Source organism: Corvus kubaryi, unplaced genomic scaffold, assembly GCF_017639235.1.
Source record: "Corvus kubaryi isolate FWS band 111438036 unplaced genomic scaffold, C.kubaryi_AGA036_p1.0 37312, whole genome shotgun sequence".
In the NCBI taxonomy this organism is placed as follows: domain Eukaryota; kingdom Metazoa; phylum Chordata; class Aves; order Passeriformes; family Corvidae; genus Corvus; species Corvus kubaryi.
In genome coordinates this window covers 2470845-2542933 of record NW_024581098.1, presented here as the reverse complement: position 1 = coordinate 2542933, position 72089 = coordinate 2470845, and the positions used below count along the sequence as shown (strand labels likewise).

The 72089-nt window shown below is 36.6% G+C and overlaps 1 long non-coding RNA gene across 2 annotated transcripts; it reads left to right on the top strand.

Annotated features, from left to right (window-relative positions):
- Window positions 1-23554: 23554 nt before the first annotated feature.
- LOC121665126 lies at window positions 23555-64555 on the top strand. 2 transcript variants are annotated; one of them, XR_006016237.1, is made up of 8 exons: window positions 23555-23686; window positions 23783-23830; window positions 29411-29475; window positions 29898-30047; window positions 31191-31234; window positions 35165-35258; window positions 36208-36367; window positions 62414-64555. It is a non-coding gene; the product is annotated as an uncharacterized LOC121665126 (long non-coding RNA). The 2 variants fall into 2 exon arrangements; XR_006016236.1 differs by lacking the exon at window positions 29411-29475 and having other exon boundaries at window positions 62414-64553.
- Window positions 64556-72089: the final 7534 nt, after the last annotated feature.

The following is a 72089-nucleotide window of genomic DNA, read 5'->3' as shown; positions in this document are numbered from 1 at the left end:
TTTCTTTATTTTTGTTGGTGCATCCCAGAGCACTGTTAGCTGTTGAGAGTTAAATACAAAGCTTGCAGGTATGTTCTTGGTTGAGGAAGGAGCATGAGGAATACCATGGCACACACTTCTGAGTTTATTTTGCTCGCATCCATTCATAAGCTTGAATGCTGAGAGAAGAATTTATTAATTTTGTATTGGCTGCTATTTTGGCTAACATACAAGTGTGTAAACTAGGCATTGTAGGTCTCTCGCTGAATGGATAAAAATAGGCTTTCATGTTGTTTCTAAGCACTGATACAAGAGCAGTAAAGGGGTCTTTAGCCTGTCCTTTGCCATTAGCACTAGCTGATGAAATACTGATATGAAGTCTCCTGCAGAATGGGTTCTGGGGATCACTATGCTGCCCTTATGAACTGCCACAGTTTCGGACAATTTGTTGAGGAGGCATATGCAGAAGCACATAGGATATACACAAACTGACAAGTTTCTTGTATGCATCTTTTGAAAACAGAAAGCCTGTAATGCACAAAGAGACAAAATACTTAAATCCTGGGCAAGCTCTTAATAACACAAGTCATCACTGAAGAATAACCTGAACAATAGGTCAACTTGACTGAAATTAAGAATCTATGATTCAACTACAGGGGTCATGACAGTTGCTTTCTCTGTGGGCCATGCAGAGATTTGGCTACAGAAGAACCAATGTTGTATAGATTGTACAGGCAATAACTTCTAACATAGTTGATGTTGTATTTTCCACATATTTCTTTATATTTGCCATGTATTTTCCTGAATCACAAGGGTGAGTCAGTTACAGAAAGTAAAGCAAGTGAGCAAGTTTTTCCAGAAAACTAGAAGATTGTTTAATGTAGCACAAAATAAGTGTGAGGGATTTTGGACTGTTACCTGCAGAGATAAATGCATGGAAAAGAGGAAAATTAGTTCAGTAAAAGAAGGAGCTTGAGATATGACATTTTGTGAAATGAACCTCAATATGCTTAAATCAGAAATTGGAAGAAAATAGATTAAGTTGATAAGGTTAAAGGATGACCTTCCGATGGGAAGAGCACACAGAAAATAACCTAAATAATTTAAAGATAATTAATAATGTTGTGAACAATTTGCATATGACAAGGTTGCAAGAAAATTACCATAAAATTCTTTTTTTGGTTGTGTGTAACAAAGAGAATAACCTTTTTGTTATTAGCACCAGAAGCTTTTGACTGTTTAAGGCTCTTTCCATTAGTGTCATGTGTAATTGTTAATAAGTTCTGTTGTAAAAACAATTGGCTTCATGTAACGGGGGGTTTTTGTGGTTTGTTTGCTTGTTTGTTTTCATTTATTTGTTTTTGTTTTGGTTTGATTTGGTCCTTTTCTGCTACAAAAAATATAATTAGAGTTGAATCAAGCTAAAGGGAAAACAAAAGGTTTTAAAAAAGGGAAACAGGGAGGCCTGATCAGAACATCTAATAAGCAGCTGGAAAATTGAAAATCTAATATAATGAAAGTAGTAGAAAAATTAATATATGTAATCTTTGCATACACTCACAAAATTTCAATAAATTTAAGCAGAAACATTTTGATTTCTGTTAAGAGCTGCATATGTCTGTATGTACCTGCAAGCTATTTTGAATTGCAGACAGGTATATTGAGATTCCTTCCCCTTCAGTTTATAAGTGAGGAACTAAATGGATATACTACATTAACCTCAGAGGGAGTGCATTGATTTTTCAGATTTAGGACAATTACAAGGTGTTTAGAGCATTAGAAAGATGGAAGCTTTTGTTAGTAGAGCAGAGTTGTGAAGAGATATACTAGCTCAATGCTAGCAAATTACTTTTTAATACAGAGTAGTGTAAAATAGATTCTATTTTGAAAAAAACAGCCTGAGGAAAGAAAACAATTTACTAATAGAATGCTGTGCCTTCTTTCTTATTTCTCAATATATTCTAAGAATTTAGAAAATTCTAAAGACCTAGAGCTGATAAACTAACTTTATATCTGTTGAGAACATATTCAGGAATAAAATCTAATTGAAAATCATGTTGCATGATTTTATAGAATAGTTACATGACTTACTTTCTCTTTATAATTTGTTTGCAATCTGGTTTTTGTTTTATGGCCAGGCTGTGTGGCATTTTTCATCAAACTATGAGAGTTACGCCGTTATTTTTCAGTGAGATAAAAAGAGGACTGCAGGTAGCTCACTGGCAGAGTGAAGTAATGGATTGCTAAGTGATTCTTTTCTGCATGAAATATTCAGACTCAGTTATGTCTCTTTCAGTAGGTAGTGTGCAGAAGATCTGACGACGGAATTGTTTTCTATTGGTTTCTTTATCTCTGAGTTATGCATAAGGTCATACACTCGGAGTAAAAGCATTAAACAAAGAGATATCTTGTCCCTCACTTGTAACACTCTAGGCTAAATAATGGACTCAGTACTGGCTTCACACTAGATCCTCGTGCTTCCTCTGTGCTGGACCAAACTATTTTCTGTGTTTCCCACAAAATGTCCAGCAGGTCCTGTGAAATTTGTTGTTCCCTGGTAACTTCACCCAGAAGGAATAAAAAAAGTTGCAGAGACAAAACAAAAAGGCAGGGAGAAAGCCAGGATTTCTGCCCCAAATTAAAGGGCATTTACAGATACGTGAAAATTTTAGTTACAGACAGCTTTTTTTGAATGATCCTGTAACTTAAAAGAGATAATGGCCATATGGATGACTGAGAATCATACGATATCCATCAACTAAAAGTTGTCATTTTTGTTTTTTTTTTAATCTTACACTTAGAATAGAGAATTCTAACTGTAGTGAATATATTCTATACAGATAATCACGAGAAAAGTTTGATAGCGAAAGAAGATATCAGAAATACATCTGAGACAAATAATAGCTACTTATTTTAAGCCCAACCTGGTGAGCTGATTACAAATGCCATGTGTCCTGAAGTAACAGTAACAAGCACCATTGTCAAATGACTCAGTGAGTGATCTGAAGTATAATAAATTTTTTTCCATGTTTCAACAGCACAGCTCAAAATGATTGAATTTCAAACACTTAAATTTATAACCTGGATCACAAAAAAAACCCCCATTTTTTGGGGGGAAGGTTAGATTGATTGGTGGAATGCCATGAAACATCACTTGGAATAATATTTTATTAATTCTGATGCCTAAATTCTGTTTTTCATGAATCTTCAAAGAGATAATTATATTGAAATGCAACAATTGACAAATATTTGTTGGATATATATATTGATCATGTCTGAAATACATTTTATTAATGCCAAATTTTGGTCTATGAAAGTAATCTGCTGGTGAAAAGAATGCCCCCAATTTTCTTTAATAGTTTTACTGTGACAGTTCTGTCCCTCAGGAAAAATAATAGATTGGAATATCCAGATAGGAAAACACTAACTGTCTGTGTCCTCAGTCGTGTTGTGTGTGATTGTTTCTGGCTCATATCAATATCGACATCACCTCCATTTGCTCATGTTTAATTACCATATATGTATTACAGTTGTCATCCACACTGCTGCTTCTGTATTGTAAGAACACAAGATCTGCATTTTAAGGGCTGTCTCTGATTTCTTATTTTTGTAACACATTATGTCTTTTTAGAAACTATATTATGCTTATTTCTACATAAGGTTTCCATCTTTCAAGGCTCTAAGTAATGATGATACTTCAGAAGCTATGATGGTGGGTGTTCTGGAACTGCAAGTACTTGACCACTGTCTCTTGGTTCTAACTAACTGGGTCACAATTTTGTTAGATAAAACTCTCCTGATTGAGGGCCATTTGTGCTGGGGGTGGTTGAAACTTGTTTGGGTTTTCTTGCCTTCTGAAACATGGAAAACTAGTGATCTCAGAAACTGAGAAATATAAACTAGACTGTGTAGACAGGATAAAGGCTATAACTGCTGCTGAAACATAATCACTACTGCAACATACACTTAAATTTTCATGATAAAACTGTATTATTCATAGAAATTTTGGGGTAAAGAATTATATGAGGAAATCTCAAGTCCCTCTTTTTGTCGTACATCATGCAGATTTATTTTGATCAGTTGGACCTTGGGAAAGAAAATACAATTACCATTGCCTCTTGTGTGCATTCTGAAAAATGAAGATAATGTAAAAATATCTTCACACTCACTGAGAGTCAAATAGGTGCATTCATATGAACCTGGCTTACTTGTAAGCACATTTGAAATTTGAAGCAAGTTTTTCCTAGGAAAAACCTGTTGTCAGGTTTTCTAAGGAATCTATACCAGCTCAAGGAAGAGAGAGTGTGATTAAATATGGCATATGTGCATGCAACTTAGCTATGCAAGAGGATGTGAGGTAGTAACTGACTGCAAATGTTTGTGTTCCTTTCTTGATGATGCTTAATATAGAATCATGTGTATTCATTTTTTATACTTTTTGTAGATTTAGTTGTGAAATAAGTAGAGTGCTTAGGAGGACAGAACCATTGCAGGTTTTATGATTATTGTTCCTGGTTTATACTCTGGTCTGTCCAAGCTATAAATTTTCTTGATTTATATATTGTTTTGACAGTCATCATTTTTAAGGGAATATTTCTGTCCTTGTGAGTCCCGATCCTTTGGAAACTCATAATGTAAGCATTAAATTGATTTGATCTTTCTATACTTTCATAAAACCTTCTTGCACAAACATGTCTATGTAATTCCAAGCAAGATATATGACAGCAACTGGGACTGCCTGCAAAAACAGCAGCTGTTTAAACATCAAGTATCACGAGAATACAAAAATTGTGTATTCAGAAGAGCTGATTGTAATGATTTGTGCAAATTTTCATGCTTTTGTGTTTTTGTGCTCTTTGAATGTAAATGGAGACACCAGCTGAAAAAGTTAAATAGGGAGAGGGGTAAACAGCTTTCACTCCTTAAAATAAACCTTGCTGTAACAATATTTGTTGCCTGTGGTGCTCCACTTTTTTTCCTTCCCCTTTCACTGGATGCATCCCATGTTCTACGTGATTACTTTACAGATGGAAAAATGCATAGAGACCATGGCACTAACGAAATTAAAAACATTTGAAATGGGCGCTGTATTTTTGTGCAAAATAAATTATGGAACTCTAGTTTAGCTTGTAGTGGGTAGTCTGTAATAATTGGTTGTTACAGAAGGTGGACAAGAGAGCCCCTACAAATAGCAGTTCTGTCTTACCATGGTGCTTCAAACTAAAAATGAACATGTGATTTTATTGTCAAGAGCTACAGAATATGTACATGTCAAATTGGTGCTACATCTGCTTCAGAGAAGCAAAGCTGTGGTTGAATGAGGTTTGATGAGATTTTGAGTGATGACATAGGAGTGTCTGATTTCTCATGGTGTTTCTTTTGCTATTCTGGAATTCTTAAATTTTGTCAAATCAGGTCTTCCTTTTGATTTTATTTTTCACTGCTTTCTGTTTCCATAATCCACTTTTCTGTGGTTTATGCATGTTCTGCAGAGCTCATTGAGTCAGAGGTTTTATCACCTCATGTTACCACATCTCCCACAGACAGCCAACAGTCACTTGGTGTTTCCTCCTACTTGTTGCAGACTTCAGACCATTTCAATGTGTTTTTTCATCATCACTGAATTGGATCAAAGGCAAGTATCTAATTCTTTATAGCAAGGGCAAATTTTTAAAAAATTATTTGTCTATTTTGGCAATTTTCGTGACTGGGTTTTGGAAGGATTTAAAATGATTTCTGAATAAAAATTCATCCCTCTGATTATGTAAAACAGATTGCAACTGGTGATGGCTACAAAAGATGATAGGAAAAAATAATTTTAGCCTTGTGATACTGCTACAGAGGCTGTTTGATCCATTTTAAGCACTGGAGGCTAGTTTGTTGACCAATTCAATATAGAGCTGATATAGTTCTTCTTTCTCTAGATAAAATTATGGTGTAGGAACATGTCCTTCAGATGTTCCTCCTTCTGGCTGCCGAGTGTGAATGTTCTTGTTGCTTGACAGAGCAGAGCTTAGTTGTATTTTCAGAGCCTAGGGCAGTGCAGAGTGAAATGAACAGATAAAATAATATAAAGTGCCATGCATTTTGCAAACAGAATGCATGGATGCCCATGGGAGCCTTGTTACTTCCAGCAGTATCTCAGAACAATCCACAGAATCCACATAAAGTTGTGAAAACTCTAGTGTAACCTGCAGAAATTTAATAAGCAAATGCAAGGAAACGCTAAACAAGTTCAGAAAAACAATCTATGATATTGATACTGGAAAGAATCCAGAAAAGGGCCATGAAGATAAATAAGGGCCTGGAGCATATTTCCTATGAGGAGAGGCTGGAACTGCTCATCTTGGAGAAGAGAAGGCTCAAGAGGGGTCTCATCAATGTGTACAAATGTCTGAAGAGAGGTGGTAAAGAAGGCACAACCAAACTCTTTTCAGTGGTGTCCAGTGATAGGATAAGAGGCACAAACTGAGAAACAGGAGGTTCTCTCTGAACATTTTCTCTGTTGCCCAGAGAAGTTTTGCATGCCCCCTTTTTGGAAGTGTTCAAGGCCTTGTTGCATGGGGCTTTGAGGAACCCGGTCTAGTGGAAGGTGTTCTTGCCCGTGCCAGGGGGGTTGCAACTGATGTCCTTTAAGGTCCATTCCAACTCAGGTCATCCAATGATTCTATGATCATCAAGCACTCTTTTACTGTGAGGGTGACTGAGTACTGGCACAGGTTTCACAGAGAACCTGGGGAGCCTCCCTCTTTGAAGGTATTCAAAAGTTGTCTGGAATTTGTCCTGAAGAAGTGGTGCTAGGTGGCCCTGCCTAAGCAGGGTGTTTGAACCCTATGACCTCCAGATGCCTCTTCCAGCCTCAACCATTCTGTAATTCTTTGATTCTACTTCTACATTATTTTTCCATATATCATTCATTCAGTGTCAATATGCATACATTGTTAATATCTGTGAAATTCTGTTATGCCTTTTATTTGTGAATCTCAGCAGAGGGATGATGGGCATTGATTTATCTGGCTCACAATCACTTTTAGAGTTTTTTTAATTATACAGATAAAAAGCTGAAAAACCATACAGTAGAAACTGAGGGATTTATACATCAGTACTCACTATATTTGTTAGAGCTTTGTTCACATGCCCTGACCCTCTATCTCTGTTGTAACCAAATATGGGTGATCTATTACCATGACTGCTTTTACTTGCAAAGTAGCAGAATAAGGGGCCAACATTCTTCTCTTTAGTTCCCTTTGCTTCCTGAATCTGGTGAATTTTGTAAGGTACAGATCAGTACAAATGTTGCTATTTTATGAGCAGAGGCATTTTTAAACTATTAATTTGTTAGGTAATTTTTTTTACTGTCAGGGTGCTAGAGGGAAGCTACAACATTCTTCATTTCCCTTTTTCCAGTCTGGGAGATCAGGAGATATAAATAGAATTTCTGACTTTGTTTCACAGCAGGTTTAAATTGTATCCCCAAATGATCTTTTCTGTTATTCATTCGTTCATTTTTCCCCCACCACTTCTTAAAAGGGAACCCCTCCACGTCCCTCATGTACATCTGATGGGAGATGGAGCATTTTTAGTTCAGGTACATGTTATTTATCTGTCATTACATAAACACACTTAAAAACATTTACCTTCCCAAATTTGATGATGAGAGCAGTTTTCTTAGCTAATTGTCTATTTCCCTTATGAGTACTGGTAACTATATGGCCTACATATCTTTGAAGTCATGGGCTTTGCAGAAGACAGGAGAGTGTCATGGGATGCATCTATAAAAAGGCTACAGAAAGAACAGTTTTTGACATTTCCTTTTTGCCTCTAATTGACTGATAGCCTCTAAAAATGAGGCAGAGTGATTGATGTTTATATAGCTTCTGCTGCGGCTTCAGAGTTTCTCCTCAATGAATACTTTACTTTCTGATCTTTCTGTATTTTTAGAGAAGATATTTCCTTCAGATGGAATGCAAACATCTGACATATAAAGGTTCGTCTCTCATGTAACTGCACTTATTTTTCTTCATTATTCCCAATGAGCAAAACTGTAGACAGCTGAAGAGTCTTTCAGAATTTACTGGTGACTCTTGCTCTTTTTTCAAGGTCCTTTATATGTCTCACCATCAAAAAAGAAAAAAGGTGTTTCCAGTAACTGCTGCCTTTTATCTGAGAGTCTTCATACAACTTCCACAAAATACTGGTTCTCTTTCTCTCCAGGGGTAGCTTTGACTTCTTCTGGCAAAGTGACTATAGCACAATGTAGTAGCATTTGAAATTCACTGTAGGGGATGTGTGAGGAAAATTAATGTGTAGTTTCTAAAAGTAAGCCTGTTCTTTACATTCCCTTTCCCGGGCAAGTATAAGTTACTGGCCTTATTCCTTGTCTATAAGATGAAAATATAAATCTAAGTATGGTTTCATTGCAAGGAGAAATTTGAGGTGTTGTCACAGTTTAAGTTTTTTACATTTTGCCAGCATAAAAAGCATGCCATATAGAGACATGTCAGTGTGAAAAAGGTGACGTGATACAGCTACAAAGACCTAGTTTTTCATAAACAAACATTGAAAAATGCAAGCCAGACTAAAACTTTTGCAGAAACAAAAGATTAAATTACTTTTTCTCATATGAAAATACAAGAATTACAAACAAGCAGTAATGCCTACTTCCTGTCATAGAAAAGGCAATGTTATTATATTGAATTTTTTGATGTATAAAAGTACATTTTGAGGAAAATTATATTAGTTTTTGACCTCTACTAGTTGTGCCATGCTATTCAGGTGTTAGAAAATAAATACATGGTAGAGTCATTTGTAGTCCAAATAAGGAAGTTTCATAGCACAATGTCCACAACAGAAGCAGTGGATTTCATATTTTTTCAGAATCAGAAGTACTTATTACACTGGCCAAAATAGATGGAATTGTTCTGTTGGCTTTATGTTTTTCTCATTTAGGATTAAATATTTATCCTCAGAGTTACAGATATTGCCATATCCCAGCAGGTTAAACTGGTAGTGCTGCACTTCTGGCCAGTTAACAGAAGAATTAATCTTCAGTGTTGCCAGAGCTACACAGTGTTTCAGAGGAAAAGTTTTCTAAAAGCATTATATTTGTTTTTTAATAAAGAATAAAATTAAGTCAAATCTTTCAGACAACTTAAAGGAAATGAAAGAAGAAAGAGTAGAAATTACAAATGAAATAAACCACTTGCTGGAAAAGTTGAAATATTAAACTTTGGGAAAAGGAGACATTGTAGATGGAAATTCAGACTTCAGCATTTACATTTTAAATAACATTCTGTCAGACCGACTGCTTAAAGAAAGTTCTCTTGAGTCAATGGATCCTGGAAAGGGTCGGACCCACTGGCAGCCTGACATTAGGACTTGGAGACTATAAAGTCTCGTCTTACTCTGTTATATATGTCCATAAATTTTAGGTCATATAAATGCCTAGGGAGGGCATATAATCCTTACTTTAATTACTAGAGCAGGTGAGTAATTCCACAAGATTGAAGACCTCAGAATGCATGTAAAGAATTATAAAAAGCATATAAAAGGCTAAGGTAAAGGAAGTACACTTACATCTTAAGGCATCTTCTCCAAGTCATATACTGGATTCAGAGATAATTAATGCATTACGAAAACTCCTGCTGTAAAATGGTGAGAAAAACCATCCATTCAAATCATATTTTAACACATTAAATTTTCACTCCGTTACTATTATAATCTTTATGAAGTTCAGGGTAAAATTTCAATGTCAGGTCTTGTCCTGTTTTATAACTCTTTTTTGCATATGTGTCTGGCAAAGGCATTGTCCCATTCTCTAACTTGTTGATTTTTTTAAGAAGTGTTCTGTGTTCACTGCTCTGAAAGGCTCATACTCTTTTCTTTCCAGGAGAGAGAAACCCTGCTCAATCCCCAATTAGCAACTGAGAACCACTCTGCAAATGAAACAATTTCATCTTGTCTTTCTCCATAATCTTTCTTTTAAAACTCCTGATTTCATTCTTCCTTTTTTTAAAAGTCACAGATTTTGCCTCTGCTGCCACCCAAACTGAGGGTGGGATTTATCTGTTAAATTACATCTGTTACTGTGATATAACGTAATGTACAGTGTGAACGCCTAATCTATTGATGCCTTTCATAAGTCACTTGCAAAATGTCCTTTATTTGAAAATATTCTGACCAGAAAGTATGTCATTTTATTGGAGGAATTCTTGTCTTCAAGGAATTCATGCTACGAATTTCCACTTCTACAACTCTGCAATTTTTTAGATATTAAGTTATATGAAAAAAAAAAAAAGTCCAAAATTCTTCTATAAATTTTGTAAAATAAAAAAGTTAATCTCTGCTATCCCATCAGAAGTATGTCAGGTCTAAATCTTTCATTGTCTCTGAAATTTTAGCTTCCAGCTCTTCTGTGCACAATCCAGTGTGTCTGTTTAAAAGCTTGGACAGTTAAAATCCTCTTCACAAAGAGCCTGAAGATTGATTCAACAACCTCATCATTAAATGCATATATGCACATAAAATACATTTTTAAACTATATATATAAATATATGCAAATATATTTATTATTTTTCTCAATTATTGGTAATGATACAAATATAAGGTTTTATTAAGGTATATCCACTTTAATATTTAAAGGATCCTTAACATCTGTCATTTTTTGATACTAGAAAGATGTGATTGTAAACATGCTTCTTCAGCCCTTCAATTCTTGGAGTCTCCTATATAATTTTCGCAAGCATTGTTGCAACAACTGATGAAAAGCCTGAGAGGCTTGAGGTTATAGCACCATTTCTTATGCTGGATTTTTGTTAGCTGTGCTCATTGTTGACTCTGGGGCCATAAGAATGTGACTCCAGTGAGCCTTTGTTTCTCCAGTCATTGCATGGCAAACTGCTTTCTCTCTGAAGAAAGTGAAGCAGCCTGGCTGTCTCAGCTGTGTGTGTGCTGTGTTCCTCAAGATGATTTGTAGGACCGACTATCTATTGCTTGGTTTCCTTTATCCTAGTCTGAAAGGATTTCCTGGTGTTTTATTTCTGACAGCATTTCTTAATCTTTGTGCTTCCTAGCCATTTCTTGTCAAAAGGATTGAGTCTCTATGTCTCTCATAATCGTTGTGAGATTGAAAAAGTAGTATCATACATGATCTGGTGGGGGGGAAACAAAAGGGGTACTCTCACTGACTGCCAAGCTCCATTTTCCTCTCAGCTGGGTGATTTCCTTCTTTATGAAGAAATTCTTAAAATTGCTCCAGGTAGTGGAAAGTTTAGAAAAGACTAATTTTAATTTGGCAATGCATGACATTGGCATGGAGTAGCAATAGCTGCATTTCTTTCAATTGCCATCTCACTACACTGTGCAGCATGCCATGCTGCACTGTATCTATTATAATATTACACTTTCTCAAAGGGCTTAAATTACATCATTTCCTAAAAGTAAAAATGATTTTGAAAATATGCATAACAAATTTCATCATGACTTAGAAAATTGAAGTATAGTCACTGAGGAGCAGAGTTCATTACTGCAACTGCACCAATACAATACTTACTCATAAGAAATGTAGCTTATTGCTAAACTTTTAAGTTTTAGGTAATACCTCACCTATAGCTGAAATTTTTTGGATCAGAGACTATTTGTATATTTAATTGCTCTGGAAAAATATTCTTGCTTTTAGAAAAAACATCAGGCAGCTATTTGAGAAAAAAGAAAAAATAGAAATTCTCTTTTCTTGCCTCTTTCTGGAGACTTTTACAGAGAATTCTTGGCTCCCAACACTCATCAGTTTGGAAAGATCTGACAACTTTATGTGTAGGGCTTGCTTTCAGTAGGGAATATAATCCAAGTTAATTAGCATGAAATAAAGAAGAAAAAGTAACTGTAGGTACCTGCAACAACAAAGAATTCTCTTGCAGTCCTAAATCTTAGTGAAGACAAAATCATTTGCTCTTCCAATGGTGTGATAATGGCTGAAGGAAACCAGAGGATCTACAGTGCATTCCTGAATCACAATGAAATTGCAAATTGTTCTTTATTCACTCTGCTATTCAGTATATATGTAGAATTTTTGTCTTGTCATAAAATAAGCCTTGGTTTCTAAAGAGCCCACAGTCCCTGAGAGGAACCCCTCCTTGCACCTGTGTCTGGGGACTGCTTGTTATCCTCGGTGGTGCTGAGGAAAATTCACACTACAATTAGAGAATAAGAAATGCATACAATGGAAGTATAACTGTTCATATAGCTATTAGGCTGTAATGGCTTCCCGTGTAATCTGCCACAACTTTGTATCTCTACCCACAGAAATTTGGGAGTGTTTATCTCCCAGACTGCATTTTTGTTCAGCAAGACGCAAGATTGAAGGCACCATCTGTAAGAGATGGTCTGAAGATCCCTCATCTGCCTCACGATCATCGCCAAGGACAGAGACTGAACACAGGAGTCCTGGCCTGGCTGAGGTGGGGTGTCTGCCAAGTGTTGCCTGCAGGTGTGCCCCTGGGAACTGGTACACATTCCTGAGGAAAGTTAGTGCAGGTCACAAAGGACTGCGCCGTTCTTGCTGCCAAGGTGGGAAGGACTGCGCTGAAGCGAAAAGGTGTACCTGTCCTGTACACCTGTCCTGTACCTGTTTCCCAAAGCAATGGGCCCCATAACAACGGCTGTAGATTTCCCCACCTCTTGGCCAGCTGCCCCTTGCTTTTGAAAAGGACTAAAAAGGGACTTTCTAAATTAACTGAGATGAGATCTCCCCACAGAAAGAAGGTGAATGCATTGGCAGAAGACCATGAGGACTTCATCCCATCCATTGGTAGCTATTCCCTCCCCTTTCTTCCTCTCTATCCTTTTACTTTGTTTTCTTTATCTCTCTCTCTCTCTCTCTCCCCTCTATCACATTACTGCATTGTGGGCACTTAATAAAGGTGCACTGTTTTGATTAAAACTGAAATCTCTTGTGTCCTTTTGCACTCTGAGATCAATAAACGAACCATCACGACCCTCGCTTGTATTAGCGGATCGTGACACCATCAGAGCACCCTGAGGGCCAGTGGCTGCCTAAGCGTAGGAGCCAAGAGCCCAGCACCACAACAGCTCAGTGAGGAGCAGGGCAGCTGGGGGATCCCAGCCTCAGGTGCCGGGTGGCATCCTCCTTGAGGATGGACTGAGGTTGGGCCAAGACATGGACCCATTGCAAGGCAGGGCAGGGCTGTGGGCAGCTGGAGAGCAGCACTTCTGCAACATTGCTCGGGGAGAGGCTGACAGCGCTGGTGCTGCCATGGGTTCTTGGGATCTGGGCAGGACAGGGGGAGCATAAGAAGGGCATTCTTTCATAAATTTGATGTAGTATTTCTGTAAACTTGATTGGTTTGATTTATGTCTGTCATGAGTCTAATTAGACTGTGTCTCTCCAAAGTGGGGGGAACCAAGAGCTTAGTAAAGCTTTCTGGGGAAGGGTATGTGAATTCTTCCATGTCTTGACAAAACCTTAACTTCTTTCTTTGATTATTTGGAATTGCTAAAGGCTTTCACAGGTTCGAGATTACAAAGATTCTAGATTCAACAGGATGTGATGTGACTCCAATAATATTTGGAAATTTTAGTCTCAGTTGTCTTCTCATTTCTTTCTACCAGCAGTAATCAGTGAAGAAGTGGTATTATGCATGCTATTATTCATGTCAGTGTAAGGTCTCACTGCATTTTAGTGGTAAATGCAGCTACCATAAATAATGTATGTGTCTCTGTTACAGTAAACTGGTGACAGGACCAGTTAAGGTTGAACTTTCATGAAATAATATACTTACAGTCAGTAAGGTACTTGTTCTACTTAATTCGTTATACAATTAGTAAGATATATTCTTCTCTAATTTTCTTACAGTGAATCAGGTGATGGTTAATGGCAACAGCTAGACAGTAATTTAGGTTATTGCCCAAGCCACAACTTAATATGTGTTATAGAGGAAATTGAAGGAAAACCACCACTGCAAATCAGTGGAACCTCAAATGTTCTGGTTTTTTATATTGTTGAATGCAGTAATTTATTGTTTCCTGAAGAAAACCACTTGGAAGTGCATTTAAAAATATCTTTAAAATTTTTATGTTCACACCATTTCTGAAATTTCTACCTGCTTATTAATGGTGCCAGTTTCTGCAGAATTTTGTTAGTTTTTTCATAATTTTAAGACTGTTAAATCCTTTTGCACTACATTAGGTACAAAGACATTGTGGACTTAATGGCTAATTCAAAAAAAGAAATTCCATGAATTGTTATAAACATGCATTAATGGCCTGCATTGCAATATAGGGAAACCCCATAAAGCAGAAAAAGCCATAGGAACATGAAATAAATGTAAAATTAAGAGGCGAGTTTACCAAACTCATAACGCATACAAAAGAATTGTATCTCTGTCATTGTATCTCTCTCAATTGTAGCTATACATACCCTATTACATGTATGTATATATGTATAAATATGTATGCATGTGTTTTAAATATTAAAAAAATCTCTAAAGTAGCTTCATAACTTTTCTATTACTTAATGAAATTTTTGTGCATTGCTTATTAGATTTATTAATAAGGGCTTGGCTTTGTCATGATAATGTCTCTGACTCCTGTTGACACGATGTTTTCGTTTTGCAAGTTAAAGATTGCATGCTTAATTAATTTTTATAATAGCTATGATAAGATTTTTTAAATCAATGTGTTAATCATTATACCTTCGGCAAAATGTCATTGGGAACATTTTCACTTAGAAACCAGAAATGTGAAGTGTTTCTCCGACATGTGAAGTAAATGAAGTTTTTTCTCCTTACTCTGTACTGACTTCAAAGAAAATTTTAAAGCCTCTATACTGCCTTACCTCCAATCTTGGGAGCAAGTATGACTTCACAGAAAAAAATCTTTTGGATTGGTAGCACAGAGATTGGTCTCAATGTCTTTTAAAAAGTGCTCTATTACTATCTGGTGGGAGTTAGCCTTGTTCTAAATAAAGTTTTTCAAGGTTTTTTTATTTCTCTGCAATTGCTGTTGAGTTCTTATGGTTACTCAGACTCGTGCAAATCAAACATGCTTTTGGATATGCTCAACAATGAGCTGAGGATATAAGCAACAGTTTCTCAAATACAAATACATCTTTATCCGGTAATACTTCATTTCTTAATATCTGCTCAAATTCCTGATTTAATATTTTCCACTCTTATAAAGAGTGAGAAATAGAAAGCAGCAGGCATGCAAAAGGACTGTCATGTTACTCTTGGTATTTAAAAACTTTAATATTATTGATGTTTATTTTGTGAACTGTCATCTTAGCTAGAAAGCTATTGTTTAATAACTTAAGATTAAATATTGATTAAAAATATTTAAGTCCAGTAAAAGTCTTTTAAATAAAACCTTTAAAACGGCTAACAGGTTAAATGTTGTGTGACAATTTATGTTGGCTTTTGCTTCTCAAAGACATCATAGGAAGAGAAAAGTTTTAAGCTGCTTTTGAAACATAACAACATTCTAGTTTAGTTCAGGCTTTCAGAGAAAGCTTCCCAAGCAAAGGGCAGTCAGGGGGAAAGCAAGAGAATTCTTGGTTGGAGCCTAAGAACTGGACAATTAAGTTTGGCAAATGCAATAAGCAAGGCAGGAGTTAGCAGCGTGTCTATGAACAAGAGAGATGGGATAAAACAGGGCATACCACGGAGGACAGCAAGCAAACAAGAGTAATGTAGCAGGTAAAGAGGAGTCAGTGGGGTGAGGCAAAAGAACTGACATAGTCAGCAATGTTTTGGACTGGGAAATTGATTTTTTAATCAGCATTCTGAACTAAAATCATTTGGGCAAAAGGTATGAATACAAGGGCAACAGTCCAAAAGTTCACAAAAGAGAAGATATAGGTGTTCCAATTCTATGTAAATCACTATATACAGCAGTATTAAACAGAAAACTCAGCAGTATAAAACTCTTAACATGGATCTTTAATCACTGTCCTGTATCCCATGAGGGTATAAATTTCATCAGAGTACGTGAGGAAAACCCTTTAAGTAATTGCTTGTCCTTTTAGTATTTTTTTTTTTTTTTGTGGTTTTAGGACAAATCTGTACTTAATTAAGCACTTTGGATTTAAACACATAGTACCAGAATAATAATGTAAAAATGCAGCATTTTACATGTTATAAAATACTTCTGCATTTTTTTGTGACAGCAGTGCTGTAACTGACAAGGAGGCTGTACCATAGAAGAAATTATTTATAGTGCCTGTGTACATCAGAAAACATTGGTCCAGTATGGATGTGCATCATCACTTAACAGCTGAATGAAAATTTTATTATACCTAGCAACTTAAAGTAGATGGTAAAAGACCCAAATAACACACATTTATATTATTGGTGCATGAAACTGATAAAGGTCTAATCTTGACTGGACAGCATTTGACAATACTGTAAGAGAAAGACACATCAGTGAAAGAACTACCCTGATAAAAGCTATAAGCATAGCTCTCTGAACATTCAGTGGAAGTGTGAAATATTTAGTGGCAGATGATGCTTTCACACCAGAAGCTGTCAGATGAACCCTTATATCACATCTTGAAGCATCTATCGATAGATTTGGAGCAGTCCTAAAAGCCTCTTACAGTAAGATTTAATTAAACCTGGTAATACCCACTTTCCATCATGAGATATTCCATTTAGAGATTCAAATGTGTGTTTTATAACTCAGAGGTTGAAAATCACTGCTGCTAGGAGAAAAGCTGTGTGTTTATGGCATTGTAATTGCTAAAAATGTACATTAACAGTTTCATGCCAGTTTTCCCAGGGCTGCTAAAGGAAAACTTATATTAAATAAAAGATTATTCTTTCTGAAACCCTGTTTTAGTTTCCAATAATGTCTGTAAAAGACATTCCCTCCTTGAAGCCCACAAGAGGACTAGAATGCAGCTGACAATTCTGCCCTCAGCCCCCAGATGCATGTTTGCAGCATATCAGGTATGGGCATGTATTCAGCTTACTCTTAAACAACACAGTCTCATTTGGCATCAACAGACAAACCATCTGTTCAGATGGGGAAAATAGGCAAAAAATCAGGGTGTTTCCTTGGCTTCTTGCTGAATGAGAGCTTCCAAATTCTGTTTCCTTTTTTAATTTGGGAAAACATGTACAGTATTTTCTAACAGAAATAGAAAAACTTTATTGTCATAAAGCCTTACCATATTGGCATAAATAGATGAGCAAAACAAACAAACAAAAAAAGCACCCTTTGGTGTTGTACTTAATAGAGTTGTCATGGAAAGATTGGATCTATTTGATTTATTGGTTGAGATTGTCAGTTACAGAATCTGGAGGACAGTGACTAAACTCTGTAAAGGTGTGTGCAAACATGACTGAAAACGAGGACAACTGTAAAGATTTCAAGTAAAAGATATTGTGGCTACAAAGACGGTATCAAAGCTGGTGTCAGTGCTCTGCTTTCCTTATAATTTCATTTTCTGGTTTTTTTTTTTTTGTTTCTGGTCCATCTGTTTAATTTATTCATACTTTTTTTTCTCTTCTCCTGCCAGGACCACTACAAAGGCATTACCCAAAACTTCAAAATATTTGCACCTGCAAACTAAGTCTAGAATTTGCATTTGCAATGAAGAATACTTTTCTCAGCTGGAATTTTGTTGTTCAGCATCAGTCAGTTTCTAATTAGGTAATGAGATTAACCAATCTTGCCTTAAAAGAGAGCACATTTAGAGCTAGGCCCACTTCCAGGTGGCATTTGGTTGGTGGTTGGGCTTTTTTTTCTTCTATTTTTTTTCCTTATATAAATTTACAGAATTAAGGCCAATTTGTATTATTTTGAAGTTTGTTTGTTGAGGATTTGGGGAAGAGTGATAATTTATTGAAATACCAAAGGATAGAGAAACCTAGAAATTATGCAGATCAAAAGTCTCCAGAATTCTTTTAGGTAGGTCTAGGCATTCATGGACATGAAAAGCAACAGTAATTTACAGATTCTGTCTGATACATATATTTATGACTATTTATCAGTCACCTCATATGGTGAAAGTTTACCTGTCACCATTTTTAAAAGGTTATTCTTCTCCTTGAAACCAGAGGTTAACCACATACACTTAAAATAAAGAAAGATTTAATAAGCATGTCTCATGGTCTAACAGTATGTAAAAGACAGATCCTCCTTTTGGACACATTCACGGGGGAATTTTAAAAACTATAATCCCACAAATTGTATTCAAGTCACTAGAATGGGCTTTCAAATATCAGAACATATAATTCATTTTAAAAGTAAAAGTAATACTCCTAATAAAATGGAAGGATACAGAAGAGGAGAGTATTTATTCAATGGACAAAAGAGGAAACTGATTACACACCTGCAGTCCTTTCTTGCCTCTTTCCCCACCACATGGATCCCACTGAGAGGTGGAAATTGTGCCATTCCAATATTTCATGTGTTTCCATTAATGATCTTCTGTGTTCACTTGGCAAATGAGGACACTATAGGTACTGTGTTCCTGTTGCTTAACTAACTCCTTTCTTATCTTTTTGAAACTTTTGAAATGAAACTTTATGAATATCTCATTTTTGCTTCATATGAGAGAACTACAGCAAGAACCATCAGCTTTCTCCTCAGCCTTAAATGTCTAAGTCTACCTATGCAAGGCTGAGTCCTTTAGCTGTCAACATGGAGTGGCAGTGTATTGTGAGAGATACTTAGCAGGAGGGTGCTTTCCCCCTCCATTTGTTCACTCCATTGTTTGATTGCTGAGTTGTTCTAGACACTTGAACAGAGAATCGGTGTCTTCTGAAGAGCAGAAGGGCTCCTGGAAAGATCTATTTTTTTAATAAAATGGGAAGTTGTCTATAACACATGCTCACTGCTCCTGTCTTAAAAAGCCTATAAAAGCAGGTATCCTGAACCGTTTTGCAAAGTGGTTGTGCAGAAGCTCTGAAGTGTTACCGAAGCTTTGAAGTGTTACAGGGTTCAGCCAAAACAACAGCATATTCTGCTAAAAAGGCATAGAATATCTTCTTTTTTCAATCTGTTCAAAGCTGTGAAGTAGAAAATAGACATTCTTTAAAATACTTGCGTTGGCTTTGTGCAAGCGGTACAGCAGAGATGTTTCAGGGAGCTAAGAGCAGTACTGACATAATGAATTAAAGACAGGAGATCATCCTTTGTGTGGCCAGTAATGAACACTCATATATTTAGAAATCTAAAGCTTCCTTAACATCCTCAGGTTATGTAACAAATAGAAAATCAGTAAAACATACATCATTATCAGATGGTGAAAAATATTAACTTGGCTTTGGGGGACCAAATTGAATTTTACAATAAAATCACAGACACCATCATTCAAAAAGCTTCAACAGAGTGGTAATTAATGAATTTGATATGCAAAATAAAAAGTCAACTGAGTCCAGCTAAGCTGAAGAACATTCAGTGTGTCTGTGAGGAAAAAAAAAAATCAAACCGAAAATATTGCAGTCATAAAGATTCAACCGGGAAGAAAAAAACATTGTAAAGAGGAGTCTATTGGAATTTAGTACATTCATAATCTACCTTGCAACCATGAAACCAAAATTGTTTTGACTATGTATTCTACACAAACATTTGTTTATTCAAACTACCTAAAATTGTCACAATAGCAGATTAAAATCACCAGAGCAAGCAAAATTATGAAGGACTGATGCAATTTCATTACCATACAGATATTATTTGGAAGAAAAAAAAGGCAGGTTTTCCACATTTAAGCTAACGGTTCTCTCTAATAGCAGGGATAATGGGATTGCAAAGCTACTCATATAGCCATTGCCAACAGGTACTTGCTGTATAGCTCAGACTTTCTCTGATACAATAGGTACCAGTGTATATTGATAAAAGATGAATAATATTTATAGATAATGAATTGTTTGTGGAAAATACATCATACCAGATCTGACAGAATGAGAAAGGTGAGTCTGTCGCAGCTCCATGTCCCCAGGTTCAACCAGTAGCAATGCTGAAGATGTATTCCTGGCAGACACATGCACACAGATACAACACGCATAAATAAATGTGTACGCCTATATACATAACTGGCCACAGAGATCACAGGCAGACACACAAGACACTCATGCAAACTCAGAAAGTACCAGTTTACTCATCCTCCTCCCCAGTTTGGCTGAGCAGGGGGAGCTCCATTAGTGAGAATATATTGTTTACATATGTATACTGCTCTCTACTTGCGCATCCACACATGACCTGGACAGGATTCCTCAGGTCCCATAGCCAGCTCCTTGGTGTTTCTATACATTAAGTTTATAGCCCAAAACCTCATGGTGCTACTACAGTCTGCTAAGTATCATGGATAAACAGTGACTTGATAGACTGCAAATAGTTTTTAAATTATTAAAATTATTGTTGGAGACAAATGAGCAACAAAAAAATTAGTTCAAAATGATTGTTCAGATTTCTTGGCTATGTTCCTTATCCTCTTCTGAGAATGCTGAATAATGACACACATCAGACTGTAAATTTAAAAGAAATTTCCCTGAACAGTCATTCTGTCTGCATTCATATTCCCATTATCCTGATCTGTGTTCATTACAGTTTCATACAAACTTTACTTGTAGTGCTGTTGCAGCAGGTCAATGCCTTGTGACAGCTTCTGTTCCACAGCTGCAGTTTCTTATTGATGAAAATGTAAACTGTTCTCAGTACATAGACATCCATTTTGTTTAGATGAAGAACAGTAAAATTCCAATTTGCCCAAAGACCTTGAATGCAGATTGTGTGTTTCATACACAGGCACAATGGTTGCTTTGCTGCAAGGGGAAAGGCCTGCAGCTGGAGACTGATTACTTTTATGGTGTTTTTGTGCTCTCGACAGGGAGATAGGACATGGGGTGTACATCTTTCAGATATTGCAGCTCTGTAGGCTGGCATGTTAGGTAAGATGGAAACCTGAACCAACAGTTCCACTCTCAGTCCTTCTTCATCATTTCTTGACCAGAGGAAGAAACACTGCAGAGCTGTGTGGCTCTCTAATCGTCTTCTTATAACATCCATGCAGCATCAGGATAATGGACGGGGAACTCAACAAGTTTAGACCGAAGTGAGAACTAAAGTGACTGGTGCTCTCTTCCTTCTCCCCAGATGTTTCCTGACAGGATATGAGGGTTCTTAAACCCTGTGACACACTTTCAGCCAATCAACCCCCCAAATCTTTCCTCTTTAACCTCTATTGAGGGCCTACCTCTTTACTTCTTTTCTTTGCACAGTTTTCTCGGCATACCATCTAGCCCTTGAAGTCATAACTTGAACTCCTTCTTCCTGAAATAATCACAAAACTAACAGTATCCTGGTTCATTCCTCTATAATAGCTGTGAGGTCAAAACCAGCTTGGATTGTACTAATGTACTATGAAAATCAAAATGAGCAGGACCAATCATATGGACAAGTCCCCCTGTGCAGGAAATGTGCATGGAACAGATCTTCCAGCCTCTTGGTTTTCATCAGGGATTGAATACGGCAAGCTCTTCAACATTGCATTTCTGTCTATTTGATACAAGCCAGATCAATTATTCTACAATTCTGCATATAGCCTACAACTAAGAACAGACATGAAAAAACATCATGCAAATGGTCTGCAGTGTATATTATATTTACATTGTCATAAAACTGCATGTGCAAGCTTGCTTTCATATAAAGATCTATGAGTGTATTTGGTTTCATAATGTTACTGGGAAGCTGTTACAGATGATCTGGAATGTTATGTTGCTATGGAGGAGATTTAACAATAAAAAATTAACATCCTGGAACAAACAGAAAACATGCTTTGCCTACATTCAAGTCCCAAACACTAGCGAATATTGGAGATGACCAATCTTTCATGCAAACCTAAATTTTTCTTTACCAGTACGAAGATGATAACTTCCTTTATGAATGTGCTGTACTGATCAAGAATAATGAATACAGACTATAAAACAGACCATCTGCTTAAGAAAGGAAAGGGGAATAGTACTACCTAATAATTCATCATTTACAGATGACTAACAAAAGATAGTTGACTTTATTGTTGCATAAACACAAGAAGATTCCTATGTGTTATAAAAGAAATAATAGGATAAGGAAAACAGAAACTCCTATTTTCCTTCATTTCCTGTTGCTTGTGGTTGTCATGGATTTCATAGACTCTTTACAACACAAAATTCAAGGTAGATGAAAATTTTGGGAAGTTTCATGGATAAACAGTAGCTGCTTTTGTAATTTTTATTTATTTTTATTTTTAAATTATTTTTAATTCCAGGAACTTAAAATTATGTCAGTAAATATTCTGAGTATAGACAAAAACCAGAGGTCAGCATGTGGTAGTTTTTCTACATAGAGTTCTCTGACCAATCGCCAGGAAAAGAAAATTAAAAAATAGAAAGCCAAGTACCTCATAACTATATACAAATTAGTTAAATTAAATTTTCACTAAATTTAACTGTGTGAGACAGCTGCAACTATAAGGTAAAGATAAGTTCGATCCCTCCAGGCATCCTCCAAGCAAATTTTTGCAGTGACTCAGAATTTTTAATTTTGTAAATTTGGACTGCCTCCAAAGCAAAGGAATTTTCTGTATTTTTCACATGATTGTACATGTCTATCCACAAAAAATAGAACCTTTTTCCATAGGCCAAAAAAATATCCTACCTGTTCATGCCTTAACTCAAGTCACATTGAGATGATTATAGTGTGCTATAAAAATGAGGCAAAATTGGATGCTCAAACAGTACGCATGTGTGCACAGGAACATCAGCATTATAAAATAGTGTGTTTGCAATTAGAATACTTCCTGTTAATGGAAGTAGCATCGCTGCTCTGCTCTGCTGAGCAGATAAGAGGATTTGCCACTAATCCACCAGTCCCTGCTCTACTTCCCTATCCACTCACTTGTTACTATAAAGTACTTTTCACCTGAGCCTGCTGGGATAATGTACTGGCCAAGGAGCAAAAGAAATATGTTCTTCAGGATGCATGTTCAGTTTTTCCATACATCTCACTGATGTACCATCCCTTCTGTTGAAAGTTACCCTTAGATTTCCCTCAGACACCTGTATCTGTCTGGAAAATATCCGGCTTAGTAACTAAGGAATATGTATGTAATGCTTAGTGTACGGCTAAATGCCGGGGGGAAGAAGTGGACTAGATCATTCTGACAGCACAATAAATGCATTAAGCAGCATATCTTCAAACTCCTCATAGTGATGAAATGCTATAAAGATTCTACTGAAGAAGGCAAAAATACGAAGGGTTTTCTCCCCTTCATCTTTTGATTAAAAATTTATTCAAAACACTGTATGCACCACATTTTGGGAAGCTCCTAGCTCTCCTCAAGACTTACAATATCAGTACCTTAAGTTAATTTTAAGGAACAAAAAGGAGCTATGTTAATCATCAGAGCTGTGTTTTATTCAAAACCAGCAGGTATTAATCAGTTAGATTTGCTTAACAGGTGAATCTCATTAACATAGCATGTGGGAACAATTTCATCTACTGATATTTTCTGCACCAGGGATTTAGCTATAAAGGCCATTTTAGGTTTTTAATTATTCATATTTAGCACGCAGACAACCTGCATGTTCTGCTGCAGTCCATATCGTCAGAGTGCACTTTCTAATGTGTTATGGTTTTCTTTCTTCTAAAACTCCTGCTTTTTAATGTTTATAAGGAAATAACTGCATCAAGAGCTTATTTTAAAAAGTTAGTATTATGTCTTTCTAGTGTGACTGGTTCTATAAACGATTGAAATACAGCATATTAGAAAGGGAACATTTTGTTTCTTTGTTTTTAATGCAGAGGAGTCTGGTGTGGCCTGAGGACTGAAGTTGGAGTCATTCTAATAAGGTGAGTCAAGGAAATATCAATAAATGGCTACAGTAATCTAATTATATGTTTCTTAGTACAGTTTGAATTCATTAGATAAAATAAAATGTAGCTGGGAAGAGAACTGAGACTGTATTCCCCTTTTAGCTCTTTTGAAACCTGAACAGTTTTATTTGTTGGATCATCTCCTAATATAAATTTCATTTAACGTGCATTTACAAAAAGAAGGAGTAATATGGTTTTATAGTCTTTAGAAAAAGTATAAGTGCTATCTTCTCTTTCTTTAAAAATGGGGAGGGACTGAATCATACCACACAGATGCTCTGGGAAGATGAACCAAACCACAGAACTATAAAATGCTTTAGTGTATTTAGTAGTAGAGATTAGAGCACAAGAGATGTTCTGCTTGAAGAATTAAATCAAGGACAAATAAGGCAGGCTAAATATGCATCTTGTTTTCATAAATCCATGTTGAAAGGAGAAAGAATTACAAGAAGCTGGAAATGTAAAGTGGAACTTTAAAACCAGATATTTCAACAGACCCAGCTGCTTCCTCGTCGTTGAAATTCTTGGCATTCTTAGGTGTAGGTATTTATGAACACTGTCTGTTCAGACTAGAAGACTTTGGGAATTTAAACTGGATTAAACTGATTAGTATCCAATGTAAGATAATGTTATGTTGGAATAATAAAAAAATTCTGATAAACTGGAAGTTTATTTGGTGAATATGGTTTGCTTCATCTATCAAGGTCAACCTGTGTGACCATATTTTCTGTACACAATTTAAAAAGTATATACTTAAATTAAGCATCACAAGTGGAGTAAGTGAAAGCAGGTGAAATTTGGTTACACAAATGTTACACTGGAAATGAAAATGAGTAATTTTCTTGTTTGTGTAGTTGTTATTTGAGATAGTACTCAGAGCTATGAAAAGTCTTTATCTTTTGTTCACCTTCTTATTCTACTATTAAACAAAAGGTCTTACAAGTGAGTGGGACCTCCGGTTCTATCAAGTTGTAATAGTAACACATGTGAATACAGATGACTATATAAATATTTGACAAGAAGCTTTTGAAAGAGTTGATTATCTTTGAAGTGAAAGTAACCAGCATTTTTAGGTCCTGATAACATCTGTGTTAACTTTACCCCGCACGAAGCCAGCACAATTTCTTCTGCAAAATTTTTATATATATCTGTAGTTTATATCATATTTCTACGTACTTTTAGCATATCCTTCAGAATTACATATGCAATGTTTAAATATACATAATTTTACACTATATATTGCATGTAATATGAATACTTTAGATACTACATAGATGTAATATGTATACAATATAGATTACAATACATGTAACATGCATGCATCTATATTATATACACACATATAAATATCTGGATATAAACATGTATTTAGGAGTACATTGATATTCCCTAGATTTGGGTGCCTCAAATAAGGTTGTCTCATCCAATTATAATAACCTGTGAGCAGTAGTGCCAGCCTTGGCACTCACAAATTTGATTTGGAGTCAAGAGTGTTTTAGAAATATAACTGTAAATAAATTATTACCTGGACAACAAGATCAGTAATTTTTGAAGCCTAATTTAATTTTGGTCTCACCTGCAGTTGTGCTTATGGTTTCTGAAGACTGCCTGTGTCCAAACCTTTTGACTTGCTCTATGGGAATAATTTTAAAGTATCTGACATAACAGGCCAATATGAGAATGCCCTCTCCTGTCTTTACCTAATAATTACTTGTTTAAATGCAAAGTAACTGATTGCTTTTTCTGTTGCAATGTATGTCTTGAATTTCTGGGCAAAACCTTGCTTTACTAAATGCAGTGCAAGGGGCTCTCAGTGGAAATTTTATTTAATTACTTTTTTTTTTTTTGTTATCAGAGATGTAAGCTTAATATCAAAGGATTAAATCAGAAATAATGTGAAGAAGGGGCAAGATTTTGTATGCATTGTTACACATTATGTGCCTAATACTGTGCTATAAAGCTTTCTGTCACAGTGACCTTCACACTCTGTCATATGAAAGGAGTTACTCCACATAAGGCAATGGCATTGCCTTCTGAGTTTCCTCCAGAATGTCACATTCAGAACACTTTTCCAAACTTCTTGATTCTGAGTCATATTATTGCTGAATATTTGTGTAAATCTTTGACGTTACCACGTCAGTATGCAAAGCTCCCTTTCAGTCGTGTTGACAGTACAGGTATTCTTGTGACCAGTTAGGGTCTGTAACATTAGTTGATTATAAAACATTTTTCCTCAAATATCTTATGCGAGATGGTGCCCCTTGCATTAAATGTTCCTGGGGACAGCTTTACCAAAAATGGTTCTGTTATTTTTTTCCTGAAAACTGGATAATTTAAGGAAATTATTTCAATTTTCCAGGCACTGTGAAGCTGCAAGAGATTTACATTTTTGGGCCTAGGATTTGAAAAAAAATCAGAATTCATCTTATGGGCTTACGGTTTAAAATATGAGCTCTAAGACTGAAAGAAATGTCATTTTTTATGTGCCAAGTAGAGTTTGAGAAGAAAAATTGCAAAACTCCAAAAAGAGTTAAATACATTCTATACCTGCATGTTATGCTGGGAAAAGCCTTCTGTACATTATCATTTGTTTTCTGCAGTTCACAGCCTGTTTTTGCCGAGTTGGGCATGTGGAAATTTTATATTCTTACAGCTGTGCAGATAAAGTCATCGCTTAGCCTTTCATAGAGTCCTTCAAAATATAGCTCCTTCATTCAAGTTTTAGCCTAATCTCTTACACTTACGTCCTTGAAGATATTTTGGCAGCAAACACTGAAATAGAATAATTCTTAAATTCATTTCTTTTAGAAGGCGGTAAAAGACCTGCGCCTTCTCTGCCTTTGGACCCATCTACAAAATGAACATCATTGTGTTACATCATCTCACAAAAGCAGTCAATTGGGAGAGAATTTTTTTTTTTTTTTGAGTATGATTTAGCAAGGTAGAGAGTAAAAAGGTCTAAGTCTTAAAAACTGAAGAAAGAGAAAAATCAGTAAAGTCATTCCTAACTGAGCATTAACCTTTTGATGTACAGGACTGCTGTGGTCGTGGAATTAAGTTTGCATTCTAATACTTATGCAGAAGGGAATGAGATCAAGACAATACTCTTTCTAAATAGTTAATTTAAAAACTTTGGGTTCTCTGAAGTATGATTGTATGGATTAATCTCTATATATATAACATAACTGTACAGTTATGGATAAATATGTGCACTTGGATTGAGCTTCTTTTGTGCTTCTACGTGTCACTGCTTGCTTGACATAATTATATGTGGAACAAGAGGAATATTATGTAGACAGCTAAAATTACTACAGTGGAAAATTTACCTGCGGTTGACAAATGTATCTTCAAAAATAGTGTATTTGAATTCTTGAGAAATGAAATGGATGTTTTGCATGAAATCATAGAATCTATTTTATATATATATTTTTTTAAAATCTTAGTTACTGCATTTTTGAATATGCAGAAATATTTGTTCTTTGATAAGTAATAGAAAAGATAAACCTTTGGACCAAGGCAAAGTTATGATGAGCGCTTTCAAAGTTCTTTGATAAAGCTACTCTGCTTTTCAAACAGCTAAGGATAAAATGTTTCAATTGCAATTCATATTCTTTTGACCAAATATGAATTATAGAACTTTCTAATTTATTTTAATTATATTCTTTAATTAAGTCTCAATTGTCTGCATAATGAATATCATGATCAAAATATATGTTGACTTAACTAGATAACAAACATTTATAGATATTAATTGTATTGGTTTGGTGTTTCATTTTTGGCAATGTGTTGCTAAAACCCCTAAAAAGGAATGTATCAAAGGACTAGATGCGATAGGGCCCTGAGCAACCTATTACAGTGAAAGGTGTCCCTGCCCAAGGCTAGGATGTTGGAAATAGATGATCTTTAAGGTCACTTCAATCCAAACAATTCTATGACTATGGTTCTATTTATATGAGTTTCTCCCTATTTAACAGTAAGAAGTAATTGTCCACAACTTCATATAAGGTCATGGAGTAAAAATGCACATGCAACTCTTTTGAAAAAGGCAAAATAATCTAGGTCTTTTAACTGTGGATATGGATGTCCTCTAAAACGCAACTCTTATAAAATTGAAACACCTCACCTTGAAATGCGGTTCACTATAGAGAACTGTATCTTCTGCAAAATTTATTATAAAAAAAAGTCCTTGAGGATATTTATTGGCTTTTAAAAACTTAGTGCAAGTAAGGACTTCAGTCTCTTCTCCATCTCTTCTCGAGACCTAAGACTGAGGCTAACTCCCACCTAATCCCATTTTCATGGAGCTTCATATTCCAAATTTTTTTCTTCTTTGATATCAAAAAGGTAAATGTTGACTTAATAAAGTTTATTGCTATTCATGTCTGAATTCTGAGTTTAAGTTCCAGAAGTAGAAACTATTAAAATTATACTAAAAGAACATGATAGGTGATACAATGGATATAGGTGGTATAATCCATCATGGATTCCTAATTGCATAACCCTGACTCTAGGCTTGCCTATTCTTCAGGCATCTATGGTACCAAAAGTGTCTTTGACAGTGCAGAAGGTGACAGCAGGATGGAGACCATGAAATGTCTATTATTTTTCTTGACAGTGGAATCCAAGGATTTCCAGAGCTTGGAGGGGGTTCTGGTTTTTATTGCTGAATTTTCTTTAAGAAGATGGGAATTTATTTAACCAGTGTAATTTTTATCAGCATATATGCTATAATCACCAATATTTTAAGGATATAAATTATATCGTATTGGAAAAAATATGTAAAAACAAATCTCCTCCACCTGCCCACTCTCTCTCTGAGTGAAGCTTTTCTTCTGAGTTTACTGACACTCTAAGCTTATCCATCTTGGTAACCAACTAGGTAATATGACATTATTTTTGGCAGTATTACTTTTAGGAAAACAGTCAGCGCTGGTGCCATGAGCAGACAGCTTGAAGGTAGCCCTAACATTGATTGGGACTATGAACAGTGGTACATTTGCAGCTGAGGCTTCTCTGAATGACTGTATGGATTCAGTGGTGCTCAGCAAGGAGCAAGCTTGTCCTGTTTGGCACAGCTATATCAAGTCGCTGTGGATGTAACCAGAGATAGTTTAAAGCAGTCCTGCCAATACCATCAGCTACCTCTAATGACCCAAGTCAATCCTAGTCTCATAAAACTTAAACTTTGTTTGCCCTTTCATTGATTCTATAAAAACTTTAGAAATTAATAATCCCATTCTGTCTTTACTCAGCTTCTAATAGAGAACTGTTAATTGAGGGCTTAATGACTAATTTTATCTCTTTCCTTAAGAAAAGTTAATTCTCCAGGGCCTTCAACAAAGAAGAAATAGTTCTCCTACAGTAATCTTTTGTTTAAATCTTTTAATACTGCTTCTAGAGGCAATTCAGACAGTTGAACATTACTGCTGTAAATTCCTGATTCTTTTTGAATTTCCCACACAAAAATTAGCATACTAGTAAATTGCATACTAGTAAATTACATACTTAACAAAACAGGATTTATGTTAATTTAACTTTCATCATTCTTCTCTATAGACTTATGACAGTCAGGAAAATTTCCTGTCTTTTCTACACTCTGACAGATACAGAAAGAAAATCAGGTAAACATTTATATAACTAAAATATGTGACTTCTTAAGCCATAGAATTCTGAATTTTACCTTTACAGTAAGTTTCCTTGAACATATTAAAATATATTAAAAATAATCATCTTATTTGTTTATATGTCTAAAAGTTGATCAAATCCTATTTAGCATAAGATTGAAAAGACATGGGGTTATTTCTGTATAAAATATTCTCTTTGGTTTTTTAGGGTTTCTTTTTGATTGTTAGTACATGTCAGGGTAGCTTTGGCAGAAACAGATAGAACTTGTCTTGCTATAAAATAATTAAAAAACAGAACAAAAAAGAAGTACACTGGAGACAAGGAAACTCCGCTTCTGGATACTAATAAAATGTGCTTTGACATTTGCAAAAAGCATGCAGAAATAGCTTAGCCTACCCTTGTCCTTTATTTTAAACAGCAGGTGCTGCAGTGAGAAGAGCTCTTACCTGCAAAAACCAAGTTTTATTAGAACAGAAGCAGGCAATGAGTAATACTTTGAAGAAGCTCACTTTTAAAGTACTCATAAAAAGAAAACTCAAGGTGAAACAGAACAGGAATAAAAGATTTTGTAAGTAAATCTTTCCAAGCATGTTCTTTTGTGTATGATTACTGTGAGGGTGGTGAGGCACCAGAACAGGTTGCCCAGAGAAGCTGTGGATGCCTGTCATGATCCAGTTTTAAGGTTCTTAACAATGCCTCTGCCCAAATTAAGGTGCAAACGAGACCATATGCCAGTGACAATAGTAAGGGTTTTATTTGATGGTAAATATGAGAGAGAGAGAGAGAAAGAAAGAAAGAAGTAGAAAATAGGTGGGGGGGGACAGAAACACAGGGACAGAATAAGGAAAATATCACCACTCTGTGGAGCCCAAGGTGTTCGTTGATCCTCTGCGGCTGGTCTTCTTGGTGGTGAAGGTCCCCCCGGGAGGCACTGATGGGTGTACATGCTCAGGCTGGGTGGGCATGTCCAGGGCAGTCTCCCACAGCAGACTCTGGGTCTGTTGCACCACGTGCAGCCCTGTAGGGCCGAGCCTCTCACGTGAAAGTCCTGTGGATGTGCCCTGTGGGGTTGGGGGTTCCACAGCTGGGCCAGTTTGTGTAATCAGAGGATGGGTGTTTAGTGCCTCTCACCAGAGGTTGCACCATGCACCCAAAATCTTCTCCTCCCCCCTCGGCTGTGGGGAGTCTGTGTAAACCTGGCTTGTGTGAGCTGTGCTCTCCCGCACCCCAAACTCAGCCGGGGATAGTTGCAGCTGGTGGCTTTGGCCGTTTGTGGATGCAAACCTTTCCCTCAGCCTGGGATGATTGAACAATGCATTTCCCTTTATCCCTTTAATCAACAGTTTGACTTTCAGTTCAAAGTCCCACTCTTCAGGGAAACTTCTTCGGTTGTGGCTTCTTTATAATGAGCAAAACTTTATATCAATGTTTGAGGCATGAACTATTGTCAGTCTCTGACAATGCCCCATCCCTGGCAGGGTGCAAAGTCAAGTTGGATGGGGCTCTGAGCTACCTGGTCTAGTGGAAAGTGTCCCTGTCCATGACAGAGGGGTTGGAACTAGATGGTCTTTAAGGTCCCTTCCAACCCAAAACATTTTGTTTCTTTTCACGAGTTTATTCCCAGTTTTACTGACTTGTGCATTGCAACAAATTTCAATTTCTTCCATCCCAAATAACTTTTTCTCTCCATCTGCTTCTTTGCTGCACACAGGAAGACTTCTTCCCAAAGGAGCAAGTGAACACAAGAGGAGGAAGGTAGTTCTCCTCTGCTGCTTTATGGAGATTGCTCTTTGACATGTGGTGTGGAAAACTGGTTGCAACTGATTCAATCTAATATGAATCTAAACAAAATAGCAAAATCGTTACTGTTTACCTCAAGGTTAAACTGAAAACCTGGATATTTTCTTTTAAATAATCATAGAAATATTTTCCCTGGAAAAAAAATCCTCATGATTTCTGCTTCTCAAATTTACATCTATTGGCAAAGAATTTAACAAATAACTGCAAAGATAAAGATCAAATCACTAGAAATGTACTACTTATAACTAACTTTGAAGCTCTAGAGAAATTCAGATTTAAATTTTCACTTTCCAGGCATCTGTTGCACTATCTTCAGTACAACCAAGTTTTTGCAGAGGAGCATCTATGTGAATGTACTTTTTATAAAATGCTATTAGCTGATTGTTGGTTTGGAAGGGGGTTTTGTTGTTGCTGTTTTAAGGCTGATTACTAACAAGTTAAGCAAATTATTAAGTTATTCTAACAAGTTAAGCAAATTATTAAGTTTTTTTTTAAAATATAATATGAGATTGTTGGTATGATTATTTTATGTCTACCTCTGCTTCTATTTCTGCCAGTATTTGATGATTTGACGCAAGCATGATTCTCTGTGAGTCTTTGGAAAGTTGCCAAAGAAGATATCAGTTTGAGTGACTAAATATATCTAGTAAAATAGCTTGACAGTCTTTCTGTTTTTCTTCTATTAGTTTTTCTTCCATAAAACCTTGCAGGACAAAGGACGCCTCCAAACATCCTTGAAGAGGGGATTTTTTTCCACAAAGTGTGAAATTTAGATTTAATTTTGAAAAAGGGTATAGCTAACTAAATGGAAAAACCTTATCTGTCATTGATCCTACCATAAACCTAAAAATGTAGGAATTTTTTCTCAAAATCATTGAAAATCCAACCACCTTAACCACTTTACAGTACTTTTATCTAATAATTTCTCGCTTTGGGTGACACACAGAAAAGACAATTATAAATCATAGCTATACATTTTAGAGTCTAGGAATTATACTCAGGTTAGAGTTCTCTTTATTGCTTCTCTATCCAAGCATGGTGAATCTCCAAGACATGAGTTTAGACACAGCTTTGGTTTTAGATATTCTGAAAATAAATTATATTGAAAATAATTAGGAGTGTGGAAGCTACTGGCAAAGTAGTCATGCCTTGTTGTAAAATAAAATAAGACACATAGATCATACTACACTGGAGTGTTTGGAAAGGAAGCTTGTTTCTAATTTCAGTAAAAACGTGGTAAAGGACATTTTTCAATCTGTAAGCTTTTTGTGAGAAAACCTGAGCAATATCTCGTTTACAATGCCTTTCCATTATAAGTTCTTGGACTTCCTCTCTACCAGCAGCCTGCAGCAGGCTGATTAAAAGAACTCTTTAAAACATATTACATATTAATAGAGAAATAAATCTTTGTTTTAATAAGATTTTAATAAAAATTGTTATTTTAGTTAAAAATTACTGTTGTTTCAAAACTGGAGGGGTTTTTGACAAATTTCACATAAAATTTGTAACTTTGACCTCTTTGTGTATTGCATATTTTCATATCACATACTCTGAAACACTGAAAACCTCAAGTCATTTATCTATATGCTTGCTTATTAGATAAAATATGATATTTAGGGTTTTTAAATTAGTTATGTATTCTACAGAAGATGATGTCTTTGAAATAACTGCTGTTTCTAAAGTAAGCTTTTAAACACCTTAAACTGGCTAGATTTCCTTCATTGAGGTTACTTAAAACTGATGTAGTTCTGCAAGTCTTTCCCCAAAATGGTTATACTTCACAGAGAGAAACAGTTCTCTTGATTATTACAAAACCCACCATTGAAATCCTACTGATTCCCTTTTTTGTGTGTTAAAATGTGCTGGACTAAAGAACCTAGGAATTGTACTTTCAACAAAGGTTACCTTTCAACTTGGATTTTCATTTCCTGTTTTTCATGTTGATCAGTTATTATGAGAATGAATAGGTGAACTTAAAAGCCTGTGCTAAAACTGTTCCCCCTCCTATGTCTACCCATAGAGGAAAAAGCAGGACTAAGGTAAGGGAATTATTATGACCATCAAGTTAGCAGCTTCTAGTCTGGCCATTCCTGATTGTAATCAAGCTCCATATGTTGACAGAAAAAAAAAAAAAAAAGGGGGCAAAACTGTGTCCTTTCATAGAAACTGTGATTTTATGATTTTTTTTTAACATACATTTATGTTAAAATGTCTATTTATATGAAAGAAAACTTTCTGATTTTCTATTAGTAATGCTGCATGCTTTAGCCCTTTCCTAAACTGTAAGCCACTGTCCAAATCTAATAGCTTGTTTAGGGATTCCATAGAGTTCACATAGGCAAAATAGTTTCCTTGCATCAGAAAGGCTCTTCTCAAGAAATAGGGTTAAATGGGAAGTAGGAAGAGATTAATGAGGACATGAATTCATATTCTTTGACAAAATTTGCTATTTAATTGTTGGACAAGTACAATTTCACTGTCCAGACAGTAGCTTTTCTAGCTAATTCAGCTTAGCTTTCCACTGTAAAGGCAAAGCATTTGTATATAGCATCCCTCACTTTCTTCAGCCATTGGACTGATAATATTTAATATTGAAGTTGTCAGCTTTCAGGGTCAGCCAGCTCTCTGGCTTTTGTAAAACATTGCTCAAGAACAGATGATAGCAACTCATACTGTATTTGTAGACTTTAAAAATGTTTTTAAAAATGATACCTGACAGTCATTAATTTGGGATATTCTGCAGCCTTGTCTCTAAATTACAGGATATGTCAGACATACATAGAAAAAAAAACATTAACTCTTCCTCATTAATGTAATTAAAGTGCAGATAAAGAGGAAGAAAAATACCATGCTATCATGAAAATAAAGAGCTTACAGTTTCAACATTTTTTTTACCTTTGAGCAAGTCCTTTCCAACTCAACACAAACTAGAAGCTTAGACTACTAGTCAAGGTAGTCAATACAGCCCATTGCTTAGTCACAGAGACCAAAGTCATGAAAGTAAACATACAGTTATCCTAATCAATCACTGTAAATAGTAAATCCTTGAGTAACAAATTATGTCTATTCATTAAGAACATTATATTCTTCAAGTTCAGTTTCTTTAGTGACAAAGACTTGTTAGACTCTGACTGGAAGAAATGACACCATGATTGTCATGTATAGAATGTAAGTCAATGGAATGTCAGTGTAAAACAGCATGTGGTAGAACTTCTAAAAGTTCAAATTCAAAAAGTAAAATATATGCATTCGTAATTAAATTAAATTCTTTTCACCCTGTCTTTCCTAATGCCAGAAGTGATTAAAGTGTTTGCTTAGTACCTCAGATACCAGATAATGTTTGATTACCTGTGAATTAATTGAAGTGTGCTTTTAATGAAATTTACACTGCCAGGAGCATTTAGGTTCAACCCATTTGTTCATAGGAGACATCAGTGTGTCCCACACCTTGAAGAAGGTATTATTGTTAATTATATATTATATTGTAATAATATATAATTATGTCTGGTATTATTGCATATTTTTCTTTCTTATTATGTACTGAATCTGTATTTAGTAATCCTAAGCCCATGGTACAGTGTACATCTTTACACCAGGGTGAATCCCATACATTCAGTTTTTGTTTTGTCACTTATTTTTTCCCAAAATAAAGGTGGTACTTGATGCAATATGCCTTTTCTTCATGACCGAGGGTTTTGCCACTTGTCTTCTCCTTTGAAAGAGGACTGCCTCCTGCAGTCTAGTTAGAAGAGCAAACAGTGCAAGATAATTCTCTCAGTTTTTGGGTAAAAGGGGTGGCCATATTACCTATAATGAAAGAAAGCAACAGACAACCTCAAAGAACTGCCTTGACATGAATGTTTTTTGGAATTTCTTGTTTGGCAGGAACTCTTTATTGCTGGATTTCATCTCAGATGCCTATTCATCTTCTAATATTGCTGTAAATGCAGCTATTGTAACTGTTACTTGACCACCTTGGGTAAGATTCTACATGTATACACATGAACAGTTACTTGTCTCTTTGAGGTTTTTGTTTTATAGTTTTTATTCTTTTGCCCTTTAATCAACTAAAATGTACTTATTACTACAATAGCCTTTTATGATTTTTTTCTACACATGATCCATTTATATAAAAGAAAACATTCCAATTTTTTTTTAGCAATGTTACATACCTTAGTCCTTACAACATGTAGAGCTGCCATATACTATACTCCTCTTTGTTCTGAATTATCAAAGTTCCTTGGGTGCAAATTAGTAGTATTTCACTACACTGTGTTTTATTTTACTTTATGTGTACCTTTTGTGCAGTTAGTGCTAAATTTTTGCTTGAACTTGATATTCATTCGTATTTAGTTTGACCAAAACCTTTAGAAAAACACACAATGAAAAAAGTGGCTGAAAAATATCAAAACAAAAAATATTTGAAAGTTTTTATTTCTCAGGAAAACAAACAATATTTTGGAACTAGGTTTTGTTTTATTAACTATCAAAATCTGTTAATATCTCAGTCTTACTTGTAAGATATTAAATTGTCTTGCTTTCTCTTTTCCGTGTTTTCATTTTTCCCCCGATAAATCTTTGCACTTACCACACTTATGATTACGACAATGAACTACAGAGCCAGCAAAGTTTATCCTCTACCTGTTTTCTCTACTAAGAATATGTAGACATAAGATCAAGGATATCTGTTCTATCTTTGATGCATGAGCATAAATTCTGTAAAGTTTATAGGAATTATGTGCATACTAAGTGAAAAATACCCTTGTGGGGTAATAAAAAGGAGTCTGGTAAGCTCAGTGGAGAGACAAATGTCAGTGCCATACATTTAAAGAGTTCTGAATTGTCTGGAAAAAAAATACATCTCACTTCTTATAGAATATTGTGAATTCCCTTCCCAGATTACCAAATCCTGTGTTTTTCTCCTTTAGGAAGGATTTCCTCATAATGGCTTTTCTCTGCAACTTCTCCAAGGGAGACAATCTGTATTTTGACTTTATGTCCAGATTTCTACATCACATAAAATGAGGTCATGAATCGTTCAGAATGTTTATTCTACTTCTGTGGGAGACTGTTGCTTTCCCATCTACGGTAAGTCACTTGCCAGTATAGCAGCAGTAATAAAAATAAGAGGGTTTCAGTCTATCTTTTCGTTCTGTTTTTATCATATGCTATCTTCTGCCCTCATGTTGCTTTCTGAAGGCAAACTATTTCACAGAAATGTTCAGCTTCACCATTTGTCAGAACTTAAGATTTCATTAAAGAAAACTCAAACTAAAACTTGGAGATGATGTCTAATAAATAGAAATGCAGGTATCTTCTGGGTCATATGTTGGTTTTCAGTAGAAATATATAATTGGTTTCTTTTATTTCAGGCTTTTTCTTTTTTTATTTTTAAATTCAATTTTCTACTGAAAAATAGCTTATAGTATTATATGTGACACTGCTGTTCAAGAAAATTATTTTCTTTTGGCATTCTACCCTCATTCTACATTATTATTGTCTCTTTTTGGCATTTCTTTTGCATAATTCAGCAGTACAGTCTGCACTGGATAAACTATATTTCAAGAAAAGAGAACATCCAAATCCCTCTGCTCAGGGATGTTTTACAAGAATTAGACTGCAGGCTGTGTTCTGTAAGTTAAAACCAGGAAATACAGAGCATTGAGTAGTTGTGATCGTAAAGTACATCTAAATTAGACTTCCCTGGTCTGAGTCAGAGCCTCATGCAGTCAATGTTGTCCACACTGGACAACAGGAGAGTTTATGCGACAGAACTTCTATACGTGTGGCTTTCCCAAAGTTCTCAGGCTGAAACATCCACATAGCCATCATCTGTTTGGTCCAAAAAAGACACAGGAGATGTTTTGTAAGTAGGATAACTATCCTGCTGATGCTGCCCATTTGAGAGAGGCACTGAGGGGTATTTGTAATATTTCAATATGTGCCAAGACCTTTTTCACTTTACACAAAGTGGGTAACTTTTTGTCATACACCTACTTCTGAAGAGGTAATAAGAAAGGACACCTAACAGCAGTTTGAGTTTCTTATGCTAGTGACCTTCTTTGAAAGGGGATAAGTATGTACCAAACTGAAAGAGAACCAGAGAGAAAACAGAAATTCAATAGTGTTCTCCTGAATTTTTATCTGTCCTAAGCTAACCTTTCCATAGTATTTGCTTAGGCTAATAAGAACAAACCATACAGATTTGAAAGATGATTCCTCAAGGATGTAACAAGGTAAGACTCAATCCTCCTTTGTCAGGCAGCTGAGGACACAGCAGAATTCCACCAAGCTATATCAAGGGCAGACTGCTCCAGAGATCAAGGTCAGCCAACAGCTGAGGATGACAATGAGGCAGCCAAGGATGGAGATATGATGGCCAAACTCTGTCCCCACAGCCCCCTCACCTGCTCATGGTGAGCAGAGCAGGTCTGGTGTCAGCAGGAGTTGAGAGCACCACACAGGTCTGTGGCAGAGAGGTGCCAGCACTGCTGTGGCACAGCTTGGACAGGACAAGGGACAAGCAGCCCAGCCAAACAGAACTGCAAAGCAGGGCAGGGCAGACCTCACTTCTCATGGCTCATGCTGCACAGCTCTTTCTGCACAGCTGTCTGACCTGAGGTCACACAGCTGCACCAAAATCTAGGCTTAAGCCCAGGAAGCCAAACCCCTGGGGCTTTGAAGGAAGATAAAATTACACTCATGGCTTAAAGACATTTGGATTTCAAAAGTTACAACAGAATTTAATTTCAAGTCATGTTAGTAGATACTAAGAACAAACAAATGTATCCTGTCCTTCAGTTTTTATATAAGTGTATAACCCCAACCAAGCTGAAGGTGCTGGCAATTTCAGATAGTTTGTAGTGCTTGTTACAAAGAGATGTCAATTGATGGCATGAGGGGGAAGATGTGCAGCTCTATTTTGTAAATAATAAAGGGAGAATATTTCTGTGAAGTCATCTCTGCAAATCATGCCTGAAAATTCTTACACAAATTTATAAGTTACTAATTATAGATCTGCTCCAAAGATATTTACCTTTTCAATTTGTATTATTAGGAGACAAAGATACATTGGTTTTGCATATTTTTCATGCTTCAAGTTAATAGGTACAAAACAGTCAGGATACTTGGTAAAGCTGCTGAAAACTTTGTGATCAAACTCAGGTTCAAACTGGGATATTTGGCACAGTTTATATGAAATACAAATTTAGATAGGATTTACTGGCTCAAGGAAATAGGATGATCTCTTCAGGGCTGCATACCATTTTAATGTGTGACACTTTTTTTCAGCTCAGAGAAAGATGAGAACTTGTATGTATTCTCTTTGCAAATCAAAAGACATATTTATGAAAAAAAAAAAGGAGGGGGGGAATTTTGCCAAGGCTATTCTAAAGGACTGTTGAAATTCAAGTAATCTGCACACCTGTATAAAAGGAACAGCTGATATAATTGAATGTGTTTTTCAACTCATCTGCTTCAACGGATGAAACTGATTCCAGCCAGCTTCAGCCACGGACTTAACTATGCACCACATGCAAATTCCCAAACAGAGGATTCAAGAACATTCATACAATATGAACCTGTTTTTCACAGTCCAGTGCATTTATTGCTGAATAACAGATGTTAAAAGGAAATTTAGGCACTGAGGGCCAGGGCTGGATTATCAGCTCCAAAAACTGGCCTATGCAACCATGCTCCTGCCAAGTCAGTGAATGTATGATATGCATTTGGCTTGTGTTCAAGTCTTACTGTGTGAAAGCCAACAATCTGTGTCAATCAAATGACTGGTGGATTGCAAAATGGTGTGCAATTTTAAACTGATGAGAGGTTGGAGATGAATTTTGATGTCTGAAGTATACACTTACTGTTTTAAGGCAATCTAACACTGAACATGAGAGGATTAGAAAGAAAAATACGAATGTGTTCAGGCATACTAAGGTAATTGGTGAGTCTGTATTTCTATTAAGTTCTTTATAAACAATAATGAAATGTGGTAAATGCAAAAGCATGTTCATACTCAGACTGGAAGGGAAGACTGTCACAAAAAATACAGACACCACTACTATGCTTCCCATCATTAGCATTTTAATAGTAGGCACAGAGTCTTTAGTTTAGATACTGCTACATTTGAAAATTATTGCTAAAATTTGTCAATTCAGGTGGTAAATTCTGTTACCTGTATTCAGGAACCACTTTTAGTGTACCTTTGTTGTATAACAAGAGTAGAAAGAAATTTGCCTCTGCTGACACAATTTCCTCCTACCACTTTTCTTCTTGCTGTCCTTCAGATTCCTCCTCTAGGATTTATTGACCAGAGATCCTGGTTGGGAATATGCTTTCCAGGCTATCTTAGCTACTTCCATTAGTGATCCGGGCTCATAATGTAGAACAATGGGAACAATAACCTGTATGTATTGTCACTTCATACTGAGGAAAGTTGATTTTTTTGAGATTTTTAGACAAAGGCAGTTTTAAGTATAGTATTTCCATTTCTGGTTAGGCATAAAGGCTTAACTACAAATGCTTGGATCCTTTCACTCAATTTTTATAGCATAAGAAGTGCTAACCGGTGACCATGTATTGCAGCTAGTAGCTTTTTCAGGGGGGAGGTGTGGATGGAGGCAGATGGTTATGTTCCTGAAGCTGTAGAGAAAAGAAGAAAACCATTAGGTAGTGTAATTTTCTATCCCAGTCCTTTTGAAATTATTGTAATGAGAAAAAAGTCCAAATTGCTTTACCATATATTGCAAATACTTCCTCATAAAAAAAGTTCAATGTTAACTATATGAGTAGTAATCCTACTCAAAATAGTTGATAAGGCATTTAACAGCAGTTTTGGAAAGACAGTAAGTATCCTTGGCTTGGCTTTTCCTTCTGTTCATTCAGCAACAAATCAGCCAAATAATCATAACTGTTAATTCACACATCCATATACTCAGGATAAGAGTATATATGCTAAAAAGTTTTTAGGATGGCTCAAGCCTAACTTAATTATCCTCATCTAAGCATTACTGTATTTGCATTTTTCAAATGCATACTTTAGTGCAGGCAACAAATAATTAAAGTCCTTGGTTACACTGTGATCTGTTGTAGTGATTTTTAAAAAGCCTCATCTAAAATGTACTGATGTCCTCAAGAGGCTCTGCAGTATTTTTGATGAAATGATTGCTCTTAATATATTTTAGGGCTAAGTCTAAAGGAATAGTTTAATTCATTGGCAGCCCTTCTTTAGGTTAAGAAAGTTCTGATATTTGCTTTGTTTTGAACTAGAACCGGGGTAGAGTTAGAACTCAGCTGTGAGGGTGTGAATTACAGTTGACTGATGTTATGGCCTCAGAAAGGACAATAATTGAGATACTTTAAACCTAATCTCCTGTATGCTAAGGCTAAAATCCAGTAAATTAGTATATGATTTGCTGGCTAATTATGGAGCTTAATTAGAGTATTTAAAATACAGAATACAGAAAAAAAAATTCCTAATGAAATTCGTGAAAATACTCATAACAGCTCATTCAAGAAACCAAACCAAATAGAATCTTGTTATGTTTTAAATGGTACTGCTCAGCCTCCTATAAACATAGGAAAAAACCCCAAGCAAATCAGTTGATTTAGAATCTCCTTGGCTTTGTAATGCCATTCTCCTTGACTTTATACCATCATTTCTATGTGCGTGTATTTATGAAAAGATAAACCAAAATTTTTATGTTCTGAGCAGGTACTTTGCTACTTGTCTTCATATGTCAACTGTGCAACAGTTTTTATAATTTCAAACACTGTGTAAGTTTTGTAAAAACATTCCAAATACTCATATAAAAGTTTTAAATAAAAGCCTGAGTGTTCTGTTTAAAGAAAGACTCTTTAATGTAACCTCTCCATGTAACAATTAAAAGATGTCCATTTCGGAGAGGAGTCGTATCCTACAATTCTAAGAGGATGTCACTTTTCTAGCCAAGGCAAAGCATGTTCTAGTGAGGCCCTGAGTTAAAGAGTTTGTTTGTTAAAGAGAGATAGTGCTATTGGATGAAAATGCCTCAGAACAGTTCCTCAGACAGCTAAATCCCAAAATGGAAAAAGAAAAGTTATGCTGCACTCAGAAGGACATGCCTTATCGATTTTATCTGCATGGGATAAAAGGATTGTTATCAAAATAATGAAAATAATTAACAAAACCTAAAACATACTCCAAACAAATTTGCTCAGCGTAGAAACTATAAACTTCCATATTCTATTTAAAAGTAGAGCATAATTTTAATTTCTTGAAACCATAGTATTTATATGTACTTTGATGTTAACACTACGTTACTCTAGAAACTAATCTTTAGTTGTAAACACATTATGAGTTATGGTGAGCACTTTTGTTGAAGAACTGTGCCCAGTATGTACTGAGGTGCAATGAAGAGAGTCTAAGAAAGAGAACAATAGGAGCTATTAAACTTTGTTAATGACTGTCTTCTTTTTTGAAGGTTCCCCATGTGAAATTTTAAAAGAAACAAAATTCCCTTTTTGGTTAGTTTAGTATATGACTCAACATTAGAAGACTATTTTTTAACATCATTTTATTGAGCCTTTTTCATTAGTTTTCATTACAGTGGGATTATTCAACCAATCTTCAGGTAATTAACCTCTTTTTACCTTTGTAAACTTCTGCATTGGAACTCACGACAAGGAGATGGAGATATTGTCTCTCTCTAATCACAGACTATCAGGGGGTGAGTTATTACATGACAAATATTAAGTGTAAAAGTTATGATGACTTAAATTTAGAGCTATCTAATCAGAAACAATAGTATAAAGACAACTTTTCAAAGAAGTGTGCCCAGAGTTGTTAAAAAGAGCTGATTTTTGAAAGAATTGTTTCTTTATGCACAATCCTGAAACTACAGAGTAGCAAAGGCAGAAGTTTTGTATTAGTTTACATCATATCAGTGGGGCTATAGAAAGCCAAATCAGGTGACAACATTTAGAAATTAAGGGCCAGATTCACTAATCTAAATATGGTCTCTGTGTGCCATTCAGCTGATGATAAGTGGGTGAGATGCAGAAAAAACCTTTAAGCAAAGATCCCTGACATAAGGCAAACTAACCAGTTTGCCAGGACACTTGAAGAGGTGGGGTGGTGTAGGGTGTGTGTGTGTGGGGGTGAGATGCTGCAGTGTTTCTCAACCCTTCTTTGCACTGGAAAATGTGGCAGTCAGCTGATTAAGGGTCCTTTAAGAATCCTGCAATGCTCTATGAGCAAAGCTACTAAATAAGAGCTCTAAATGGTAAATAATCACAATGGAAGAACTTGGTTCTGGATTTCCCACTGAGCTCTGAGCACAGGCAAATATCATGTTGCAATTTGGTAGTTACTATTCTTTGTGGTTTCACTGTACTGGACATTGCATTACTCTCTCAGCATGAATTCCATCTGCCCAGTGGCTAATGTTTATTCTTGACACTTCAGTAGAATATAATGTGCCTGAAAACATCTTAGACATAGGGTATTACTCTTTTCTTGGACAGGTGTATCACTACTTTTTTTTTAATAAGTATCACTCAAACAACTGCATATGATCTGTTCTCTGCCCTTCCTGAAATGGACCTGTATGGATTTCTTGGTGGTGTTTCTGAACAGCTAAAAGCTTTTTAGAGCTTCCCAGTATCTGAGGGAATGTATTAACTTAGATTTTTCTGTGATTTTGAATGCTTTTCCCCCCTCCTGTGAAGGAAGAAAGGAGGAGGAATGGCAGAAGATGGATTCTGGTACTTGAGTGTTACGAGAACTAGGGTTGATTCTCTCCTTGCACAGGCTTCCTTACACCACCCTGTTGGGAAAGCAGAAAACATTGGTATCAAAGCTGATGTTGTTACAGCCTCAATTATTTCTCCCTTGATTTTTGATTGCCTCTGATTGCAAATCTTGAAAATGATTTGATTTCATCTCACAGCTCTGAAACCCTGTGAGAGGGTTACTCTGAGTTTCAAGCATCTTTACTTGGATTTGAAAATCTTGTAGGTTTGACAAGAAGACATTTTGAAGTAATTTTGTTAAAAACCTGTAAAGCCCTGTGGATATTTAGGAAAGATTTACAATATTGTTTTAAACTAAAATTAAACCAATTTACATTGATATGGCCTAGATATAGATTGAAATCACAATGTCCATGCAAGGTTTTGTTGTGGTTTAACAATGCACTACTAAGCTAATATAAAAAGTGAATTTGCTTAGGTTTAATCATAGAAGAAACATGGCTTAAAGCTGTATAAGCTCTGAAATTTAGGTTAGGTGCTTAGATTCTCTATTGTTTTTCAGCTCACATTTTCCTCACTCAATATATCAACATATTCCTTAAATAGCCTACTTTACAAATTAGCATTGAGTAAATACTAAGAGTTGTTGGAAATAACTACAGGTGATTTACAAGGGAAGCCATAGTGTAATAATTCTGGGGAACAGGGTAAGAATGTTAAGAAAGTTAGTATTTTTCCAGATAAACTATTTCATAAAACTCTGTAGTAGGAAAATTGACTCATTTTTGCAATTTTTTCATTACAGGGAATTAATTTAATTCTGCAGAAAAATCATCAGCCAGCTGAAATTGCTTCCATTAGAGAAAAAACATCTTAATGACTTACAGTGTCTAACACTTAGTGAAGAATTAACAGCACTATTTATCTTTACAGCACCTCTATGTCATTTACAGTTCTAACAGTTGTAATATTAAGTTGCTTTGTTTCTCCGTGTTATCTCTAGCTTCCATTTAAAATCAGAAACTCCATTTTATATATTTTTAATTTGAACTATCCTTGTTCTAAATTAGTCATCCATGAAGATTGAAACAAATAGGTGAGCAAACACCCCCCAAATAAACATATTTTTATGTTTACATATTAACATAAAAATAAAAGTAAAATAAATTTACATTTTAAGAAATCCTTGTGAACGTGACTCACTATGAGTGTTTTTAAAAACCAGTATAGGTTGGGATCCTTAGCCTGGAGTTCACCAAGACCTCATCACATGGAGAAAGGAGCACCATGTTGCTGGAAGAGGGGATAAATGTGAAACCAGTGAAATGACAGCCTCAGTTTGTTCCCATTAATTTCATGTAGCTTCCTGACTGAAGCTGTTGGGAGCTATAGCTCCCGAAAAATTCATACACAGGTTACAGCTGGTGGGTTTCCAACATGCCTTGGAGAAAAACCAGCAGAGCCTTGAAGGTCAAAGCTAAAGCCTTGAGGTGAACTTCCTCCATCTGTAGCTTTCTTGATGCATACCTGAGTGACAGGTCTGTATTGCTTGGACTTTGAAACCCCCTGATGTGTGGAAGGAAAGTCCTGGCTCTGGTAAGGCTGCCCAAGCTTTTTAGATGGTGATTACAAATCTAGAAGATGATGGCCTTTTGAGAAGTCCCTATGTTAGTATGGCTCCAAGGGTGGGAACAGCTTGTCAGGAAGCTTCCTTTTGTTGCAGGAGCTTTCAATCTTGTGTTCTTCAGTGCTGTGTGATACAAAACCAGTTCTTTTGGGGTCTCATGTTACAAAACAAGTTCATTATAATAAGACAGCTGATTTTCCCTTTCCTTAACTCCCAGCCCAACCTGAACAATCAATTTTAATGTAAAAAATAAATAGATAACATTGTTACCAGAAGGTAGAATTATATTTTAGGCCTGAATCAGGGATAAAATCTTGCAGGCAGGCTACAATCAGAAAAAAATAGCTGCATTCCTGTGATGCAATGTTATTTAATCATTGACTTTTGAACTATATTGGCTGTTACATTACCATTTCCTTGGCTGAGTCAATTCTTCCTTAGCTGGGGAATAGAGAAGGGCATGGGTACATAAATGCAGGATCTTATTTAATCTTCCAAGACATAGTGAGGCTGTGGGGAGCATGGAGTGCTGTAGGGAATCTCATGCCCCTTCAGTCAGAATATGAAAGTAGGACGGGTGTTTTTACTGCATGGAGGCTGGGTGAGCAGAAAAAGATGATCTCACTGGGAAAATTACTATTTCACTGTGAGGAGGTAGCCACCTCCAGAAATGTATTTGTGTCATAGCAGTCTATATTAGAATAATACCTGATTCAGACTGAATTGCTGTCATTAATGATGATTCTGAGAATGTAAAAAGTAGTAAAGTCATAAGTCCCATATAATGATTGCAGAATGGTCAACTACTCTCACTGCAATGGCTGTTATCTAATCCAACACATAATTTGTTTGAGTATATTAGGCCATTCTAAATCTATTACGTTTATTATGGTTGCCTGTAATCTAGCTGACTTATAACTTGACTCTCAATTTAACTTTGTTGTATTGTGTAGTATAAATCTACTGTGCTAAATAAGCATCTATTTGAAAAAAAAGTCTCTGAAAGCAGAATAATGGACACATTTCTGCTGTTGGATATTATTTAATACTACTTCTAGAGACAGGAAGTGTACAGAGTTCATTCTAGATATGGTGTAAATAGGAAACCAAGATGAAATCCAGATGTCCAGAAAATCTGAAATCAAGCAATTACTTAGTATATTGAGCAAGGTGATGCAGTTCTCATTAATTCATTCCCTTTAGCTGACAGCTAATTGTGGCAGCTAAACATCACTTGTTTAATGATATCTCTCTTTTTTCATTCCAAAATTTCATATTTGACATTGATCCAACTAATTCACCAACATTTTATTCTGGGAAAGGATGAGTTTTCTATGTAAATCTTTCCCATAGTTTCAGCTGCGGGCAGAATAAAGTAGAAACTTCCTTTCCATATTAGTGGGTGATGATCTGTTCATTTACACTCCTGTCTTCTAGCTGTAACCATGTGCTAGTATGGGTAATTTTTTTTTTTTCCAAGAGACTGCCTTTCAGCAGTAAAAGAAAATAACAGCAAGCCATCTCACCTTGGTAGTAAAGTGTCTCCTTATAATTCCCCTGCTGAAGAACTGCTACACATCGGAAAAAAACATCTTGAAAGGAAAGTTCTCTATCCTTTTAATATTTTTTTGTGTAATTCTCGCCTGTATACCCTTTTTTTCAAGGGATACCCAAGCAAGAGTTACAACTCGCTTTCGCAGGCTGATGTTAATTATAATTGCAAATAAACCTATGGCTTATTTAAAAGAACAGAAATCTCTACAAATAAGAAAAAACCACACAACTGCAGCCCTGTGAGAAGGCAAAGTTTGTGCTGCAGTGGGTTTGAAATTGAAAATTATAATGTAAGGAAAAGGAGTTGATGGGTATCAAAGAAACTACTGCTCTTTGTCAGTGTGAATCGAATACATATACAATAAAATGTACTTTGCACATTCTTATTGTGACTTACCACTGAGTAATCTACACTCTGCTAAATTCTGGGTATTTTCCATACAACTTAGTTTACTGATAGTAAAGTTTAGCTAAACTTTAACTGCAATCAAAGCTATATGAGGCTTTCACATTTTGCCAGTCACTTCTTTTGACTAGGAATTTGTAATTTTTTTTTTCTCATGGCAGCCTAAATAACCACCTTTCTTCGCAGTCACTCTTTAAATAAAACATTAATGACATTTCACACTCCTCTAACAGGAGTCCTCTTTTTCTAATGTGGCTCTATGGAACCAAACTCAGTAACTGCTTTGTGCTTTATACTGAAGACAAATGAACTCATGTCTGAATGTCACCATCTGTACTCGTTTCTGCCTGGTCAGGATCATAAAAAGATCATCTAAATTGCAAACTTGCTTGTGATCTTCTATTCCAAAGATCCTGTATGAGTTCAATAATGTCTTTGTAAAATACAGAGAAGTAAGCAAATCACCCTTAAATCCTTATAAATCTCTGTCAAGGAAGTATATCTCTACTACATGAAGACTTTCCTGGTGATTTCAGGGTGTTGGAATGGAAGTTTTTTCTTTTGTTTTCAATGGATTCACCAGACATATTTGTGTCATATAGAAGTATATTCAATTTGTGTTGTGTCTACATTTCTTTGCTATTTTTATTAAAGGATTTGTTATATTATCAACATTGCTGTCATCTTATTATACCTTATTGACTTTCTCTCACAGTCTAGGAGTTGTTCAATAAAACTTGTCACTCTTTAAAACTTATATTCTTCCACGTATAGCATTTCATTGAACCAGACAAAGTGGAAGAACAGCTCTATTTTTGATAGCACAGTAAATACATCACACAAGAAAGACTGTAGAAAGTATCCAAGAAATGAAATAACACTCTCTTTTAGAAGCTGTTTTTTTAAACTACTCTTCAGTTTGCCAAAAGAAAGTATCCATATCTGTTGCTGTGCAAGCAGAGAGGTGCAGAAACAATTAAAACCCTTCACAGTTGTACTCTGTGTTACTGAATCAGCCTGAATGATGCTGAGAGAAACAAGAAATTAAAAGCCACCATAAATGGTGCATGAATTATTAATTTAAAGAATAATTGATGGGATTTATTAGCCAAAAATTTAGAAAGTAAAATTCTTAATAATCCCATTTTATTTTCTGGGGGCATTGGTCAGCTTTATGCCTGTCCCCAGGCACGATATCCTGCCAGAACTTCAGTGAGAACTTCTTGCTGGGCAGTGGCTTACACACAGCACACACAATGCTCTGATATAAATTATTGCTATACAATTTAAGTTTAAATGTATATAAACAAGCAGAAGAGGGAAGAGGCTAATTTTTTGTTCTTGTGGAATGCAAGACTTTTCCTCCTTCAGCAGAAGCCTGGAATTTGAAGATGTCCTTCTCAGTAACTTAGTCTGACTCTCCCTTGCAAGGACCTGACTTACCCATTGAAACTGAAAATTATTCTTTTCAGTACTTTGCAACAAAGAAAAAGCCTTACCTGTATGTGAAAGCTGAATGCACACACTTCTTTCCCCTCCTGCCTCCCCATTAAGAAACATACCTGTTCAACAAGAGGTGACTCAGTGTACTTAACTCAGTACTTGAGCACGTATCTTACATGTTAGGCTAAAAGAAATCCAGGCCTGAGAACGAGACTAGGAGCCATCTGCTCTTATTTGAAATATCCACAATAAAATGATCATATAAACTGTTTTTATGCTCAGTGGAACAAAATGCGCACCCTAAGAGGGCTATTCCTGAAAATTTTTACAAATTACTCTTCATGATACGAAACTCTTCCTTCCAGTTTCTGTTAATTTCCCTCATGAGACCAATGTGCTTTTCATCAGCAAATACATCCTTTCTCCTCGTGTTTCCTGTGCAGGACCCACTGTCGTTAGACCATGGAGCACATGCTCACTTGTAGGCTCCCTTCAGGTACTGGAAGGCTGCAGTGGGGTCACCCCAAAGTCTTCTCTTCCCTAGGCTGAACAAACCCAATTTTCTCAGCCTTCCTTTGTAGGAGAGGTGCTCCATCCCTCTGATCATCTCTGTGGCCTCCTCTGGACTCGCTCCAGGATGTCAGCGTCCTTTCTGTCCTTCCTGTGCTGGGGACCCCAGAGCTGGATGCAGCACTCCACTGGGGTCTCACCAGAGAGGAACAGAGAGGCAGCATCTTCTCCCTCACCCTGCTGGCCACACTGCTTTGGATGCAGCCCAGGGTACAATTGGCTGTCTGGACTGTGAGCACGCATTGACAGATCATGTGCAACCTCTCATTCCCCAGCACCTCCAAGTCTGTCTCAGCAGGGCTGCTCTCAGTCTGTTCATCCCCAGCCTGTATTGGTATTGCTGTGCCAACCCAGGTGGAGCACCTCACACCTGGCCTTGTTAAACCTCATGAGATTCCCATGGGCCCACTTCCCAAGCTTCTCCATGTCCCTCTGGATGGCATCCTGCCCTTCAGGTGTGTCAACTATACCACTCAGCTTGGTGTTACCTATGAATTTGCTGAGGGTGCACTTGATCCCTTCATCTATGTCATTAATGAAGATATTAAATAACATTGGTCCCAATACAGACCCCTGAGGGACACTACTTGTCACATTCTTTAATATTAATCAGAAAAAAAGTTACTTCTTCCCTTTTCCTATAAATAGCAAAAAGATACTAGATTTTGAGGCAGACTGAAATTACTAAGTAATTTGAAGGGTCAGTAGTTGAAGTGGTTCAGTTCAAAATATCCATTACTTACTTATTTTGCTTCTCTGAGATAAGAATTAGGAGAAAGCAAAGCAGCCACAAAACTTAAAGGAATATAAAGAAGTTTATTAACAGACCTAAAAGAAAGAAAGAAAAAAAAAACAGACTAAAGCTTCAGAACAAGTTTCCTCCCCCCACCTTTCTCCCTTCTCCCACTGACAATGTAAAAAGACAACTCTTGAGATTGTCAGTCAGTTTACCACTTCTGTAATAATCTTTTTCAGTTCACATAGGGAGAGGAGTCTCTCTTGCTCATGCTACGGAGACATCTCCACAAGAAACAATTCTCTCATGGCTTCAATGTCACAGCAAGACAGCTGCCCGGGTTGGTTCTCTGCTCACATGTGAAAGTCCCTTCCCTCGACTTACAGCTTTCCCCACAACTGCTTTTGAGGGTTCAGTCTTGAGGTAATGGGGTACCATTTTAAGGATGAGCTGTTCAGAAGCAAAGGTTCTCTTCACCTGTCTCTGGGAGCATCTTCAGCTCCAGGAATAGAGGCCCTCCTCCTCCCCTGGGAGCAAGGGTCCGCATCAGTTTCATCTCTCTCTGTTGAAGCTTTTCATCAAATCACAGCTATTTCAACATTTGCTTATTTCAGCACAGGTACTTTTGCTCACAATTGCAGTTTGAACTCTTCACCCCCCCCATGCTTTCATGAAATTACAACGGGTACTCTGGTGTATCATAGTCCATCACCATAGCTTTACAACAGAATTTCAGCTTCTAAGCTTGAAGCATCTCCTCTTTTTCCTCTCTCAGGGTTTCAGCTCTTCCTTCTTCACTGACTTTGGTGTCTTTATGGTGTTTTCTTCATGTGCCTTCACCTTTCCTCTTCCTCTGACTCGGGAGAGGATTGATGTCTGCAGGCTTCATCTGTTCTGGAGAATCCTACAGCACTAAAAGGGTTAATCTCACCCGGGCCTTGCAGCTGGAATTTGCCTCTCGCTGTTGGTCACATCATCTTTGCCGGGCAGCAGCCTCAGATGAACCTTTGGCCTCACTGGAGGGGGTGGGGGGGCCTGGCCGAGCCGCGCCGCGGGCCGCCTGCAGGGAGCGGGGCTGCGGGGCCGGCCCGCACGGGGGACAGCAGGTGGAACAGAGCTGCACGGCTCCGGGATGGCTGTGTCCCTGCTGGGCCGCCTGCAGGCCCCCCCAGTTACCTGTCCAAAAGCTGGAAGCAAGAGAGCTTTCCCAGGGTTTGTTCGTTCTTAAGTGTGTATCACAGAGGTGTGTCAAGCTTCTTAGGTGGCTTTAAAAAGTTGCCAAAATTCAAACTAGCCAGTTGATTGGTTCTATTGCGTCTAGAGGAAGCTGTAAGCACCTCTTCCCAAAAAATCACTTCCGTGGCTGGAGCCCTCTCTAACTATGCTAAATCATTGTTCCGGTTTGGCCAAATTTAGAAATAGATCCTCTGAGAGAAGGCACAACCACCCCTCCCCCACCAGGTTCGGGAAAAATAAATTTTCCTCGAAGGAAAGTGAAGGAGATAAAACTATTTATTTAACAAACACACAGGAAAAGGAAAATAATGCTAAATAATAAAATCTCTCGCTGTGGAGAAAAAACCTGGGAAGAAGTGTTAGAGTCCTCCCTTTGGTCTCCTCGGAGCTGGGGCTTGGCCCAGGGCCAGGCCCTCTGTGCCCGGTGGAAAGTCCTCCCGATGTGCTCTGACGTTGAAAGCAGTCCAGTAGAAAAGGGAGAAAATCCGGAATTCCAGAGAAGGAAAAGCAAAGTTCAACTCTCCGTCTCTCTCCAGAGAAAAGGAAACTGAAAAAAAACTGGCCAAAAGCTAACTGGAAAGCAGCAAGCTGGGTGCCTCCTCACTCCCCTGCGGCAGCTGGGAAAAACTGCTATCTCTGTGTGACCTTGAACAAGCTGCAAACTGCTTTGAAAAAGTTTTGCTCTGTTTTTCCTTCCCCCTCTCAGGCTCAGTTTAGAGGCATAGAAAGGCACAAAGTTAATTTCTGGGCATAGGGCAGCGACATGGGATACACATCATAAAGTCACCCCAGGACAATCATGACAGTAGTGATTGTTTTAGACTTTTAAAAATGTCAGTATTTAAAAATTACCTTGAATAACTTAAGGTGGATCTGTGAAGTCAAACATAGTCTTTTATCTCAGGTGTCAGTAAAGTCAACTGCTAAGCAATAAAGAATTCTGCCATGCCCTTCTCTTGCTCTCTTCTCAGATAAGTATTTTGCCATGAATTAAATAATTTAGGCAAAATGAATGGTACAAAGGAGGATCCTGTATCCTTGTCGCTGGTAAATACAAGAGGGTAAAAATAGGTTATCAACTTTGCTTAAGGGAGTATTTAATTATTTATACAGAATGTAACAAGGTGAAGGGGAGACTGAGAGCCTCTGCACCAGTTCCAGAGTATCCAGTATGACTATTGCATTTATGAGAGGTGTACACCAGTGTTCACATACTCATAAGAAAGGGAAAAATTAATACAGATTTTCTAGCTACAAGTTTGATCCCCATACAGGGCATTCACTTAGGAGACGGACTTGATGACCCTTGTGGGTCCCTTCCAACTCAGAATATTCTGTGATTCTGTATCAAAGGCTGAAAATCAACCCATTTTGTAATACACATGTCAACTTCTCTACAGGGACTACCATACACAGAACTCTCAAATAGAAGAAATGCATTCCAGTCTTGGGAAACATTTTTGATCCTGATAAAAAGCATTTGGTAAACAATTACCGAATTCACAATCCTGTGATTGCTAAAGCAATGACTTTCAACAAACCTATAATTCAGCTTCTTTGAAATTAACCTACTTGTATTAATAGAAATCTTGTAAGGAATACCATGCCACTCAGAGAAAACTCAATTGCTCTAAAGTTGATTGCAAACGGAAGTAGACTTTAAATAATACAATTTTCATCCAAAATATGTAGCATATATCATAGAAAATGTACAAAATAATGATGCGTTAGCTGCAATATATATTATTTTAAATTATTGGTGTATATTTAAGCATTAAGATTTTAATAAGCTATTCAATAAACTTTACTTTAGTGTCCTTCTAAAGGCATATTTGAAACTTATTTTATTACAGTAATAAAATATTATGTAAAAGAATTATGTGAAAGATAAATAGTATTTTGTCAGGTGAGCACACGATAACATTATATATAAAGTTTCAGTTGTTCAGGTACATTTAGCATCAGCAAAGAATTAACATCTGTGCTAGACCCTCAAATCTTTGATAATGATATTTCTTGGGTAAAACCTTGAAATTCTAATGTTGCTTATAAGCAAACTATACACTATTACACATGCATAATAATTTTTTTTTAATTGACATAAATGGGAATCTTTACAGGTTGCTTGCAATACACTACAAATTTGTAAACAGTTTATTTCAGATTTATGTTTCTGGAAACTTTAAAATCATTTATGTGTGAATAAGAATAAAGGTTTTCTGAGTTCCTTCATGAAACAATACAGAATATGTATTTAAACATTATCATCCCCTACTTCTGTTGTAAAATAGGCCATGGTATTTTCCTATGAAATCAAGATGTTTTTCTTTTTAAATGGGAAGTTCATTAGGATCTGTGAATGTGTATCTCTGAAAAGATAGGAGAGGCTGGCTATTTTCAAGCAAAGGTCGGTGGTGTGGTGTAATGTAATAGGAAGTCTGCCCCAGAAACACTCAAAATAGTGGGGATTTTGCCTCTGAGAGAGGGAACAACCAATAGAGATTTCTATTTATGTCCTGTTTTCAGTGTGGCACGTATCTGAGTTTTGATGAATGTTCCAGGCTTCTTCCCAGAGTTTACCAGCCCTGACTGCTGTTTCTGTGTTATACCATCCTTGGATGAGCTAGTGACTTACAGAGAACTGTGTCTGCTTGGGAAAAAAGCAAAGCAACATGTTTAACAGAACTCATGCCAAGAATTTTCATTCAAGATTCCTGAGATTTTTATTCTTCACTAAATCTCTCCCTGTGCTTTCTGTTTGTTACAAAATATCAACATTTTGTACAATGAGCTTCAAAATTTGGTAAAATGCTATGGGGAATGTAGTACCTTGAGATTTATAATGAACTATTGCAGTTTAATTATTAAATCATTAATTTTAAAAAAAGGGAAGGAAAGGAATATCAAATAATCTCTGTATAATGTTTTCAATTGTCCATCCTGGAAAAGAATCACAGGTGAGCAGCAGTCTATGAAGTGTTGTTAATTATTGCTTGTCAAAAAATATGCTGTGATCATTCACAAATCAGTAGGTACAGATCTCCTGTTTGAAAATACACGTGCAATTTCATTCATAAAGTGAGGATGCTAGTATTGCCTTTTGCAATTTTGGTGAAGCTAATGTAAGTATAATAACTATATCAGAACATGTTAACTGCTTCAATAATTTTACCATTAGGAGATGAGGACATATACATGGTGTGGTAGATATAAGGGATCGTATTAGGTATAACAAACCATGTTATGGATGAGAATTAATTCATTCAGTGTTGTTGTATGCTATTAAAAAAAAATTAAAACAAGGGCACTGTTTCTAGCTCTCTCCTACACCAGCAAGTTTTAAAGGCTCATCTTTAAAATTCTTCTTTCCATAATTCATAATTCTGACAATGCAACCAGCAGTCACAAGATAACAAATTTTTCTTTGTTTTTTTAACACTGAGCAGAGTAATACTTTAAAGGTTAAAGATGGACAAGAGCCTACAAATTGCATTTCTTCTATTCCTTGGCTCCATTATTCTAAAATGAAGAACATAACCAAATACCTCCCTTTTTGGATTCCATAAATATATAAAATAATAATGAAATTAAAATTTATAGGCAAATAACACTATGAAGATACTAATTTTCAACTAGAGTACATAAGATTTGAAGGTTGATCTGTTGCAGTTATCTCCATACTTTCTCTTTGCTTGCTCAAATTTCTGATGCTATCATCCAAGTTTTTGTTCCTTTCTTGGTATAAACAAAATTCATCACATTATGACAGCAGTCATAAATACATTTGACCATATATTATGATAGCTTAAGTAAGTAATGTTGCCATTCTCCATAAGATAGTTTTTCATGTTTAAAAAGCAACAATTTATTTATATACATTTTGGCAGTTATTACATAAAGGTATTAACCTTTCTTTTAATCAGAAAAAATTCTTAAACTCTGACTCCCTTACTGTTTTTAATGTGACTTCTTGTCCATCATTTCAATGAGTAAGGAAAAACTTTGCTAGTTTTGTTAGTAATAATGTACTATCACAACTGTGCCTTACTGGATCATCAGTCTTTGGTCTAGCAAATAGATAACTGTCGTGGTTTGACGCAGCTAAGCTTCAAGCACACGAAATCTGTTATTTTTATAAGGAGAAAATAGGAAAATATTGAGGAAAACTAGAGAGCTGCAAGGCAAAACAGGTTCAAACTTAAACAGTTGCGGTACGAAGAGTTTTATTACTAATAGAATTAAAAGTAAAAAGAAATAACAAGAAATTAAAGCCAACCCCCTCCCCCCCTTCCAGCACTTCCATCCTCTTACCCAACTCACACAAAGAATAACAGAACATGGCATTTTAGTCAGTGCTGCAGTTCTTGAAAAGTCTCTTTCTTATACTTAAGGAAAAAAGGGTTTTCTTCTGCTTCACATGGCTCCCAAACTGCCACAAACAGCAGACCCACTCAGAAAGAAACAATTTGCTGTGGTGTAAAACATCTCTTCCATGAGAATCTCACAGTTCCTTCACACTGCCAAACATAGGCTATCACATGGGGTTATTAATCTTTTTAAGGATGAGTTACTTTGGCCTGAACACAAAGGCTTTCTTCGCCACAAGTCTCTAAAAGCCTCTCACTGCTTCTATATAGCCTGGTGTAGGCACTCTTCACAATTTTCACGGGCCACACGTGAATTTTTCATCCCCCCATGTACTTCAAATGGATTAAAGAGACAAACAGTTTTTGATATTACAGTTTCTTACCACAGCATGCAAAAAGTTTTTTTAAGCTGCGCGTGAGAATCGCGGCACCGCCCTCTTTTCTCCCGTCGCCATTTCCAGCTCCGTCCCACGTGACTCACTTCTCTTTCTCTCTGACTCTGAAGCCGCCACGTTGAAGGTTGTTCTTGTTCAGGCTTTATGGTGGAGAAAGCCTCGCTCCCTTTGTGCTGCTGGCTGCATGGTGTCTTCTTCAGTTCAGCGCAAAGTGTGCTGGCTGCAAGAAAGAGGCTCCACCAGCTTCCGCTGGCTCCACCAGCTGTGCATGGAGAGGAGAAGGACCTGCTGGTCCCAAGAAGCTGTGCCAGATGGGTTTAGCTGTGGCAGTCCATGGCTGGTTTTAGCTGCCTGCGGCTCTGGGACAGTTCCCCCCCACAGCGACCCAGGATCTGTGCCACAGTGTTGGGAAAGGGGGGAAGGGGGCAGGGGCCCCAGCCTGGTCCGGCGGGTCCCGGAGGCTTCCCCCACCTTCCTGGAGGTGAGCTGAAGCAAAAAGCAATTCCCGCCTTTCTGAGAGGTTTAAATATGTAAATTGCGAGAAGCATCATTAGTCTAAAAGACTGTCCATCAATTCAGGTTCAACCCACTACATTAACAATCTAGATATTTTTCCATAGCAACTCTTTCAAACAAAACATGAAGAACAGCCAGCATTTAGTTGTTGACGATATTCAGTAGCTTGCCTGAGTGATCACAGGTCAGTTTTCAGTCACACCTTTAACCTATTGTACTTTTCCATAATGAATTTGAGCTTTAATAGTTCTTTATACAGAAGGTCTTTTTATAGCAGGTAAAACAGCGTATTTTCCACAAGGCAATTTTTAGTTCCTAATAGCAAATCACTATTTCCCCTTTTAAAAAGCAAGTTATTCTGGAATTGAATTATACGAGGTGACTCAGTACTAAATTTTATCTTCTCTAAAGTGGAGTGCTTTCAAAAAGAAGTAGCTGAGAAGGTGTAATTGCACATACTTTATTTTTAACCCATTTTCTTCTAATTTCTTTGCCCACACTTCTCTGCTCTGAATAAGCACTGTTGCTTCTACACTATCTATAACTTTAATCTCTTTAATATCTAAATGTTAGAATATTTGACACAGGGACTTAGTTAGGAAAAATTTCTTAAATAAGTGCTCTGTGAACAGTTCGGGTGAATGCTATATTACATTGCCCAAATGCTAACTTTCTATCCACTTGTTTAATTCAAATAACACCCTTGGTCTTGAGCTTTATTTATATCTTTGTTCTAATATTTTTGAGACATCATTAAAAAGAGAAATTAAGACTTACATGGAAAACAGTATATGGTCAGTCTTTACATTTAAATATAGTTCCAGGCTTTTGGGGATGTCAAATATTTTGCTGGTAGATAATTTCTTTCATATACATCTTCCTGCCATTGATCTTTGCCCTTCCATTTTCACTAATTTGAAGAGCTTCAATGGTTTTCAAAGGCTGCTAAAGCCTACATCTGTGCACAGGTAACAATACAAAAATGCAAATTTTCAAACTAAAATGAATGAATCTGCCTAAGGAAAGGGTTTATTGCTGTCTTTTATGACTACAGGTGATTTAAACTTAGCTGTGATTTACAGAGGAGATGACATTGACAAATGAGAGCCTTCCTCTGGATAAACCATGTAGTAAAATCTTACCAACTACTGTTGTACGTCAGCAATAAGGTGGGAAATAATTGTAGGCCCATGCATAGAAAATGCTTCTATTACTCCAAGGATCTGGTAGGACAATAACTACCTCTAAAGAAGAGAAAAATAGTGATGTTTCAATGAGTCAATTCCTGTCCTGATATTTAATTTTTAAAAACTGAGCCACAAATAATAGCAGTAAGGTAACTTTGTAATTTTCTGGTTCTTTCTACTTTTCTTTACCTTTCAACTTCCTAAGTCTGTACAATTAATGTTACTTGTGTTAATAATGGAATTGTGCTTTCAAAGGATTGCCCACTGCCTTCAATATACCATTGTTCCCAATACAGATTTAACTCCTAACAGGTATGAGTCAAGAGGTGCTTTTCTGACTCACCTTTCAGTTATTTCAGTGTATTATTTAATTTAAAAAATGTTATACTCTGTGAGAATTTCTCAGATGAGACCCAAAGTCTTTCTAATGGTCTTCCAGAATGATGTGTGCTTTTAGCTGTTAAATAGTTGATCACAGCTGCTAAAATAGTTAACTAGGCTGCACCTAAACCAACATCCCTCAATAAAAAATGTCTTTGCTGTTACCTAAACTTCAATAATTGTAACAAGTAAATCTTAGCATTTTGCTGAATTTATAAATAAAGGAATATACAATCTGCCTTTACGATGCTAACTTTGTGCTTGAGAAAAATTTTGTTGCAGGAGATGTAAATTCCACATAAATTTCCCTACTTTAGCTTGTGATCTTGCAGGCTTTGGCTACCTGCACAAAAGAGCTCCATTACCCAACATTCATTTTCTTTTAGTGTCTTCATATTATGTAAATGTTTGGGTTCCTCATACATGTGCATATCAGTCTTATAACTGAATCTTGGAATTTCAGAGTCAGAATGTACATGGAACAAGGGGACAGGGGGTTTTGTCCGTTCTTTTCGTGAGGCATAGTCTTTTCATGTTTAGTATAATGCCATGCTTGTTATCATCAATACAGACTACAGGCAGTGGTATAATAGTGCTGTCTTTGGTGGTGGTGTTTGCAAAGTTTGTCACCATTTCAAGTTCAGCTTGTTTTCAGTCATCCTCTGGTTTGGTTTTTTTGTTGTTGTTGCTGGGTGTCTTTTTTATTTTTTATTTCAATAAGTTTTCTGGTATACTTAAATAGCAATGTGTGGGTAGAAGATTTGGGGGCAATTGCTCCTCAACCCTCCCAATTTGAAGAGTGGTGCTTGTTTTAATACATGCGACGCCTTAGGTCTAAGAGTCGTCTCTAAATCACTCTTCACACCCTTCTCAAATAGAAATACCCCCTTGGAAAAGGTGCTATTTTACCCGTCCATATAGCATTTCTAGGTTTCTTATTCTGCTTTTCCTCCCTTCTGACCATAATACTGAACTACTTTCCCACATCCAGCTTGAACTTCTCCATTGCGCCCTTCGTTTGGAATTTGAAAGAGCTTTACTTTACATGTAAAGTACTATGCAGTGGGTAGCTATACTGTATAAACAACTCTCTATATACTGTACATTGTACAAAGAAAACATGTTGGTTTTTTTAATTCCTTGCTGCTGGCTCTAAACCCTACCAAGTACTGCCTTAAATGTTTCTCAAGTGGTTCTGACTTCAGAGTTGAAGTTCCGCATAATTTTGTGACCTACTGAACTCTGCTTCCCCAGCTTTCTATCTGATTAAAGGTTCCTTACGCGTTCCCATCAATATTTCTAATCTTTCCTGGCCAGCCTTGTTGCTTGTCTCTTGAATTTCTTCTGTCACAATGTTTTATCCCCTAATTTTCTGCACTGATGAGCTGCCCATTTCTGCCTCACCAGAACCAAAAAAGACAACTCATGCGATTGTCCCTTTTGTCCTGTGTACCTACATAGAGAGCAGAATGATAAACTATTTCCTTCTAAGTAAATAAAATAGTGGGTTATTTGAACTGATTTTAATACACTGTAAAACTGACTAAATTATCTGTGTGTGTGAATGACTCAAGCACCTGCCAAGTGTCTTCATTCCTCTTGGGGACATGGTTGTGTGTTTTTTTGTCAATGTTTTATGACTTGTAAAGACTAGATAAAGAAAATTTTAAAACCCTTCAATTTCCATTAATGTTTTTATACCATAGGTACTTGAAAAAAATCATGTGTTATTAAATAAAAATTATTTTTTCATATTTTCTCACACCTGTGGGGTTTATTTACTTGGAAATTTTTTCCCCCATTGCTTATGGACCATAGTTTCTGTATTGGTTTTATGCATCTAAACCTTCAGGGCACAGAAAGACAATGGTACATATTAAAAATAAAGTAGATTTACATGCCATGCTTTCTCAGTTAAAGCTTCCCTCGCAGAGGAAGAAATTACAGATTCACCTTCCCCAATACTCTGGGTTCTCTTTAGTTTGGAAGGTTAAGTTCAAGGATGTAAATTAATGAAAATTTAAGAGTGTGCTTCTTCTTTGGAGGGGTTATTTTTGTCATCTTTTGCAGTTGAGAGAGGTATGCTTTAATGACTTAAATTTGAGTTAGGGAAACAGGAATTTCAGCTGATAGCTAGTGACTTGTGAAACTGACTTGAACAAATCTTTTATGATGTCCCCATGACAACTCTTGGCTTTAACTTTGAGTAACATTAACAAGTGCTTTGGAGAGATGTCATCAGATTACTGGCTGTGGCTCTGAGTGGAATTGGTAGACTTCACTTTACAGGTCTTTCTCTACTTATTGACTGGTGGCCAAAGTCTGGCTCAGAATCCAAGATAAATAAAGCTGTAAGGAGGTGGCCAAGAACACACAAAATAGTTCTACCTTTGAATAATTCCTGTGGACTTTACAGTCACCGAAGCTGGTACAGAGACAAAATGCACTCCTGGTCTGAGCAGTGGAGCTTGCAGATATGCCTTCTTTTCACTTGCAGAGTACTGCAGCTGTGGGAGGCAACCTACAGCCCCTTGTGATTGCCTCCATTTTTCACTGGCAAATCAGTACCTAAAGATGTGTGTCTTCTATTCTAGCTCTTAATTTGTGGGGAGAGATGCCACTGAAATAGAACTCTGATGTCAGACCAATAAAGAACATTGTCCTTTTCATCTGCATTCCATGTTCCTATGTTATAAATCCTTGATTTTTCACTTGAAAGTGTTCATATAAAAGGCAGTGCAAACCCTCTTTAATTTTACATTTTTGTCTTGCCCTGCAGCTGTACTGCAAAATCACTGTTCTACAATTAAAACTATTTTCCTTGGTGGCATGCTTTAAGAGTCTGGTTCTTTTGTTGGCAAAAGTTTCTTGTATATGAACATGTATTTCTAGGTGAGTCATTACTCAGTTGAATGAAGCTCACAATTATGTGGAACACCCAGTGACACAGCTCTTTGAGAATAATATTTCTGGAAATGCATTTAGTATTTAGCTCTCAGCCAACATGACATGAGACTTTACTGGTTTGCAGTTTAGAGCTTGGGCCTTTATTTCAGCTATGGTATAACTGACGTTATGAAGAGTTACTAGGAATACCTGTAAAACTTTTAATACATTGGAGGGAAGGAACCTTATTATGGCAAAACATGGTTAATACAATATAGTCTGCATTTTTCAAAATTAAAATATGAAGATTAAAAAAAATGAACTAGTCGTTCTCAGAGTGGTTTAGGTTGCACTGATTGGGGCTGGTAATGTCATGCAGTCCATATGAAAATGGATGTGCTGCCTCTGAGTAAAAATTGCTGCAATATTTCAGGTGTTTCTACAGCTGCTGGGCAAGAATAGCGCTCTGAATGCCCAGGTGGAACTGGGGAATGCTTGAATGGGAGAATGGTTTGTGCCTTCTCTTTTCTTTCTCCAGTAATTTGTTAAGGAAGACTTAAGTCAGCTTTTATATTTCACCCTGGCCAAATACACAATAGAGCACTTTGAGAGCCAAAGTGGTTAACTTTATTCAATTTCATAGTTTTAAGACAAGAATTTCAGTGAAATCTACAGCAATCAAAACTAAGCCCAGGCTGGTTTGCCTCGGAGTGATGGAGAGGCACGCGTTGAGTCTAGGGGTAGCCCAGACTGTCGGAAGAAAAGCTGTGTCCTTTAGACGAGAAACACCAAGGCTACAAATGGAGCTTCCGTGAAAATCTGACACTTTCAAAAACTGTATTTAAAAGCACATTTAAGGATTCCACAGTAGGTATAAAAAGGCAATGGGAAATAATTAATTCTTTTGAAAGTGTGCAACCTTATGCTGGCATTGAAGTTGGTTATAATTTGCCTCTTTAATAACATTTATTACATTTGCCTCAGCCATTATATGGAAAGAGAGAAAATTCCTTCTGGATTACAAGAAGAAATAATTGAAATAACTCAGACATATTTTTAGCTGAAATATTAAAAGTGCAAGATTTTTCATTTCAGGTAATTGCCAATTTAGCTTAACACAGTTACCATTTTAATAATTAGACATTATAACTGATAGTATAGAATAAAATTTGGCAGAAAATTTGAAAACTGAGTAAGAAATTATGCTAAGTCCTTTGTACACAAATCCTTACCTATATGCAGCATTGTATGTTCAATCTTTTCAGGCTCTGGCTTTTGAAATCGCTGCTCTGGAAACATGATAGTAACCTTTTTCCCTAAGACTGTTAGATATTCCATGCATTTCTGATATTGTTCTAAAATCTCTTTCTAGAGAAATAGATAAATAAATATTCCAGCTGTGTCCTGGCTTAGTTCCTGGGCATAACTTCATGAAGAAAAGAACACCTGTTCAGTTTCTTCTAACAGTGATGAATTTTTGTGGCAGGACAGGATGTCTGTTTTAGTCCTGTGGTTCAGTACCACATTTGTAGTTGACTTCTGCTCTTTCTGGTTCTGTTAATTTAATGCAAAAATTACCTCTGCCCTATGAAAATAATTTTTATAGGCTAAATTCTGTTTAGACACAATATTTTGCAGCTGTTGTCATTCTAGACTTTCCTAACAATAGTTTTGCAAATGCTCTAACCCTTTATGTTTAATACGTTCTTGTTTTCTCTTTGCTTAACATTAGAATGTATGATACTTTGTATTTTGCATGTACAGTAAGGGTAAACCTGAAGGAACCAACATATAATCTTTAATTGAAAACACACAGAAACACATGCATAGAAGACTGGAAGTGTCATTTTAGAATAAACCATTTTTAATAAACTTCAAGTCTTTTGGAGGGGCTTGACTGTCAGTGATGTTGAAAACCGATAATACTTTTGAACCAGGCTTTTCAGTGTGCTTAGGAAATAGTCTAAAATTTGTGAACAGAATGCTCTACTTCTGTCTAAATCTCATTTCAGGGCATTTTGAGAAAGTGATGCAGGTATACTTGGTAGGATATTTTGTTTGTTTAGCAACTGAGGATGATCTTCCTGTCTTTACCAGGACATTCAGAAACTATCAGCTAACAACCTCTGTGTCTCCTAAGTGAAGAGCCTTGAAAGAAAATCAGGAATCCTGAAAATCTGAGTTCTAAAAGGAAGGTAAGAAAATGGATGCAATCTGAAAAAGGAGATAGAAAAAGATGAAGATGTGGCTATTTATAGAAAAGGATCTACTGGAGAACCTGACTGTAAAATTGACCCTGCAAAGTGTGAAGTGTAAAAGCTTAGGAATGGGTAGTCTTTTCCCATTCTCCAGGGAAAAAACCCAACTGAAATAATAGAAATTACTTAATCTTTCATCTCATCTTTCCATCCCAGGGCAGACCAGGGGCACATATTCTTTCTCTTTCTAACCCAACATGACGTTTTTAGAATTACAAAAATCTGAAACCCCTGTAATTGATATATTGGGTTCATATAGGGATTTATGAACCACATAGATGAGCTGGCAGGAAACAATATATGCCCTTTGTTCTGATGGAGGATTTGTTGAAAAGGAGTTTGAAACTGAAAAGTTGTGGATCTGAAAAATCACCTTCCAAGTTTCCAATGTGATGTAAATAGGACGTGCTTTTCAGCATGACTGAGCAAAAGCCTATGCCACTGCATGATCCTTTTTTCCTTGTGTTAAGTGCAATCAATAACAAGCTTGTAAAAATGGCTGGTGACAGAAGTGTGAAGAGAACATATCAATCAGTTTCTGAGTATAATGGCTCTATGTTATGAGAAATTAAGTACAGTAAACCTCAAAATCATTTAAATTAACTTGATTCTTATTGCTTCTCAATACTAGGTTAAACCATCAATACAATAGAAACAGCATGCAAACTACAATAAAAAAAAAAGTCTATTTAATAGACTTTTTTTCTCTAGAATTTCCACTGACACCTATTCAAAAACAAAAGTTATTTTTCGAACAAGCAGCAGGTATAAGTGGTCTGGAAATAGCAAGATAACATCCACACATTCCTGCAGGAATTACACTCAAACTTTTTGAATCTAACTGGCTGCTAAGAAGCCTTTCAGGTTCCACATACCGTGTGGTTCTTGTGGAATAGTAGGTATTTTGGACATGTTTTGCACTATGAGGTGCTGGTTCCTTATGATGCAAGTAAGAAAAGACTCTGTAAAGTATCATTCAAAATGGTGGAGTTTTGAGCTAACACAACAGAGAAAGAAAAGCATAGATAATTTTACATCTTACATACTGAGAACTCTGAATAATGCAGCATTGAATGGCTTAACTGTCAGGGCACATCACACCATGCAGACCCCATCCATAAAAAGCATTATCCAATTTTGATTATTTGACCTCTTATTGAATTTTCTTACAAGAAAATAACTCAGTGCATCCCTTCTACTCTCAAGCAGAAAGGGCGTTTGTATAAGAACTACTTGTTGCACTTTTAGATAAAAGCAAGGATACCAAGGTGATGTAGCCATCTATACCATGTGGGAGCAACCTGCACACTCCTTTTGTAACCACTGGCCAAGCTCATCCTGAAGACAGGGGCTACAGAATGACCAACACAGCCTGAGGGCCATGGGCAGTGCAGCCCAGCCCAGCCCAGAGGTTCTCCCTGTTTCTTCTGGGTGGGTCATTACTCCTTGATGTACAATGGTCACCCAGTCAGGAACATTGCAACACTTTAGAGGCAATCATGAGACCCAAACAGAAGATGTCATGGGAATGGAAGAGAGAGATTTGTGTTCATGACAAGAAGTTCAGCTGGTGAAGAATTACAGGAATTGCATATTTTTTGTTGTAGGTGAATGAATTGTCTAGTGGTTAGAATATAATTTATCAGGGAGGAACTCAAATAAAAAAGAAATTAAAGATCTGCTTCACTCTAATATCTGGATGTGAAAGCCTCTGAAAGGTCAAAACTTCCCAGTATTTCTCTGTCCTAAAATCTTGGTGATTCTGTGCCTCTGTATTATGAAAATATTCATTGTATTAATAATAGAGTGTGGAATAAGAAATGAGTGGGAGTATCAAGAGTGCATCAAGAATGCCCAAACTTGTAAGGGATCACTCTAACTTAGTCTTAGCCTATCTTTGCAGTCAGAAGGGGATCAATCAGGGCATAAAAATTGGGATGGTTGGCTTCATAGCCTAATAGTCTTCTGTATCTGAGAGGTATTGCCCAATAATGAAGTTCTGAAGAATAAATATGCTTTCCTAAAATGTTGCTAGGACTGTGTGGCTTTGCAAAGTCTATGTTTTTATTCCAAGTTCCTGTTCACAGCTTGATTGGGAGCCATGTTGCTAGCTTTCTCCAGCAAAATTTCCTCCTACTGCAGTCTCTTTAAGAGCCAAATCAGTGACCACTTTAAAATGTTGAAACTTCTTGTAAGCAGCTTCTCAATCACTTGTACAAATCCTGAATGAGGTGTGAAATGCACTTTGAAATTAAAATTGCAACAAATATTCAATAGATAGACTTATTGCATGAACAAATTTCTAAATAATTATTGAAATATAAATATTTTGAAACTTAACCCCCCCCACCAAAACCAGTTTTGTTCTATTTCCTATTTGATTTAATTAAATGTGATAGTTTCCTTCTGAACAGCTTAACCCGAGGAAGAACTGCAAAAACAGCTGCAAGCAGTAATTTGTACACTCAACAGCCATGCAATCAACTAAGAAACTATCAAATTACTTCTGAAATTAAAATCCCATCTATGGAATTTCAAATAAACAAATAGGACTTAGTGTTTATCATCTGTCACACATTACTTTTAAAATAGTGACAGGTAATTTGTGAGGGAATTTTTGACAGAAATTATAAAGCAATTAATATTTCATTGCCCAACAAAATGCTGAGGGGAACAGATGACAACAGGGATGAGTTTAAATAAACAGTGAGCATCTTCAGTTCGTCTTTTCTGCTATAATCATGCATAGTTTTGGAAGTGAGATTGCTGTTGCTACACTGGGTCTGAGTAAATAGCTTTTAAACTACAAAAACAGCCAAGTGGATAGAAAAAAATTGAAGAGAGCTGCTAAGAAAGGAAGGTGTTGTGAACATTTAACTTTCACATATCTCAGTAGGTGCATGAAACTCAGTATGATAGTTCTGTCCATCTGAGACTTCCTAGAGAATATCCGTGCAGAGGAAACTTCTTCAGCTTCATCAGGAACTTTCCTGTGATGATTTTTATGAAAGCTAAAGAAACGATCAGGTGTCAATTTCAATAAAGTAAACCCTGATTAATAAAAATTTATCTCATTTTTATGTATGTGAAACTGTATTTTGTATGGGGTTTTTTTGCTGCTATTTCTTAAAACACACTGCTTGAGTAACAAGCCATATAAGAACAAAAAGCCTGTAAGAAAATGCAGCAAAAATTATGCTAAATCTATAACTGAGAAATGAGTTCAGATATGATGGAATGACAGAGTACATCTACATTTAATAATAATACCTAGAAGATTTTCTATCTTAAACTGTATAATAATTTGATAGAAAAAAGGTATTCAGTCATCAGTTCTTTATATATGGTATCTAATCCATAATTATAACATAGTCTGCATTTGAAAACTTCCAGACTTTCTGGACAGAGGAATACAAACACTAGAGCAAAGATTATAACATGGATTTAGTGCAGTACCTGGAGTGAGCAAGGATGTAAACAATGCAAAATGGAAGAACAAGCAAAAGTCCCTGTTCTCACAACACAATGTTCTTTCCTACTGCAGAAGCAATCTGAGCAGTAAGCGTCCACTTACCAGCAGGACGGTGATCTTTTTGTAATTTGTATGTGCAATGGAAAGGTGGCATATTCAAGGGATAGAACAACTGGAGCATAATAATGCTTTTTTTCTAGCAGAGCTTGGGACAAGGCAAGAATTAGAAATGCTGGTAATCAATTCATAAGAATACTGTTAATCCAGCTGAAATGAGAGAAGACAAACATGTTCAGAACATTATCCATGCTTCGTCCTAGGTGGTAGAACAAAGACCCTCAAAAAGTATTTCAAGAGATATAAAAGAGTCTCCAAACATTCAAGTTTAAACTTGTAACTTCAATATTTAATTACTATAAAAATGAAATAAATACAGACTTTCAAATTTTTGACTGCAATTAGGCATTCTGCACAAATTCTGATACAGTAGCGTGTCATATCTTATTTTCCTAAATTGTTTTCAAGTTTTTAACACTTCTGGATTAGCTATGCACTTAGATAACAACTAGGTCTACCAAAACTTTGTAACAACTTTCTACTACCTAGCTTAATAACTAAAGTATCTGGGACAAGAAGAAGTTCCTGATGTAAACTTTTAGAACAATATGGCTGATAATTTTGGCAAAACACCTTTTCCCAGTTCAGTGCAACTGAACTGTTTTTTCTCTTTTATTTTCCTTTTTTTTAATGACACCTTTTTGTGTCCAATTTTGCATATCATGTTCCACAGGAGTATTTCATTATTCTATTTGTATATCTAGCAAAACTTCTATTTGTGATAACCTTGAACTACAAAGTTAAGGTTCAGTTTGTTTGATCTTATAAGTTGTTTTGATTTATAATACATAATTCCCACTGATAGGCTTGTTTGATCAGTGATTTTTATCTTAAGAACACTTTTTAAATTGACTGACTGTAGGCTAGATTATTAAAATTATTTTTAAACAAATCTTGATTATTTGAATTTTGGTCATCTAACACCAAGAAGTTTTGTACAAAGACCACAATCTTTGTTTTTCTGCAAAAGGATTTTCCTGTTGACAGAAAATCAAGCAACATTATATATTCTTGAGGGACCACCCGATATACGCAATCATTTCTTGTTTAACGCCGTATCCAGAAGTATTAAGTCAGAATTGCAAATGTGTTACCCCTACATAGGAAATGAGAACTTTTTCCTTTTTCCTCTTTTTCTAATGATTCATATTTGTATGCAGGTTAAGTGTAAACATTCAATCCTCTCCGACACTTTCTCTTTATAGATCCACTTCTGTTTGTAACAACTTCATTGTTCCCTACAGTTTCCTGAGGAGGAAAGGTGGAGAGGGAGGTGCTGATCTCTCTGGTATCCGGTGAGAGAACATGAGGGAACAGTACAAAGCTTCATCAAGGAAGTTTCAGACTTGACATTTAGGAAGCATTTCTTTACTGTGAGGATGGTAATATACTAGAAAAGGCTTCCTGGAGAGTTTGTCAATGCCACAAGCCTGTCAGGGTTATAAAGGCCTTTGGATAATGTCCTTAAGAGCTTTCTTTAACTTTTGGTCATCCCTGAAATGTCATGCTTGGTGGTTGGTTTAGGTCCCTTCAACCTGAAACATTCTAATCAAGTCTAGGCTGCCCTATTCATGTATTCTTCTGCAGCTCTGTTTATTGGTGTAGACACAAATGGTTTTCAGTGTCACTAAAGCCAGCTAACAGAATGGCCTGATTCCTGGTCTGTGATGTTATCCTGTTTTACTATCCAAACACTGACTGCTTCTAAACTTATTCCTGGTAAATACCAAACATATACAGGAATTGCTTGAAGAGTGATAGTTCATCTGGATAAAAACTGCATATGGGGCAATCCTAAAAGCTTAACAGTATAGATGATCAAATCCCAGTGACAGGGAATGTTCACTGCAATTCTAATTTACTGATCTAAGCAAAGCTTTAGAGCATTTGACTGCAGGTGTACTGGATGGAACAATTCTGTAAGATGGTTCCCCCTCTTACACACTAAATTGAGGCTGATTACTGCTTTCTCAGTTAGTAGTGGGGATATAAAGGAACCTGAGAAGGGAAGGGACTGTGTCAGGAAGTCATAGTGGCTGTAACAAGCACACTGTACCAAAGGGCAGAGCATTGGTCTCCATCATACTGCTTGTCTTCCAGCTCTGCTGGAGTCAGGGCAAGGAAGATGTTAAGGATTTCCTATGAGAAATTTAGCTTTATGAAAGATCTGATATGTAGATCAAACACAACTTCTATCCTAGCACATATTGTTGATGTGTTTATTTGATTTAAATGAATAGTACAGATAACTTCTGATAACAAAAAACTGACCTGGCTTTTATTTTTTTTTCTCTTTTCTGCTTTGCTTTATTTCTATGATGTTTTTTCTTTTCCTATTTTGGTTTTACACTAAATATGCTTTTGGGGGCATATTCCTTTACACATGAGGTTTGTATTATTTTAAGATGCTGATTCTGAGGGAGTTTTTAAGACACCCAGGTGGTTGCTAAATAATGCAGTGTGGATGGTGACCCAAAGAATGGAGATTTGTGTCATAAAAATGTCTATTTCTCAAAAAAAAGACGTCAAATGATGTTCAGAAGCATACTTACTTATTCAGTGAGGGCACTTGCCCTACCCTGAAGTCTTCAGGCTGTTGATTTAAGTTATGTTACAGTGTGACTGTTGGTGTTTGGGGGAAGAATTCTGGTACAACGGAACAAGAAACGTGGAAGTATATATAGTTATGTACAGATGCATATATAGTTATATGTATGTATCCTACAGCATCCAGTCCTTTCTTTTATGCAATAATCATTGACAGAAAAGAATAACACAACACTAAATAAGTCAATAGTATCATATAGTGTGGCGATTCTTAGGCGCAGTGCAACCTATAGGAAAATAAAATATCTTCAGTTCCACGCATGCACAACTTTCCCTTGCGGGAGGTGGACATTTGCAATGGCTCTGCTCCCATCAGTGAATCCAAATACTCATAGGCAGCCATTTCTTTGCTCTGTAAAAGCCACTGGCTGATTCATTTCCTTGGTTGTGTAACTACTGATTGGCATTTTTAGTAAAACCCTTTTAGCTTAGCCTTTTCCCTCTGATTTGTGATTTGGCCCAAAGAAAAAATGTCCTAGTTTAGCTCTGACCTACTTATAGTAAAATTGACAGCTAGCTCTTTGCATAGGTTTCTTTATTAAAATCAAAGAGTGCCCTCAAGCCACCAAGTTTTTAAGCAAACCCTAAAGCTGTCTTAATATCACTGATGGAATTACAGGGCAATTTCAGATATGTAGCATTTCTAACATATTTTGCAGGAGAGCAAACTGCAGCCAGCTCAAAAAGCCAATATGCATATCATAAATATTAATATAGCAGCCATTCTTTATGGAAGGACATTCTTTGTACAAACGTCGATATAATATATGTTGTAATCTTTCTTTCAAATGCAAAGTTATCAAATATCCTTAATTAACCTGGGTGATTTTTTTCCTAATGACCATGACTTTGAGAGTTTTTATAGTATTGTTTTCCATAATCCAAGTTACTCTTTTTTAAAAAAAATCTAATTTTTGTTTTAATCTTCCTTCAAAAAATATCAAATATGATGATTTTCATATTTTAATTTTTTTTTGGTAGGGTTTTTACTTTTCTATTGAGAGAAAAAGTAAAAAAAAAAATTCCTCCCCTCTGGTTATTATTTTTCTTCTATGGTAGCAATGCTTTTTTTATTGTTTCTTTGCTTTTTCATTTATTTTTTCTCTTCAGCATCCTCTCTACATGAAATTTTATCACAAAAGAAACAAAGCAGTGTATAATGACCAGGTGGTACCGTGTAAGCATATTCTTCTTGTATGCAAGGATTTTGCACTGCATAATTCAGAGGATTTCTGAATGCAGAGTGATTGGCCTGATATTTCCTTTAGTGAGCTCAGCCCTATTTATTATTTTTATCCTATAATTCACTGTTAACAGCTGCATATTCTGTCTCCTGTTAAAGAGAAGAAGAAAAAGCATTTTCTATGTGGGTTTTGTTTTTTTCAACTCACTGTCTCCACTGAAATTGAATATTGAGGGTCTCAGTTACAAGGTGGAGAGAAACCATCACTTTTTTTGGATTACATATCATGCTCAACATCTCCCGTTCTATGTGTTCCCCTTTCAGGAAAACTTCAGGCTGTGCAAAAGTATATTATCTATATGTTTGTGGGGTTTTATGCTCTTCTTTGAAAAAGGTAAATGCAAGTACTGTGTCCATTTCTAGAAGAACGGGTTTTCTTTTCATATATTTTAGTAAATTTAACTGGGAAAAGGAAGGAGGAAAGGGAGAGGCTCTGCCCTGGGAGTGATGAGGTTTTATGGTCCTTAATTTCTAGGTAGGTTAATCAATTAGTTTTGCATTCAGAAAGCCAAGAACTCCTTCCTTTAACTGTTGAAAAAGTATTCTTGTTATGAAGAGTCCAGTAGTTCTAGGGAAACACAGAAGTCAAAGCAGTTCTTAGAGCATTCAGGAGTCTCCTAGGCAGTCTGGATTTAGGCTTTGCTAAGTTGTGGTTCCAGCTCTGGCCGTGTCTTAAAAGGGTAAGTGAGGAGCAAGATGCACACCAGCATAATGTATGCCACTGACAGAAGAGGGGTCCTTCCTGATGTGCAGGGGATGGTCTAAGGTGTTTTCAGTCACGCATTAGTGTGTTTTAAAGTGCAAACCTGTGGGTGTCCTGTGGGGGGGGGGGCTGCTTTTTGCTGTGTTGAGAAGAACAGCAGGAATTAGAAAGCAGAGACACTGCTGCACTCTGCCTCATGGAGGTTCAGAGGGGAGTAAAAGTAAAGTCAATTTAAAGGACACCCTACAAGGAATCAGGAACATTTTAACTTATAAAAACTTCAACATTCAGCAGCAACAAGAGGTGTACTGATATTGGCTGGGGTGCCTTAAACTCCAGAGTGTACTACCCATTTACTTTTCAACAGTTTTTTTGCCCACTGTGTGGTAATGCAAAGGCCATCTGGGCCTTTTAGGACTTTCTGCTTGTTAAGAAAAGGAATTTGCAGTTTTCCAGATGATGCAAAAAGGGTAAAATTGTTTTATTTCTAATATTTTGAGTTCTTTTAAATTTCAATCTCTTGTTGATGACAGTGGGGTGGGGGGGTGGTTTATGTGGGCTGGATGTCAGGCACCCGCCAAAGCTGCCCTATCACTCCCCTCTGCAAATGAACAGAGGAGAAAAAACATAATGAAAGGCTCATGAGCTGAGAGAGGGACAGGGAGAGATCACTCATTAATTACTATAATGGGCAAAACAGACTCAACTTGGGGATAATTGAACTTGTTACCAATCAAAATTAGAGCAGGATAATAAGAAGTAAAACAAATCTTAAAAACACCTTCCCCCCAGTCCCCCTGTCTTCCCAGATTCTACCACCTCCCTTTCAGTGGTGCAGGGAGACAGGGAATGGGGGTTATGGTCAGTTCATCACAGGTTGTTTCTGCTGCTGCTCAGGGAGAGGAGTCCTTCCCCTTCTACAGCAACAATCCTCCACAAACTTCTCCAATGTGAGTCCATCCCATGGGCTACAGTTCTTCACAAACTGCTCCAATGTGGGTCACTCTTTCACAAGGTGCAGTCCTTCAAAAAGAGTCTTCTCCAACACTGATCCCCTGGAGGGTCACAAGTCCTGCCAGGAAATCTGCTCCAGGGTAAGCTCCTCTCTCCACGGGTCTGCAGGTCCCTGTCAGGACCCTGCTCCAGCACAGGCTTCCCACCCATTACAGCCTCCTCTCAGGCACCACCTGTTCTGGCATGGGTATCCTCTCTCCACAGGCTGCAGGTGGATCTCTGCCTCCCTGTGGTCCTCCATGGGCTGCAGGGGCACAGCTGCATCACCATGGGCTGCGCCATGAGCTGCAAGAGAATCCCAGCTGCAGTGCCCGGGGCACCTCCTCCCCTTCCTTTCCACTGACCTTGGTGTCTCCTCA